The following is a 72,089-nucleotide window of genomic DNA, read 5'->3' as shown; positions in this document are numbered from 1 at the left end:
CTGAATAGTACCTTGTTCCACAAGTAGTTCTGTAGGTTCAAAGCATCATTCATTGGTGGGAAGGTACCATTTAACATGACTAAAATCCTTGGAATCTAGTCCTTAAATCAAATTTGCTAGTTGAACTTTATGTGTGTGTTTGTGTGCACGTCTGTTTTTTAGCTTTTTTTCTTTTTTTATGAGGGACTATAGTTTGCCCTTTTAGACTTCACTGAAACCTTTCATTTCCAGAGCTACTGTTAGGTCACAAAGCTTCATAATGTTCTTTGTTGTTGTTTGTTTCATGCACTGAATTAGAAATTAATTCTCTCTCAGCTTCCCTTGCATGTGCTTCTAAAATTATATTCTCCATTTAATGTATTCCATGGTATGTGTGTCTCATCAAATGTGACAGATTGGGGTGATTCTGTCAATAATTCATATTTGATATCAAATAGAACAAAGTTAAGAGGGAATTGCAAGGTAATATAATCCCTGTCCCTTTTAAACAGATGAAGCTGGACTAGAATTTATGTCTTCGACCAGGACACTTACATTCAGAAGCCAAACCTACCAGCACCAGGAATGATAGCTGCTTGTCTGGAAGTAATATGGGAAGCCAGGATAGAGGACAGCAATTGACATCTTCAAAAGAAGTCCTATGGGCCTCGCTTTTCAGAGGTGAGGAAGCAACCACATCTCATCAAATTCCACTGGAGTCTCAGGTGCTCAATACCTTTGAATTTCAAGTAGGGCATGCAAACTGGGATGCTGCAAGCTGACAGCAGTTGAGGCTGATCCACTTGAAGGCGCTGCTAAAGCAGTTGCTGAGAAGCTAAAGGCTGAAGAGGAAAACCCTGAAATCAGTTTTGTGCATGCCAAAGACCCTTCAAGCATCTCTGGCTTCTTTGATAGAGTCTGAGATGATTTGATTAGTACAGAGAAATAGCAGTGAAGGAGGTTTGTTTTTTTTTTCTTTGAAGCAGCTCTAAATGGTTGGAAGATGTGAGGACAAGGGTCTGTTTCTGCTCTGTCTGGGAGAGGAGGTCTCCCTGCTCTATGCCAAGAGTTTGGTCCATGATGCCTGATGGAAAGAAGGGACTCCTACTGGGCTGTGCAGGCTTTCAGTGAAGGAGCTGTTCTTCAGAAAGGAGATAGCTGAAATTTCACACGGGTATTATGTGTGCATTTTGACCTCCACTGCTTCACCAAGCATCTTTTCTCCTTCTACAACTGGTCTTTTTTCCATGGGCATCTGCTAGAGTTCTTCTCTTATTGTTTTGGGCCATAAGACTGAGATATGGGAAGGAGCCCTTGAATGTTTCTGAAAATCAGAAATGTTATGTAACCCCCTGGAGACCGGAAAAAATATAATTTTGCTGCAGTTGAAGCAGTAACAAAAGTCCCTTTGAAATCCCATGTGGCCAGTGTGTGCCCATGAGGAACTGTCTGATACTGCAAGTTTCTCCCTAATCTCCCATGGGATCCTTCTGCTGTGTCTGCTGTGTCTGCAGTGTTCTGCATCTCGTGATTCCCACCTTTTGTAGTTGGATAACTCTTAAAATGTTCTGCAACTTCCTGTGGAATTGTCTTTTGGGGAAGTTAGGCTATCACAAAAAGCCACTTGAGGTTTTCAAAACTGTAATGTTCTGGGCTTATGGACTTTTCCCAGCTCCCTCTTTTCCTCAGACAGGCTTAGAACAGTTGTCCCTCCTCTCCAACCCAGGCACCCTCCCCTGGCCCAGAACTGCTTTGCTGAGGCCTCTCAGGGGCTGATTTATGTGCTGACAAAAGCAACCACGTGTAAGGAAGCAGTCTGTCTCCCAAGCATTTCTGTGGGCTGAAGACTCCTGCTGCACAGATGCTGCTCAAGAAGACGTTGTGTAATTCAACTGCAGAAGTCTCAGCAGGCTGGGAAAGCAGAAATCTATCTGGGACAATTGAGTGTGGTGCTGTGTAGAAGCTCTAAGCTTTCATGCCTTTGAGTCTTGTTGATAAGATGGAACAGTACAGGGAAAATAGGGTTAAGAATAGGGTGGCTGCCTCCTACTTCAATTAGGATAGGTCTGACCCAAAATGAAGCACTCATCACCTGTTACAGATAAATTTAACCTGCTGTTCATGCAATATTCTGCCTGCTAAATGTGAAGCAGAGGTGATGAAGCCACATGCTGCAGAGAGGCTGGTGTTGATTGAAGGTTTTTCTCCTTAAGGGTGCAGAATGTTCAAAGGGAAGATGCTAACAAGGAGTGGTGGTAAACAATGCTCGGGGTGTCCAAGAATGTCAGGCTCTTTTTCTTATAGGGAAAAATCAGAAACACACCCACCAACCCCCTAAAATGTAGTCTCAAAGATCCCAGTCTATTTTATAAAACACCCACTGGACTCGAAATTGCAACTCAGTGCTCAGTCTGTGTCAACCTCATGGTAGATTTACTTAACAACTCTCAGTTAATTGGGCCTGATTCTTCTTTCTTCTTCAGCTTTAGGTCAGCAGTTACTTGTACAAACTTTATAGGGTTATCCTTATAAAAAGGTATATTTATTCTTGTTTCAATGAGGGCAAACTGTGTATCTGCAGTAAAGCAAGCACTGGGTTTTTGGTTCTTGTTTTGAAGTTGAGTCTGATGGAAGCAACTACTTGCTCTTATTCACAACAGTTTCACTTAGGACAAAAATTTAGAATGAAATTGTGGGGAGATGAGGATTGTGCTTTGACTGTAGTGAGGAAAACAAATACTTCATTCTGAGTGACCTGGAATGGGGAGAAAAAAAAATAAAGGAAAACTCTGGGTAAGGATTCTAATGCCTGAAACCAGGCGTTTACAGACTTTTATGAAAGCATTTTCTTTGTGTTTCAGCATAGAAGAATAATGATTTGAAACACAGGAAGTTGCCATGGAACAGAATCATCACCCACTGATGAGCATTATTGTCTCATAATGTGTCAGCCTACAAAGAGTCACAGCAAATGGTCAAGATACTCTCTGTGGTGACGGGCCAAGACCATGGCACTGTCTTATGACTTACTCAAAAGGTGCAATAATAAACATCTCTTCTGCCTGTCATTTTCTATTTCACTGTGTTTACCCCAAAAAGAGGATAACTTTTCAGAAAAGAGTGAAAAGTTACAAACAAGAACAAAAAATATTTTCCCAGGGTAGAATATTCTATTATATAACATGCCAGAAGGATTACTGTGCGCTGGAAGGGAAAAACACACTTGAAGAGCAAGATGAAAACAAAACTCTAAAGAAGTGAGTTTTGAATGTGTCCTTAATGCAAACTGAGAAAACTGAAGCTAGAGAATGTAGATGATACACCAGTCATGGCACTCTGCTTGCAGTTTTAAATGTCATGTGCTGTAGGCAATTTTTTTCTTCCCCAGCCCACGTGAGAAACTCAATTCCTCTCCTCTCCCTGACCATCAGCCTGCAGCCCATGGTCAAAACACATGTTCTGCTTTCCATTCTCACAGTTTTACTTCTTCTGTGGTTCCAGACCAACTAAACAGACTCTTTTTCTTTGCAATCTGGAAATCCAAAAATCTCAGCCTAATCTTTCTGCTTCTGATGCCTTCCAAGTTTTGATGAGGTTGTTTTATCTCTCACTGTTATTAAAGAGCAGGTCAATGCTGCTCCACTTATTCTGCAGATTTTTACCACACTATGCATGTCAGGAATATTCTTTTTATCTTCTCTTTTGAATCCCCTGTTAATCATATCATGATGCACCTTTTTCAAATCTGTAGTTTTATTGAATGGTGTTTTTAATCTTTGCAGAACTCCTAACTAGTCACGTCCATGAAGAAATGAAAAAGACCTTGGTATTCACATCACCTGATGTGGTTGGTTTTTTGGGCTCTGCAAAGATTAAAAACGCAGTAAGACTTGAGAGTATCCTAGAGGGAATATAGAGGTTGCTATTAATATGTTCTTCTTTTGAACAGAACTGATCTGAGGGTTCGGAAATAGAGCAAAAGTGACTGTTTAAAGGAATAGACAAGGTTGAGATTTTAGATGTGTATATTATGGTGAGAAGAAACTGGGAGAATTAAGAGGGCCAATGCTGAAACTCTTTGTGGGTTCATCCTCATTGCCATACCCTCTGATGGGCCACTCCCTGTGGTAGGATTGCTGTAGAATGATTGGGGTGGTGTCAGTGGTGGGATGACTCCTCACGTGGCCATGGAGAGTGCTCTGTAGGAGCCAGGCAGATCACTGAGGAGGTTTTACAGGCTTGTTCATGGCCAGGACAGTTCTTTGTGTCCCCTTTCTGGAGTGGCAGCTCCACACTGGTGTTGCCAGTGCTGATGCTGGCTGCTGGTGGGGAGGGAGTGCAGCCCTCTCTCTTTGACAGAGCCACTTGTCCACAGCCCGTGACATCCAGACCAGTAACAACCTTCTTTTTTTCTCATACCTCCTTTGCCTGATCCTTATGGTGTCTCCCAGAAAATATGGCCAAAAGTCCGTGTGTGCGCAACCCAGTCCTTCTGCAGGAGATGTCAGAGGTTCCACAGAAAAATGGGAAAAGGGGGAGGAGGGACAGGGAAGATACCAGGCAGGAATGGACATGGTGGCAAGCACAGAGGAAAGGAGGAAGGGAGAGGGACAGGAAGGGAATAAGCTCTTTAAAGAAAGAAAGGGCAGGATGGAAGCACAGCAAGGACAAAGAGCATTCCTGTCGGGAATCCTGGGGTTTCTCTTCAGGTCTGGGCACAGATTTGTCATGCAGCCTTTGGAAAATCATGTCACGTTCCTGCCTGCAATGTGTCCTCAGGAGCCTGGAATGTGAGCTTAGCTGCTTATTATTGGACTCCTTATTTACAAAGCTAGGAGGGCCTGTTTTGATCTTTTATTACAACTCCTTTTGCAGTGTATGTGGTTGAACTTACTAAAATTAATTCCTACTTAACCTGCTGCCTATCTTCTAAGGAAAAAAATCCAGAATTTATGGGGAAAATTCAGTGCAAATCTTCAAATCCCAGTTTGGTGTGTTTACCTAGCAGTTAATTGTCTTGCTTTTTTCTTTTTTTCCTGCTCTAAATTGTTTTGCCTTCAACTTAAGCAGATATTAAACCTCAACGTCTCTTTGTCTCCAGACCAAAACCTCCCTCGATTACCAAATTTCATCCGGCATATTTGGTTGTAATCTCTAATTAATTCATCCTCTCTTCACGTGTCTCTCCACAGAGAAAGACTTGATTTATTTAAGCCACCAGGCGCGTTTCTCGGCGCTTTAATTTGTCCTCTCAGCTCTTCTCTGGTTCCCCTCCCTCTCTCCACCAGCTCCCTGGATGTCGGGGCGCTGGAGGAGGAGCCGCTTCCAGCGCACCTCACAAAGAGCACAAAACCCTGCTGTGGACAGGAAATCCTTTGTGACCGGCTCCCGTCCTCCTCCTTCGCCAGGCAGCAGGAATTCTCTCCTTCCCGGCCTCTGGAGAGTGTGCCCGCATCTCCCCGTCGCCCCGGGCAGCTCGGGGAGGCTGAGAGCATCCTCGGGATGCTACTTTGTCCCAGATGGCTTCAGGAAGCGCTTCGCCGTCCTGAGGATGGAAGCTGGCTCTTCACAGCAGCGCTGGCTGCCTTTGTTTGCTCCTGTGTGTTTAAACATTACTCTGCAGCTGTTTCCCACACACTTTTTTTTTTTTTTTTTTTTTTTTTTTTTAATCTGTCATTTCCCTACATCTGCTGATGCTGGGGGGAAAAAAAAAATATGCAGAGATTTGTTAGATTCCCTCTGTTTTGTTTTGAGTTTGTCTCTTTTATTTTTTTTTTCCCCTTAAATATGTTCCTGAAGTCTGAAATGAGACACACATACACACACACACATATAAAAATAAAGGATTAGTAGATATTAAATAGCCCAAATTACAAGAAGTCTGGAACGAAACCCTGGAATCAGAACAATACCAGACTCCATGGGAGCTGAGGCTGGACCTGAGTCCAAATCCACATGCTGTGGCTTGCTCTCAATTACATGATGGTCCGAGCCAGAAGTCTCATTCAGGGCAGAATGGAGCACAAGCTGAATTGGGATCTGGGTCTGAATTTTGCAGTGCAGACCCACTGGCAACTGGCAGTGACAAAATGCGCTTGTAAAGGAACAAACGATGTGGGTGAAACATATTGCCAATGAAAAACCAATACAAAGCTGCAGGAGGAAAACACAATTCCAGCCTAATTGTCAGGGCTGATCTGGAGTTGTTGACTGGCAGGAGTGATTTTTCTCATGTGCCTCAGATATTTCAAACACCCCAGACTCTCCTCCTGCAATTTTTACATTTCTGCAATTGTGCCGATTTCAGTGACTATTTCCAATTTGCACAATTTTAAGTGGTGGAAGGATAGGCCTTCTGACATTATCAGTGTCTGATCCATATCTAACAAAACAAATTTAGTAAAAAAAAAAAAAAATGATTTACAGACAGAAATACACATAAAAATACACCTCACAGTCCAAGTAAACATGAAAAGGCTGCCACGTCTGCCTGTATAAATCTCAATATTTTTAACATTTAATTAATAAAGAGAAGCATTACCACTCCATATAAGGAAAGGAGGCAAGGTTTAGATTATTTAATAGTTTTCAGAAAAACCAGTGATATAGAAGTGTCTATTCCAAAACAAAAATATTAACATCTGTGATCAATTTAGGAGAAATGTAATTGATTTTTAGATTAATTGACATTCCAGATCAGAACAATAAGCTTTTTTTTTTTTTTTACCTCTTCCATGTAGAAAATTTTGGTTCTATTAACTTTTTTTTTTTAAAGAAAAAACCCAAAACAATTAAAAACAATGTCCATTATTCAATTAATGGGCAAATATCATCATTTGTAAAAAAGTAGGCATTAGAAATAAACAAAAAATATTAGTAGCAAATAACAGTTTTTGCTGCTTTTCTATTCACAACTGACTTGTGAGCTGATCAATGTTTCTGAGAACATATTTCATCCTCAAGTTTGCCAGTAAGCCTGGTAAGAGAAAATTTCTAAGACCTTTCTCTCTGTGTATTTGCTGTAAGTCTTTACAAGCTTGGTCTGTTCAGAAGATTCAGGGTTTTTTGGGTTTTTTTTATTACACAATTTGAATCTGGATCCTTCCTGCCATAAGAAACATAAGTTGTGTCTTAAAGTTCATTCAGTCAGTCACTTCAGCGATGGAATGCAATTTCCAAAGCCTCTGTGCTGTGAATTTATGACAATTTTGCCAGTTAAACCCCTTTGTATGTGCCTTTTCACAGCATTTCATAACACACTTGCAATGGCAGATGCTCTGATTTAATTATTAGCTCATACTCTAGATAGTTCTATTTTCTTACTTGATAATTTTTAAGACTGATTGTCTGAGGAATCTCGGCATTTTTCATAAGTTAATTCCTTGTAATATCAAGTATTTTTCTAGCAATTTGCTTTTGAAGGTGTTTAGACACTTGCCTATACTTCTGATGGATTTCCAGATTTCTCATCCATATGCTAAGGTAGAAATAACATCTGAAGTAAAAAAAAAAAAAAAAAAAAAAAAAAAAAAAAGAGTTATCTAAACCTGAAATTGTAGGCTATTCATGATCACATTTCGAATAAGAAACAAGCTGCAGCTTTCCTCATGCTAATTCATTATATTACTTTCCTTTTGGACATCCTTGCTAGCCTCCTCATTGCTGTTGAACACAGGAAACAAATTAATTGCCCTTTCAAACACAGACACATCTGGGAGTGTCCAAGGTTCCAATTAGATAAGTAGTTTTTCCTTTCTGATTATTTAACCCATAAGTTTTTGTGATCTGTTGTTTTCAGGTTCACCAAGTTATCATTTTGGACAGCTTCTTTGCTAACTCAGTGTCATGAAGTTGAACAGTCATGCTGATATTTCATCCCTTTATGCTTTTTTTTTTTTTTATCCTGGTGAAACCACTTGAATTTAATATTTCAGTCTGCAATCAGAAAGATGACAACCAATGACTGACTAATAAGACAAGTTTACTGCCTACTTCAAACACCCACAAAATTCAGAAAAAACAGGGTGTGTTAATTTTTTCCACGAGACAGCTTTTGTGTTAAGAGAAAACTCGCCTGCATTCAGGTGTTTGTATGGATTGCAAGAGCACAGTTAACACTGATTAAATGATATAAAGGACTCAGTCATGGAAAGGTGTTGCTATTTGTTTTTTGTCCATCCCATTGAGGAGTGCATGAGCCTGGAGCAGCAAACAGAATTTCTCTATGCCTCTGGTGTGCAAGGTGTTGGAAACTCTGGCTTTGCACAGGAGCTGGGCCCTGTAGGGCACCTGACACCTCCTTCTCTTCAGTCCACGTATTCTTTGTGCATCCTCTGCTGTTCATTAGACAATACTGCAAACAAAACACCCAATCAAATAAAAGTTTTTTAAAAGCACAAAATAATTACAGAAACAGGGGAGTATTTGCCAGTGGAGCAGCTGGAGTATTTGACCAGCCAAATGTGTCTGTTGGTGTCAAGGCTGCAGGAGAATTTCTGTTGAAGAGTGGACTCTCAGACTATTGCAGCTGCACCTGTGATGTAAAGCAAGGTGGGTGTTCTGATAATTAGCTGGGCATTCCAGTTTGGTAAGAATGGGCAGATTCATTGCAGGGTAATTTAGCAGAGTCATGCTGGAGTCAATGGAGATGCAGCAAATTACAGCAGTCAGAGGTCTGAAGTTATAGCCCTTGCTAAGGGACAGTTTTCCTATAATCACACAGAGTCAATGTGACCAAAATTTCAGCTTTTGGTACAATTTGAATAGTAAGTTGTAATGCTGCTTTTCAGCATTACTTACACCTGAAGACTTTGTTCAGATGTGGTGCCCTTCAATGAATTACAGCTGTGTTGAGCTATCTAAAATCTTCATGTGCCTAAGGAAACCATCTTTCTGCATTGTAACGCCAGAATTGTTTTCCAGGCAGAAAGTGATTTTTCACACAAGCATAATGTTTTTATTCCTTGTTTAAATAACAAAGCAAATAATCGTATCTTCTTATAATGAGAGCATATTAGCTCACTTAATTCTAGATATCTAAATCTGAGCTAATCATCTGGGTTGCTTTTTATAGGCAATAGGAAGGAATAAATCTTTCTAGGGCACAAGCCAGTGACCTAGTTGAGATGTCTATCTGAGGATGAGATGTTCTGTGGGTTAAAATGCCTGTTAAGGGAGGCCACATTATTGCCTCTGTAGAGATGTCTTTATTTTTCCAACATCAAGACAATTTTCCTTCTCAGAATCTCTGAGCAGGCTCACACTCACCTCCTCTTTCTCAGCCCTTCTGATTGTACAGATCTACAGCTGCCACAGCTTGATGCAGTTGTGATTCTGTAGCAGACACATAAATCCACAGTGGTGTGATCAGCACAGGCACAGAGCCACTTCGTGAGCCTGGACTCAGCTTTGGGCGCTGCTGACACAGCCATTCCTTTCCTTTCCATTGTCTTTGGCACTGGCTGTCCACTCGCAGCTTCTGACCCAGCAGGTTAGGTTTGCACCTCAAAATACCTCTGTGTGACTGCCCTTGAGTGAGACTGGAATGTCTCAAGTGTGAGATGAAATTTTATTTTTTTTATTTTTTTAGTCCAAAGTCTGAATTTTGTCTCTGTGGTGGCGAAGGCTGATAACAGCAGCCGCTAAGTTTCTGTTGTTACACTTCAGGGACATCCAGATGGCACGTTAACTTCTGCAGCTTCTGAAGGATCTGGGAGAAAGCTTCTGTGTTTGTCCAAATTAAAAAAAAAAATAAAAAATATATATATATATGTAATACTTCTGAAAGTTTTAAAGTCCTTTGCTCTCCTGACATGCTGCAGAAGCATGGCACTTGAAAAAAACCCACAGACTTGTGTATGCAACAAGCCCAAGGGAGAATGCTGTGCCATATTATTAAAGTTAGTCAATCTTATGAGTTTGATTCAAGTGTTCTGTGTTTCTTTGCTGAAACCTGCTGGGCTGATTAGTATCCTTTATGTCAAGCACAGAATGCAGGAGATTATTTTAAACATTCTATACCTCCATCAAGGTCTCTGGTGATCTTAAAGGTGAGTAGCTCACATAGGATGAGCAAAGAACACTGTAATACATTTTAGTTTTTCTATATCTCATTTGTTGCATTTTTTGAGGAAACAGGAATGTGTTTTCTTCCTGTAGCTGTGCAATATTTTTGTCATTTATCAGACTCTGTTACCTGGGCCTCTGCCCTGGACACTAAAGCTTGTGTCTTCTTCATTTACCACTTGAGTACCTTTAACATTAAGGAACTTGATACTTCATTTTTGTGAAATTCTGCATCTTCATTTGACTCTCAAGATCACCAGATTTTGCAGGGCCTGCAAATGCTTTGTAAACCACTTTTATACTGTGGACCAAGCCAGTTCCACCAGCAGAGCAGACAAGTTGCCTGGAAATTATTTCAGCCAGAAATACATGAATGATATTTCTGTAGCTGTAGTTTCCTTTCTTCTTTTTCATGTTGACACTCAGAAAATAAGAGCTCAGTGTCCAGTTCTCTGGTCTGATTCACAAATAATGTATTTCTAGGTTGCTTCCCACCTCCTTTGAATCAAACTTCCTTGCCAACCCCTTCTTTTCCTTAGCTGATGTCTGAAAACATTTTCAAAGTTGCTGTTTGTAATACATCAGGTTATGAAATGTCTGTGCAGGAAGATCACTCTTCTCACCCTGAGGTCATCTTTCCTGCAATCATCTTGTGCTGGTTCCAGTGCTTTGTTTTCCACAGGTCGTCAGTAACGTTTGTCAGACTGTTTGGTGGGTCTGACTGACAGAGATCTGCCTTTTCAGTAAGCACTGGATTTTTCTAGCTCTCAGTCTTTCTGAGCAAGACTTCAGCATCTTTGTATAGCTTGAAACTATAGAGAATGCTGATGTGCCAATACCTGAACTGGAATTATCCAGCTGTTTTCATATCTTGTGGGAAACTCTGGAGCTCATCAGTGTAACAGCAGTGGCAGCCCAAGGTCTGAGGTTAAATGTCTCTTACTGTCCTGCGAGTGCCTTTACTTGCTGATCTACCAGAGTTTACCCAAAGATTTGAAAACTGAGAACATTTTCTTTCTGGGGTCAGTGTTGGCATTATATTCTAAAAATTTCTCCAGCATCCTGTAAATAAGGACAGAAACAGCAAATATGCTAACAGAACTCTTAAGTGTCTTTTGATTTTCATTTCAGTGACCATGGTGAAAAAATGATCTGTCTACTAAGGTTATAAGATGTAAAACATCTTCTTTGGGAATGCACAAAAAAAAAAATTAAGATAAATAAAAATTATCTAGTTCAAACTTTTTGCTTCAGCTCAATCCTTAGTAATTTTCTTCCTATAGCTACAGATCTGGTTCAGAGAAAGATATGAGGTCAGTGTGGGGCACTCAGTGGTGAAACTGCTACGTTTTGATTACAACAGGTGCAGGTGTGAGTCTGTTATTTGACTGGCAAATAACCTGAATTGTTATTTGACTGCAGAAGCTGTTGTGCCTCGTTGCCTGTAGAACAGCCCAGGGCTGCCTCTGCATTTTTGGCTGTCCTCAGGGGCACTGGTTCTACCTTCTGTCAAGCTCCTCTCTCAGCTGCACCACGAGTCACAATTTGCATCCACACGACAGAACATAAGGATGACAGAACACACCAAAGGCAAGCACAATTCCTTATCCCAGTTCTTGACAGCTACCAGATTCCTGAGGAAAGAGGCAGGACAAGGTTTTGTACAGGTACTTTACTCCATGTGTTCATCCGGCTTCTAACAAATCCTGAACTTCCTAAATTTATCTGTTTAAGGGTGTTAAGGGCAGGTAGGTTTGGACTTAATACAGCACTATAGACACTGCCAAAAAAAAATCCCAGGCAAAATGCCTCCTTATTTCAGACAGAATTCATGGCTCTTGGGCTATCTTTCTGAAAGTTTTCCTCCTGTGCAGGGATATCATACCAGAAGCTTTCTTCAGACATAAAATTTATATTATGAGTCAGGTATGTGTTTGATATCTAAAGCACAGTTTGCAACTAATTTATGGCAAGTTTGTGGTGGAAACAAACAAAAAGCTGCAGCCATAGACACCCCTCAGTTTGGAAATATCAAAGCAAATGTTTTAGTTGTTAGCTTCACCAACTTGGTGTTTGTTAGGTTGTAACAACCTGGTTTCCTCCAAGCTTCTGCAAAGGTTATTCTGCTTTTTTATCACAGAACTGGACTGGTGTAACTAGATTTAACTTTGTGTGACTGGATCTCTTCGTGGAAGATTAGATGGCAAGTCCTACTGGCTCATTATAAACCGGATTTGATACAATCGTCAGTGTGAAGGTGTCTCTTGGTTGGCTGTAGTGGAGATGACCACAGTGCTGTTCCCTCTAAAAAGAGGTATGGCAAGCCTAAGAAAACCCAATTATTTTTAATTGTATTACATTTCTAGAAAGTAACTCAGCTGATCCAACTCATGTATCTTTTGCATTGCTCTCTCCCTACTCATGTTTTTGAAACATTCACTCCTGTTTTTAATGAACCTGCAGAAGGTTATTGATTAAAGTGTAAAAACATCTAAAGAGCCCAATGTCCTCAGCTCAATAAAATATAAACATTTGTTGAGTCTAATTTCAAAATGCAGCTCTTTGTCTTGTTTGGTTCTGAATTTTCAGGGTTTTTTTTTTTTCCTCCTAAATTTGTCACTGACTGAACACATAGCTACCCCAAGTTTTTGATTTTGTTCAGTTTGCTTCAGTGTGGAAGCTGAGATTTTCAGAAACCACCAAATTCTTTTTCCCTGTCAGGTCTGTTTAAAGCACCTCAGATTTGGTACCAAATTCCCTGAAGTGCTGATGCTCAAACCTGAATCTAATCTCTTCCCTGCCAATTCATGGCTCCTGCCTTTGCCTCTTTCCTTGACAAACCTTGGCATGTCTTCTGAAGAAATTGTCCATGGAAGCAAGTGAGAAGCCCAGCCCCTCTTTTCCATGCCTAGTGGTGGTGTAAAATACTTATTGTAGTCACTGAGAGGGGTCCTCACTCCTTGTAGGTGCTCACCTAAACCCCTGGGGTTCCTTTTTGTCTCTGTTTACAAGGGATACCTTTTATAAACATGATTCTTCTGGGTTGGGTGTAGAGACACCCACCAAATTCACATGAACTGTGGCTCTGAACTGCTCTCAGAGCAGCCACGGATCAGGACAAAAATTAAACCATGGACCAAAAGCTGTCTGTTCTCTCTTCATCTCTCATCTACTGCTCTGAGCCTGTGTGGTAACCTGCAGTCACTTTCAACTCCACCTGCAGATGTCTTCTCACCTCATGAAACAAAGAAAAGAAAGAAGCTACAGCTTTGACATTTTCCTTTTCTGTTTTTTTTTTTTTTTTCCAGATAAAATACAGTTTACATATTTTATGAGATTAATGTCCCTTGTTTCTGATTACAAGAATCTGATCAGCATATTAATAAGTTAAAAATAAAAAACCCTCAAACTATGCAACAGCTGCTATTTTGCTGCTGAATATATTCAGGGTATGTAATTTTTTATGTGATATTTATTGTAATAGAGAGAGGAATTTGTCTGAGAGTGTGTCTATGCATGTGTATGTGACTTTGAAGCTAGCATTAATAAACCAGTTCTGTTTCTTCTACATTACACATGAGGGCAGGCAACAGAGAATGTCCAAAGCATCCTAAAAAAAGGTACAAAAGGCCCAGAGTTTCAAATGTTGGCTGTAGGTTGCAGTTCTCCTTTGAACTGCTTCTTAGAGATCTTGATCCTGGAGTGGAGGAAAGGTGTAGAAAATACTGTACTTCCTTTTGAAGCCAACAGGACTCCGAAGCACTCAGCATCTCCCAAGCTCGTTGTACAGCAGCAGATTCACCTTTAGAAGGAAAGCTGTGCTGCAAGCACAATGAAGTGGTCAGTCCACACACATGCACTTCAGCAGCAGCACTGTCAAGCTGAATGGAGGGTGGGTGGTGCCTCCTTCATTCTCTTTTTCGCCCCTGAAAAGAGTCAAGGAGAGTGAGCGAGCTGGAGAGTGGAAGACATGTGAATTGAATTCCTACATAGTCAAAACAGAAGTCTATTTCATCATGATTGAAAGTTAATTCACTGTGTTGCTGTAGAAACCCTGGCAAATGCATTAACCTGAATGCCCAACCATTGCATTCTTATAACAGCTTTTTTTAACACTTGTTTACTTAAGAACATGTTTCCGTTGTGTTACCATGTATTTTTTGTACTTCTGCACAAAGAAAGGTATTATTTCTTCCCAGGTAAGTTGTGCAAATAGCTCAACTTACTGCTGCCTGCAACTCCTTTACCTCCTAAGTGGCATACTCCCTGGATGTGCCTGCTGACTGGGCTGTGTGATATAATTACCCATTCCTGCACAACCAGGGCAGGCACTCTTTTCCCCAGCATTCAGAGCAACCCGGTCAGGGATCTGAAAGAATCCTCCTTGCTGGGGTTTCCACCTTCCTTTGGGAAGGACAGTAAATTGTGGAGACTGGGGAGAAGCCAGCAAGTTCTGCTGTTTTGTTTTGGCAGGATACTCATACCTCCACTTGTCTTTCTCCTCTCACCATCCATCCCCACCCGGAGTGTTGATGCTGGTTTGGTGCCCAGAATACATGATCCCTCCACAGGCTGTTAAGAGACAATCTGGAACAAGACTTTATGTCAGCTGTTGCTTAAAGGAATGAAAAACAAGAGTTGGATCTCGAATCCTGTGTTGTTCCTCACACAAACGGATTGTGACCTGGGTATGCTTAGCGGGGTGTAAATTAGAGCAGGGTTAATCGCTGATGATAAACAAAACTAAGTATAGTCTTGGGAGCCCGAACCCTCCTTTCACTCTTCAAATTGTTCACAGCCCTTGCAGGCGTTTGCCCATTGTTTTGTGGTGCCTGGTGGGTTGAATTTGTGTCGCTGGCATCCAACTCATCCAACTCCTGAATTCCTGTGAGGGCCCAGTGTGGGGGAACAGCCCCAGGCAGCACAGAGGTCTCACCCTCTGCTGGCACCACTCAAAATCCCGGCACCTTCCTCCTTCCCGGTGAAATTGCCCTGGACAGAGGAGGCATGATCAAATCGTTTAACCTGAGGTTCTCTGGATGGCAGCAGGTGATGGAATTAGGAGGTAGACAGACAAGGCTGGGGAATTACTGGACCATTTTTAACTCTTTCTGGTGTCTGCCCGAAGAATTGTCACGGAAATTAGAGCTTTAGAATGCGGGCTATACTTGAGTTCCTTAATATATTTTTTTTCCCTATCATTGCATGTGTGTCATGGAACAATGAGTAGAGTCTGTGGCCCCAAATGTGAAGAACATGCCATTTTTCTATCTGATTTATTTAATTACTTTTGTGTCAGGCCTCTGGTGAGGGGCTTTACAGGATCCAAGCTCCAAACAGTGCAGTCATGATCCTCTGTCAGTCATGCTTCAACTCCACTGTCAGAGGTCTTATGTAGGGCTGAGGACCCTAATCCCAATGATCATTTCTTAATTGTTGTGCTTTGCCCATATGCTTGACAATTGTATTTACCAGTCCTCTGTTAGTTTGCTGCTTTCTGTCACCTTTCACCTTAGATGTGGTGAAAAACAAGCCAGTAATTTTGATAACCTGAGCTCTAATTGTAAAGCATGTGATTGGATTTCTGTAATAACCTCGATGTCAGGGCTGCTGGAAAAGTGCCAGAAGGTCTGTTCCTCTGCTGGGTCAGTCAAGAATCCTTGTGTTGTTTTGTTGGTTTTTTTTTTCCCTAGATTTTCTGGTCATCAGTTCAATACATAAGGGGGAAAGGCAGCATTAGGAGAAGGAAGATTTGTCTGAAAGACACAAATTTCCACCTGAGTCTTGGGATTGTGTCCAGTGATTTGAACAGCAGCAGGTTATATATCACAACCTTTATACCTCAGTTGGCCAAAGCCCATGTTGATCTGTAATGCAGAAAAACAATGTCAGGAATTTTCTTAATAAGCTGAAGAGGAGGGAAACTCTTCTCCTTTATAGAAAAAAAAAAAAAAAAGAATTTAATTCTATGACAAAATAAATCTCAGAGGCAGGTCAGCTTTTTCTGCTGCTGTAACCAAACTTTTCCTGTTTTTGAGCTGTAGTGGATGAATGAAAGCTGAAGTTCATGTATCATGGATGTTGAAACCAACGAGTTGGGAGTGACTGGAGAAAAAAAATTGGAAGTGGCAGAAAAATAAATAGTTTTATAATGTATTATGCTCCTGTCTTCCACAGAAAAGTTTGAATAGATACATGATATTGTATAATCAAGAAATAATGCTGTCCTCTGCAGTCCTGATGGTACATTGCTAAATATGTAACACAGACAGAGAGGAAATACTGTTCGGTTTCACAATGTTATCTCTGCTGATCATCTGCTCCCTGGAGACCTGAACAAAGGGCCATGGAAGTTACTGGGGATTTCTTCTTTCAGATAATTTTAGTCCATATCTGCAGCTTCTCTACTTTTGCGTCCCTCTCATGTCTCCAGGAATCTGAGATGGGCACTGGGAAGAACTTCTACTTATGCTTTGCTTTTTTTGGAATCTGTGGAGTATCCTCAGAAATGAGACACTGTGCACTGGATCCAGCTGTATTTTCCTTACTGTTGGCTTGGACAGAGTCCCCAGTTTCCACACAAACATACACAAATATGCACTTGGATGTATCTGTCAATAGAACTGCTCTGCTGGCTGGAGCAGCCAGCAACAGGTTCCTGCAGTGTTTTCACAACACTCCTCTCCCTTATCTGCCAAAGTCCTGCCCAGGAACACACCCGATGCTTCATGGGGGGAACTCACTCTTCACCAGTGTAGACATCCTCTTTTGAAAACAGAAGCTCATTTGCCAAGTTCCACATTATTTTTTTTATTTTATTTTTTTAATGTGGAGGGAGATTTTTATGACCAGTTTAAGAACAAGAGCAATGGCTTCAGTTCATAGTTTATATATGTTATAAAGACCAAACTGAGACACCACACAGTGGGAAGACAATTGCCTGGGAAAAATACATAGATGTGCCCTGCAGCTGATGAACAACAGAGTCCCTTTATGGCAAGGCAAACATGTGCACTCTTTTTGATCATGACTGAAGTCATTGTCACTTGTATTTAATTAACAAAATGGAAAGACTCTCAAAGAAAAGATATGGAAGAAAGAGCAGCCTTACCACTTAGGTGTAGGACTGAGAAACACTGGTGTGTACTTCAGACTCTGGAAATGGTGATTAATTTCTTTGTGCCTCAGTTGCCTGACTGTAAAATGAGAATATGTGTTTCTTCTATTTATTTGAGAACATCTAAGGAAGGAACTAATATGATTTCTAACCCCTGGGTGTGTTCAGTTCCTGGCACCACAGGGATCTGGCCTCAGCTGGGGCACTCAGGTGTCCTTAATACAGATGCTAATACCACATTAGCATGTATATACGAAATAAATTAATCTTTAAAGAAAAAGAAAATATTTCCCCACATATACTAGATCTCAAATGCATTGTATTTTGTATTCCAGTTAGTACATTATGCCATTTTTCATTTCTATTCTCCTCAAGTTTCATGGAAAAAATACTCTTAACACAAAATCCTTGTAAAAAAGGGGTATTTGTGTTAAATACTTACATACCATGGTGAATTAGGCTTTTATCATGCAGAATGTCCCCACACAGGTTTCTGAATGTGCCAGACTGATGGGAGTCAAGAGTGGTCCAAGATCATCCTGAGTTTATGGAAATGGCAGAATTTCTCATCAGAGTTATTTTTGGCAACAGATGTCCCATTCATGGGACCACATTTGCTGTTCCCAGCTGAAGGCAGCTCTGGTACAGTGGTGGGCAGAGTTCTTCCTCGTGGTTTCTAGATGGCTTCAAATTCCAGCTGAAACCTGCACAGACAGTGGCACTTTCTGCCTCAAAACTAAAAACAGCAGCTGTGTGAATTTCAAGCTCCCAGGCAAAACAAGTGCGAGTAGACTACAAACGACTACTTTTGCTTTTGATGATTTCTCAAGCCTGGGGTTCCTGCCTCTCCAAGTCCTGTTGACCAATGTCCCTACGCCACCAGAGTGGCAGAGTTCCCCCCCATTCTTCTTGTTTTCTCTTTAATTGTCCTTTTCATTTTGCCTCTTCGCTGTAGAGGACAAGCCATGAGATATTGAATGACCAAGGCCACACATACCTGGGAACTTGCAGGCAGATTAACCATGTCCTTGAAAAAAATTCCTGAACTTTAGTTCAAGGTTTTCCTTTCTGGTCTAGTCTGTTCTCCCTCACACAATCACGTTTGACTGTAGAGGAGGAGTCATATGATTCAGTTATTTGTTATCCTGCAGGGTTACTCAATCATCAGTCTCTAATGAATAAAGAGAAAAAAAACCCAAAATTTGTGCCCCTGCAGCCCCTGGAGGAGCCTGTGCTGGAGCAGGGGGATGCCTGAGAGAGGCTGTGACCCTGAGGAGAAAAGAGCCCACACTGGAGCAGGCTGTGCCTGAAGGACTGACAGCAGCAAATTCAATTAATATCTCTAATTCAGCCTCTTTTCCCCAGGACAGTATTTGGTGAGTGATCTCTCCCAGCCTTTTTCTCAATTCATGAACTCTTCATTATTTTTTCTCCCCCCTGCCCAGCCACAGAGGGGTGAGAGTGTGGCTACCAAAAACTGGCCATACACACCTGTAGTGAACCCAATTCTCAGGCCTGTTGTGGCACCTTCAAGTAATACTTGTGGTCCCAAAGGGCTGGAGGCAGCACAACTTCTACTCACCAGTGAAGTCAGTGAAACTTCCTCCAAGCCTGATCTGGCAGTTCCTGGAGTGCCTTTCCTCCCACCAAGCAGATTAGGATCATGTGGAAGGTTTTATGGTTAATGGCACTTAACAATGAGTTCAGGAAAGGCAATTGTTGACCAAACTGTGGTCAGGGAACCCCATGAAAAATTCAGTGAGCTTGCTAGTGGTGAGAAGTGGTGGGGGATGTTTGTCTTCTGCCTTATCTTGTCTCAAACAGCCCCACAACATCTGGTGGAACTATTGATTCAGACATGACCCTGCCCCAAAGGTGTGCCCAAACAGGTGATATCAGGCAAGATAAGGCTGGTGTGTGCCTCCTCTGCAGAGTTCTAATAATTTCTGAATGACCTTTTTTGCTCAGGACTATATTAATTTAAGGGTTTAAAATCCCTTTATAACAACAACAAAAAAATGTTGCAAATTGTTGCAAAATCCCTATCTAAAAACAAAACAAAACAAACCCTAAAAACATCTACAGATTTGGAGAAGGACACAAAAGGGTAGAAGAGAGAGTCAGATTTTGGGCCTCTTATCAGTTGCCAGAAATGTCTAAGTGCACGTGCACGGCAAAGGAACATCACTTCCACAATATCTGAAACCTGCAGAAATGCTGAGCCCGGGTGTGGTGGCAAGTCCCTCTCTCTCATTGCCTACTCTATTTACTGCTTGCATCTCTCTTTGAGAGTGTTGAATCATGATAATCAGCACTTTTGTTTGCATTGTAAATAAAATAAAAACAACTCAATAATGGAAAACCTTGAGCTAAGGGTGTTGTTTTTGGGACTCTGCTCATTTTCCACCAAATGCACAAGTTGTGCGTTAGAAACTATTCCCTCTGGCAACCCATAAAACAGAAACTTCTCCATTCTTTCCACCCCAGGAAACATTCTGTCAGCAATTCACTTGCAGTGTTCATCTATGAATATGGAGATGGGGCTTTTTTGTTTCTCATTCCTAATATATTAACACAAGGTGCTCTGGGTACCTACAGTATACTACAAACTGCTTGAATAATTACAGATTTAACAGCAGTAAACCCAGTCAGGAAAACACAGAAGGCTGGGATGGAATTTTCAAACCACAACAGGGCCCATGTCATTATGAATTTACTCTTCTTCTGTTCACCCCTGTCAGAAAATCCATTAGTTTTAATGCTGTGGCCTTGTGTATTTCAGTATTCCTGCATCTTCATCAAGCAGGTGCTGCTCCAGGCTCCAGTGAGGATGCAGAGAGGTCCAGGAGGAGTTGTGTTGCTGGAAATGCATGAGGACATATCAGCCAGGAGTGGAAACAACTTCTGCACATGCAACAACTGCAGCACCCTAAATTTTGCTGCTGAAGGGTGTGAGTACTGCAAGGATTCATGGCACAGTTGCACCTGTCAGTTAAGACAGATAAAATTCATGTTTCATTGCAGCTTCCACATGGGAACAGTGTGAGCACCACTGGTGTTTCACCTGGTGTTGATTTCTTAAGTTGCAGTGATTCGACTGTGACTTTTTCATCAATACCTAAGTGTAAAGCAGGAGAGGATGAGTCATGAGACAGCAGAATTCAAGGCATCAGTGAACCCTTACAGGAGACCTGGCAGAACATGTGCATCTTTGGACAAGGGTTTGTGTTCTCGAGGGTGAGTTTCAAGAAGACATTTGAGAAGGAACGATGTACTGGCCCTGTGGAATTCCACAATATTGCTGGCAGAAGGCTTCAACTTTGGAAATTTGATTTAAAAAATCAAATTTGGGTTTCAAAAATCACACAGTCAGGTTAAAAATTAACTTGCTTTTGTAAGTAAACTTAATTAAGGTTTGGTTTTTTTTTTAATAATGGAAGCAATTAAGTAAGTTTTTTAAATAATGGAAGAACATTCCTTTCATTTGGTTTCTTATTTCTCAAGTCTGTCAGAGAGCATTCTGGTTTTGTTTATTTATTTATTTGTCATGACCAAACTCTAGAAAGGCTTTTTTAATTCAAAATGAAAACTGTTTCATTCCTTCTCAGGCTAGGGCTTCAAGAAAGCATCAAGTGTAATGAGATTCATGATAAAAAAGATAGCTTTGGCAAAACTTTTAAACCAGGGGTGGGTTTTTATGTTTCTTATTTGTTTGTTTGTTTGTTTGCGGCTTTTTTGTTTGGGTTTTTGTGGGGTTTTTTTTTGTTTTGTTTGGGGTTTTTTATGGAATTGTGATTTTTTTCTTAGTGTTTTTTGTTTGGTTGGTTGGTTCGTTGGTTTGTTTGTGTTTTGGTTTGTTTGGTTTTGGTTTTTTTTTTCATTTGATTTAATTTGGTTTGTCTTTTTGTGTTGAGCCCAACCATTTTGCTTTATCTCCAGGTCTTATTGACTTCCATGGAAATTATATTAGATAACTATTTGGTACCTGGGCTGCTTCTCTTCTGTTGGAAGGATGTCTTACTTTCAGTGGCCTTCAACTGGAGCATCTGGTTATTGCAACACACGCATGGCTGCTCTCACATTTTCTCCTCTTGCCCATCGTGACCCACCCAGGAAGAAAAGCCCAAATCTGCTTTGGAAGTGTAGGGTGCCACTGATGCAGAGATTTAATCACAGATTGAGGACTCTGTTTTGTGTGCTGGGGAGTTCTGAAATCCTGCATCCTGGTGAGAAAGTGAGCTTCAGCTCCTGGAGCTGTTATAGGTGACACCAAAACTCCCAGAAACAGAAGAGGAGGGGGAGAAACCGATGAGCTGAAGTGATTAGGAACAAACATGTAATCCCAGGAAAAGAGTGCTTTATCCACCTGCATTCTTAACCATTATCCATCACTGCTGGTTATTGCTCAGTACCTACAACTATAAATAGTCTTTATTTGACCTCTTTCTGCATCTGTTGGGTTCAGAATATGTAGATACCCCTCTGATTGCTTCCACACGCTTCCAGTGTGACAAAGCACATGCTTGCACCAGACACCATGACAGCAGCAGTCAGTCACTTGTGGAGAGAGCCTCTTTAACTCCAGCCAGCTAAAACACTGCCTCCTCCACCAGTTCTGCATGGGCAGGGGCCACAGGGTGTGCAGGTCTGCTCAGGTGGGTGGAAACAAGACCCTGGAGAAGCTGTGGGAGTGGACATGAAAGTGTTGGGATGGTTTTGCCTTTCCCCCGCTGCAGGCTCGCTCTTTAGGGTCAGCACTGGCTCCCTGCCACTGAACCTTGTGTCTTGCAGCTGCATCCACTCCTGCTGCTCCACACCACGCAGAGGAACCACAGGAGAGCTGGAGTTTAGGGTTCCCAAGCATTTTCCATCCTGAATTCAGTCCTGTAGGACCAGTGCCACTCCAGCGAACTCATTTGTGCCCGTATGATAGTCATCAATACATCAGTTCATCACATTTGTCACAGGATAAAATGGCAAAGGATCTCACTTGTGATTAATTGATGCGGATTCCTGCATGTGCTCCTGTGCATTTCCCTCCACCTTCCTTTTCTTGGTAAGAAATTGTGTTTTAATGGTCTCACTTGGAAAGGCTCCCAACGTTGAAAAGCAACCAACACAAAGTTATTTATCTAGGATAAAATGGAGTGAATGTACACTGTGTCGCTCTAACACCATGGTCAGTTTTTGCCTACACTGTTTTTGCCTCTTAATTTTTAAGCAAATGAGATGGAGAGCCAACTAGAATATGGTTGTAGACATTGTCAAAATCCAAGCAAGTGTTTGCATATTTCCTGATTAAATTTTCTAGCTCTTCTGCATTTTTACTTCCCAGATGACTCTACTGTCTATCATGGTGCAGATTTTGTCTGCAGCTTGTGTGAATAACTGCTCTAATAATACCTTGTGCAAGCATTTGCCATGACAAAAGTACCCTAAAGTTATTTTTAAACTTCACCATATGAAAAGACATCTAACTGCTAGCACTTGTGCTGCTGCAGCTCGCTGGTACAAAAATATGTGCACAGTTAATTGCTGGTATTAAATTGCACCTTGCAATTTAGCTGGGGCTGCACTTAATACGTTCTTTGAAATGGATATGCATGTGTGTGCACACCATGTGTTTGTCTTGAGCATGAATGAATGGCCAGGACCACTCCAGTGGTGTGTGTTAAGCAGCAAAACAAAAAGCCCAGAAAGATGTAGGTTTGGCCAGAGCCCATGACTCAGAGTAACCCTGGGTTGCAGAACAATTGGGCAAACCTCAGTGAGGTGTGTTAGAGATGCTGAGCCTGGGTGGAAGCTGGAGTTGGGCCACAGCAGGAGTCTAATGGGTGTGGGATCAGGGACAGACGAGGTCCTTGCCTGTCCTCTTTGCTGTGAGGGCTTCAGAGTGGTTTAAATGTAAATTTGAATGTTGTTTTCATTCTGCAAGCTGTAATAGAAAACCAAAGAATCCAGGAGCTAATATGATTGCTCAACTACCTTAGCAACCACATAAATTTTATTTAAGCACCCTCCTGCTTCCTCTACCATAGCCTGGTTCAGGTTTTTTGGGGGGAAGTATTTGCTTCAAGAGTTCCTTAAACTGTAAGGAGATAGTTCTGCATTCCTGTTCAGTCTGGGGCCTCTTGGCTGAGCCTGTAGATGGTGTGATATGGTGGCTCACATGACACTGATATATATCCAATATGAGTGGAGGGGGGACCACACTATCCACTTGCATGGGCCACAAAGCAGCCTGTAATTTCATGTGGTTGTTGCCATTCCTTATTGACATGTCTGCTTTGCCAGGTCCTGCATGAACTTCATGATCCTAACAAAAGTCCTTATTCACCTTCATCCTCACAGAGTAATCAATCTTTTTAATAGAGCATTCTTAGTGTTTACTTGTTTTACTGGTATTTTTTATTTACTTGGTAATTATTTTTTATACTAATGACATTTCTGGGTTTTTTGGGTCACCTCAGCTTCTTCTTACCCTACATAAACAAAGCTTGCCTGCAATGTGTTTTGCCAGGGCCTTCCTACCATTGTACCTCAAGATATTCCCCTTGAAGCTGGCTCCCCGAGCAGCAAAGACTGATTTCTCCTCTGAGCAGCCATACTCTCCACAGAATTATCCTTTCCAGTTATGTTTTGAAAGTCATCAGACATGCTGTTATAAATGATCACTGAAGATTACTGGAGAAGCTACAAAATAATAGTGAGCCATGTAGCATCTGTAATTTCCACTGCTGGTTTGCAATCATTACTCAAAATTAATCCTGTCTCAGTTGTAGGGCTAAACTATTTTTTTTTTCTCCCCTTCCCCTTCACTGCTGTATAAGACAGTTGAAATAGATACTGTCTCATGAATTTTTATGCAAAAAGCTGAGCTGCAATCCTCTGTACCAACAGCTAGCATTCTTTGTGAAGATCAAGAGTAGCTTAGAAAATGCTGGAGTGAAGTCGGTATTTCCAGTTACTGTGAGGCTCTGTTACAGTTCAAGTGGCTCTGAGATGTATATCTCTGATGCTTGCTCTTCTTAATTTGCCCAGTATAAATCCAATACCTCTTGAACAGCATATTTATCACTGTTCCTGTTTGCCAGTAGAGGTTTTAGTGTTTTATGAGCATGGTCACCTCCACAGCCCTTGTTTTCCTGTGAGTCACTGGTGTCATAAACGCCCTCAGTGCAAAAGGACAGACATGAATCAATTTTAATGGAAAATGAGCTGTGATACCTGTGTTTTTCTGTATCTTCTGTGCAAGGAATTGTCTCCACAACAAAGCCTGAGGCCTTGCTCTGGTAACATGCACAGGCAGGTGTATAACTTCAGGCACAGGAGCAAGCCCAGTGGCTACTGAGCTGTGCAAGGTTAAATGCTTCATTCGAGGGCATGATAAGCCTTCCATCTGACTTGGAGATAGCCCAGTGTTTCTGGCACAACTTCTCATGTGTGGGGTTCTTTTCCCCACCTCGTGATCTGGGGTTGCTACAGAGTTTTTGAGAGGAAAACCCAATCACACCTGGCTGTCAATAGAGGGACGGTGGGAAAAACTCCAAAGTCTGTTCCTATACTGCCACATTGAAAACTCAGGTGCTGCCAGTCAACGGCAAAACCAGGGAAGAATGCCAGTGCTAGGAGGTTGTTTTTTGATTTTATATTTCACCCAAAGAAAGGCTTTCTTTACACTTCCTTTGCCTTTAATGGAAATTTCTATGGTGTCTGGTCTCTTTCAAGACTTTTTGCATTCCATGTAAGATTTAAGGCCCATTGGGAAGAGAACGAGATTGAAGCAAACTCTGCTCGTGGCATGGAGTTATCTGAAGCCCATGTTGTGCTAATAAATTCCTTAAATGTTAGAGGAGGTCATCACTACCTGAACTGGCAACCTTACCTTCTGAAGTGGAAGAGAAGCTCCACTTTCTTTTGAAACAGATAGAGCAGCCAGTGTTGAAGTCCAAAGGGTGTGAAGGATTTTAGTCCTGACTTTGGTGAAGAGGGAAAATTAAAAAGAATAGGGATGGGGGTTGGAGTGGCAGCAATCCCTGCAGTTTATCAGATACTGCATGTACAAAACCATTTTGTTCTGATACTCTTCCCTCCACAGCAAGGTTTACATTTTCACCTGTTATTTATTTGTTGGTGAGAGGGCCTCATAGTGTTTAGCAGAGGGAACTCAGAACTGCTGAGCTGCATCTCCCTTCTTTCAAGAGCTAAATGCTCTTCCTTCAGTCTGCTATGTGTTCTTAGGGCTGGGCTTATTTTCATATACATGACAGATACTTTGGAGTGTTTTTGAAGCCCTCCAGCTCTTTGACTCCTGTGAATTAGATGCTCTAATACACTTAAAAGTATGTCTGGGTGTTAATTTTTTACTCTTGGACTTCTACATTCTTTTCAGAGCTCTGATTTCTATTGTTGGTTACTTCATTTCCTCATTTAGCCCAGAGCTTTGATATAAGAACCTGTTTCACAAGGATTCAGAAAGTGGTGTAGTTAAAATAAATAAATAAATAAATAAATAAATAAATATTCTAAAAATTATCGTATTTTAAAAGGATTGTATTTAAAATTAAAAGTATTGTTTAAAAGTATTTATTAAAAATATTTATTGTTTAAAAGTATTTATATTTAAAAAGCATTATATTTAAAATCTAAAAAAAATTTGTGTGTTTTTATTCATGTTTGGTTTTAGTCACTATTAACACTTTCACGTGGATCAGATTTAATGGTACCTCTTTCACAACTTAGCTCCAGCAGCATCAGAAGACTCTGCTCCTATCAGCCCCCCCTTCTCAATAGTTTCTGCCAATGTGTAGATTTTGTCAAGCTAAAAACTTGCAACATTTCCTACAAAAATTAAAACAAGAATTTCTGTCTGCTTCTGACAAATCACACATGATACCAAAGAAAATGATTTGTACCATCTCTTCTCAAAAATAATTTTCTTTTATTCTTTTTTTCTTTTTTTTTTATGTTCCATGAGAACTTTTTGTGTGAATTCTGAACCACTGAGTCTTTAAATGGTTTTGCAATGAGATGCCTCTTTTATATGAATTTGAGAACATCACTTCAATGACAATCACGTCAATTCAGATCAATAATTCCTGAACCAATTGAGTTTTTTAATACAACTTACTGAAGAAGAAGAAAGTACTATGGATTTGATTGCTTCCTCCAGCTTTTGAAATGTAAAGAACAAACACGGTATTTGAATAAATTTATTTATTTCTCTCTCTCTCCAGGTTAGGCTTGTGCAGTGTGTATTTAGTCATTCTGGCTGATTCATAGCCAGCGGTTTGCATCTCGAGGAGCAAGCACAGGGTGTTCCTTGCGAGATACAATGATCAGTTCTGCAAACACTGCTAAAATGATATCTCTCTGTATTATGGCAGCTCCTGCCAAGCACCTCTGTAAGTTAGGGGTTGTATCAGCATTTCCATTATAAATATAACATTTACATTACTACCACCTCCCTTGATTTATCTCATGCTCCTGTGCTATAACACAGAATCACATTTGCTTTGTTCACTGCAGCTGTACAGGTCTGTAGATGGGGCTGGGGGCTCGGGGGATTTTTCTTCAAGTGCTCCCAAATCTCTCTCCCACACTATAAAGCGTAACGTTGCCTTTTCAGCAAATATTGGTGCTTTTTATTCTTTGCTTCAAGACATTATTCTGTTTATATGCTGTGTACCTGGGCTAAGGTGCATTTACAATTTACTGGTGCACATACTGCAGGTGCTTTAAATCCTTCTGTTTATTATCTACATGGTCACCAGGAAGGAACAGACGTCTTTCTGCACCAAACACCTCATTCTGAATTCTCCATGCCCCTGGTTTTGCCATGGAGTCAGGACTCAGGTCTCAAAACACACGGTGTGGAATAGTGACAGAAAACGGAAGAGTGTCCAGGAATGCAACTTTATTAAATCCATGCATAACAAACACCTGCTGTATTCATGGTCCATTTATATATATCATTACAGATGGTTAATAAATCATTAATACATGATGTTACAGACCCAAATAACAAGCTCTTATAAATGGTATCATTATTCTATCAGCAAGTGGTGTTGGAAATTGCATTTAGAAGCACACATTTGGGCCCACTAGCTTTCTGTGACAACTGACTTTCCAGTTCTTTCCGATTTAAAGCCATTAAAATGTCTTATTGATCACTGCTAAGCTATTTAGAAATGGGTATTCTAATATTTGATGCACCTCTTTATGGGATTAGCTGAAGTTTTTCTCTGGTCTATTTTTTTTCCTTTTGCTCCATGTTATTTTGTACCTTCAGCATTTCTTCTGGAGAACAACATCTGTGAATTACTCATCTGCAAGTGGTGAAAATGTTATTGTTTATTTTTTATTCTTTTTTTTGTTTGTATGTTTGTTTTGTTGGTTTTTTTTGGGGGGGGGTACAAATACTTTGGGAAAAAGCTCTCTACTTTGGACCATAATTTTTTTTAAAGCATTTTTTTGGAAAACCTGGGCTTGATGTCATCCTCTCAGGCACTGTGCAGGGAGGGAAGGGGCAGAGTGGGCAAGTGGAATCAGCCAGGCTGCCCAACCCTCCTTCCCTCACTGCAGAACAGGGCATGGAAATAACCCCAGTTTGCTGGAATGTGGGTTTCACCTGCCCCCTGGATTAAAAGAATAATTCTGCAGACTTCAAGCTATGAATACAGTACCTTATAAATAATTACTTAACCTAAGAGAAAGAAGAAATGCAGGGAAAAAAAAAAAAAACAACAACCCTGAAGTCTATTACTACAAAAATTACCCAGGAAGGTCCCTACATTTTTTCACCTGCTAACGCACCAGCAACTCTCTTCCCACCTCACAAATTATATTTACAGTTTCCTTGTGGTTTTTGCCCTGAAGTCAATTTTCACTCCAGCAACTTTTCTTCTGTACTGTGCCTTGGCTCCTTAGGTCATTAACCTCAAGCAAGGAACTTTGTCAAATACTTTGAAAAACGAAGTCCACTCTATTTCCCTTGTCTGTCCTGGTGGCAATACACCACTTTCAAAGAATTCCAGCAATTTTCTGAGGCGTGACCTGCCTCTCCTGAAACATGCTGGTATCTTTGCAATCTTTCAGCAAGCTGTGCTGTACCAAATGTTCCTCCATTTGATCTTCTTAAATATTTACTCAACTGTTTCCAGTGACTCTCATTCAGTTAACTGGTCTCCAGTAACTTGACAAACTCAGCCAGCTTGATTGATTGCTTTCTTGTTTTCCATAAAAATCTCAAAGTAAACAGTAAAATATATATTATTCTCACAGTTTACAGTGTCTCTTGATGTAAAAAAAATTGCTAATAATTCCATGGCTTTGGGAAAATATGTTTGGTTGTGTGGTAGACACAGTTTGGTCTCTTAAAGTACTATCTGAGAGCTAACTTGTGAAATAGCCACTGCCCATGTTTACTGTTATATGCAATGAAAATACCATTTTACTCACAACTGCAGTAGAACTCATGTTACCTGTGGAAATGTGGTGTTCATTATGAAATGATAACATAATTGCTTTCTCAGCAGTAAAATGCTTCAAGGAATGGAAGCTCAGGAGGAAGTGGAATGGCTTCTGTCAAATTTAAAATAGTAAGAGTGTCTATAATGTTAATCCACTGGATTAACTGCTGATCTGAATGGAAATGGTGGGCAGAGAATAGTTTTGACCTTTCTTTCAGGTGACCAAATCATCAAATAAATTTGTGTCCGTGCTGCAATGCCCAGGAATTATCCTCCAAAATGAACAAACAAGGTTTTTGAATATATTTCTGGGGCAGATCCTCAGCTGTTTTCTCGAGATATCAATCACATCGTTGCCTCCAGTGCAGACCTCCCTCCCTCTCTCCTGCAGGGCCTGGCCCTTGCCTCACCAGCACAGAAGATCATTTCAAGTTGCAAGTGAAGGAAATTTTTAGACAGCTCTCTTCCTCCCCATGTTCCCTTCCCTTCAAAGCTCACAGGCAGTGAAGGCTCTCCTTTTACTTGGGCACAGGGAAATTTGAGTGTTTAGATCAGAAAATCCAAGCTTGCTCTCTGCTGTCACTGAGGAGCTTTGAATGGCTGCATTGTGAAGCGCTAACCATAATGTCCTAGCTGGTCATTGATCTTTTCAGACACATTCCTCTAACTGGGGCATCCTTGTGGCATGATGAACAGAATAATAATTTAAGAAGAAAGCATAGTAAATCATCCAAAGGCAGCTCCTCTGGTCTCCAAGATGGTTAGAGCAGGGCAGAAGTTTTCTGAGAGGAGTTAGGTGAGGGAGTCATGCAGCAGCAAAACCGTGTGGAGGAGAGGAAACCCAAGAACGTGAAAATTCCTGCATGGAAAGGGGACAGCACATGTTTGGCATTTCTATTGGTGTTTTCTTGGACAGAGACTGGTGAGGAAGTGAATTTTTTCCTGGTGCTCAGCTTTTCAGCCTTTTCTTTCCCCATTCTCCTCCCTGCTCCCCCTCCCCTCATGCCATAGCCCTCACTGGCTTCCAAACTGAGCAGCATTTTTCTTCCAAAGATAAAAAAGATTGAGGCCCTTCTCCTTTGCATCCACCCCAGGGGCAAATCTTCCCTTCCTACTGTGCTGCAGTAATTTCACACCTCAAAGCATTATTCTTGCTGTTTGGTGATAACTAAATATGTTTCTGTGAAGCTTACTTTAATTTACTCCTGAATAAGTACCAGTCATTCTTGTTTGTTTTACTACACTGCTTGTCCAAGAGTCACCCCAATAAAACAGATGGCCCAATGGAGTGTGTATAGATTAAGCAGAATGTAAAATTATGTTGATCAAAATGGTTTTTTACTGAATTTTTTTTTTTTTTGGTCAGAGATGAGCATTTCAATCAGGCTAATTTTCTTCTCTAAAATATCAACACTCCTGTATTTAATTTTTCAAAAGCTGAGAAAGTGTTTTGGTTTTTTTTCCTTCAGACACTGGAAAGTTAAAGTTTTCATGGATTTTTGAAAGAAAAAATTGAAAGGGAAATGTTGATATGAATGGAAAGAAATTTACTTTTTGAAATACTTCTAGAGAGCCAAACTTCTCTTAATTAGCTTTTAAAGTGCTGCAGCTATAAAGAGAATTTGAGATCTCTCATTTTGCAAACAGTATAGAAATCCTTCTTACAGAAACTTGTTTTGCTTAGATTGCCTGTTTTCATATTGATTTCTTTATTTTTTGAAGAACCTAACACTGTCAATTCACTTCAGATAATATGTATATGGATACAGTAGTATTGCTGATCAGTTTTCTGATGCAAGGCTTTGCTAATGACTATGGAAGAAATCTCTGCAAGGCAAACACAGCTCCTGGGAGCCTGGGGAAAGGGGAGAAATTGAAGTAAATATTGTTGTGTGGACATTGTAAGTGCACACTCTAGATCTGCACTGGAGGTTATTGCTATTTTATCTGTGGTCGGAATGCTTTTTTGGTCCCATTCTTGTATTTCTGTTACAGATGCTCCATCCATTTACATACCTGAAATGCACTCAACATATACCTTTAACAGCCCACCCTGCATTTTAATAACCAAAATCTTCTTGTGGAGTGGCCATCAGCCTTCCAGTCAAACATTTCAAGTGGTGGAGGATCTGAGACTGCTCACTGTTACTGGAAAATGTTGGCTTCATTCACTGGATGCTAAACTTGACACGAATCTGTCCCTTCTTTTCGGCAAAGATGTGGCACACATTTGGTTTCAGCTGTGTGCTGAAAATCCCCAAGCCTCTTCTTGCTGATGCTGCTCTCTCCACCCATGCCAACTAACAAGGATCCTCTGCACTTGTGTCTTTAAACATTCTGTGTGGGGTTTTTTTTTTGCCCTCCACTGATTAGAACTTCCCCATATTCTTCCTCTGCTGGGTTATGATTACGACTCCTGTAAAGTCACAGCTGTGCTTGGTGGTTTTGCAGCAAGAGCAAAGGCAGGATTCAGAGGTGATATTGCTGCTCTGTATTTCACTCTGTCAAAAGTTATGGATGCATATCAACACTGGAATGGCACAGTAGGAGAACTGCTTGCACATGAAATGCATTGCTATTTATTGTCTCCTTTCCCATTTCTATCTCCTGCATACCATTCTTAGGAAGCTCCTCTTCATAATTCCTTCAAGATTTAATTTTGTTTGAGGCAAACAGATATTAAGATTCTTTCCACTCCTGTAGGTTCTTTTTTTGTTCATGATCCATGAAACTTGCATTTGCTCTTCTCTAATAATTCAGCAATTCTTTTGTTCATCCCAATACTTTTTATTAGTGTCTGATGCTTCCCGGTATCTCTCACTACATAAATTGTCATTTTCACCTCCTGACATTGGGAAAACTTTACTGGCACAGGAAGAAATAGTTAGGTGAGAATGCAAAGTAAGAGGAAGGTTTCAGTTTTCCAGCCCTCTCCTTGCCCAGTGTGTGCAGACCTGATGCACTTTGTTCTCAGTGTGTTAGGGTGTCCATTATCAACAATGGAAGCTTGTTAACACAGTAGCACGGAGACTGTCCATTATTCCTCCTGCTCTTTTATAAAGAGGCCATTAAAATAGAGCCAAGCTCCTTTCCCTACAGTTTGAATTTTGAACAAATTTAATTTCTATTTGTTAGGGAAACTTGTGCTGCTAGGGAAAAAAAAAAAAAAAAAAAAAGAGCCAGATTGACAGTTCTGGAATATAAAGTCCTTTATTCATCCACGGCGCAGGTAGAGGAAGTGGCTGCTTCACTTGTCTTGCCAATTTTTGCTCATTTCTGATCTAGAGATATCACCTCAAGCTTGGAGTTCACTCTCCACATCTTTCTAATCATTGGGCTCTCTGCTGAGGTAGGTGCCAATTAGCACAGGTTATTTCAGTGATGTGGACAGCTGACCATTACAAGAGGACGGAAACCACGAATTTCACTTTGTGCAACAACAGTTCATCATCATGGCTATGCTGGACAAATTCGTGCTGCTGTCCTGAAAGAGTTTGTCTGGGCTTGAGTCACATTGCCAAGACATTCCAGGCATCTCAGCCCCACCAGCTGTGCTGGTTTTCACAGGGGAAAGGTCTGTGTGTAGTGTGCTGACAGTGAACCAGCTAGCCCAGCCCTCAGTTTTGCTTCTGTCCCCTTTCTGTCTGCGGGTCTAAGTCACCCTAGTCAAGCCAGACAGTGAAATATCACTGTCTGACTAGAGTCCTCTACATAGAAAGATGACCAAAAATACCCAGGAATGGCAAAAATAAATTGAAAACCTCATTTCAAGTCCATGAGAGAGCTTTCTGTAAAAGATCATCCTGGTGCTTCATGCTGGGGGATGGTGATGGTGGGGTTTTTTTGCCATCAGGATGAGAATTACTGACTGCAAAACCAGGTGCTGTTAGTCCCCAGAAACCCAATGGAAAGGGAAGAATACCAGGGTCTTGAGCAGGAATGAATGAACTTGAGGTGATCCCCTGGCTTGGATATATTCACTGTTTTTAAGTCTGGGCTGAAGTTAATGCATAGAGAAGAATCTTGTGTGATTACAGATGTGCCCTGCTTTGCTTGTTTGCACAGCAAGAGGCCAAGCAGTCCAAGAAGGCTTTAAAATGTGCTTCTAAGAAAGTGAAGAAGGGGGTGGAGGACGCTGGCACTCTTGGGCAGCGTTACTGACATGCACACAGAGCTGCTCAGTCAAAGGAATTTGCAACCAAAGGCTCCTCATTGAGCCTGGTGGGCAGTGGAAGCCCCACCTTGTTTGAAAACTTGAAAACATCCCAGGCTATAAATCTCATTCATTTGCATTTCTTTTCAGAGGATGAGGTGGAGCATGGAGGATAGCAGTATTGATGAGGATTAAACTAGCAAATGGGATGAGCTTGTGGAATACCTAGTGCTAAGCCAAAGTGCTCTGCTTCTGATACATGTACCAAGTGAGACGAGGAGGCTGCATGTGGCATGGTTCAGTTCATACTGGATTGTTCAATTGTTTTCATAAAGATGGAGAGAAATCGAATCAGCATCCAGAATATTAAGTATTTTCCGTTTTTAAAAAATGAAATTTACATAGGTTGAGGTAATATTTTACAAGGTTCTATTTTTTAAAAATTATTTTTAGTTGTGGAGGCGTTGTATTTTTGTTTTTGTCGGTGGTTTTTGTTGTATTTTTTGTTAAAGTTAATAAACCCTGCCTCCTGAATTTGGAAATTTCCCAAACTCTTATCTGTTTTTATCAGCCATGTCCATGACATGACAATGGTGATGTAAAGTGGACTCATGGAACTGGGTGGGACCCACCATGTGGAGCATGGTGTGTCAACCTGACAAGTGTAAGAGGCATTGTTTTCTATAAGCTGATTTATTTACTTTTTTTTTCTTTCTTTAAACTGTTTTTCAAAAACAACACCAAAAATACCAGACCAACCATAAAGGAGAGAATTAAAAAGGAGGTCATTGCCTGAATGAAAACAAGCAGGAAAATGTCCTTGAGAACAAGGTGCATTGTTCTCCCGCCTTGAGAAGGTAAGAGATACTTGGTCTGAAGCACTGTGGGGAGAAAGAGGTGTGGAGGAGCACACATCTTGGTAGCTCCATCCTCTTCCTCCCCCAGCGTTCCCCCAAAACCAAACAAAGTTGCCTCCCACTCTGGCATAAGAATGATGCATGTGGGGACAGAACATAAATCAGTGAGGTCTGCCTGAGTTAGGGGAGAGATTCCCAACCAACATATAATCCAGGCTTTGAATGAACCCTCAGAATACAGCTGCAGCCACCATGGAAATCTGGTAGGTCTCCAAGACATAGAGATATAGATGCAAATATACAGATATATGGATATACACAGAGAGAGAGGGAGGGAGGGAGGGAGAGAGAGGTGCTGCATAGCAAGACCCTGACAGTCATCTTTATGCCTTTTGCAAGGTATCAGGAAGATTCTCAGAATATTAAAAACAAGTCATGTAGAGATCTCCCTGCCTTCCGTTCTCCACTCAAAATTGATGTTCAACCTTTCCAATGTCAGCTTTAAGGTACTAGATTTTGTGTTAGCAGATTTCATCCAAAGCAAGGAGTTTTGAAACCACATGTTCATGAACTGAAATCCTCTTTTCTACTTGCGCTCTGGTTGGTTTTTTTCCCTGCTAAAATATCTTGCAGTATAAAGACTTTTCTTTTTGGCAGCCACTAAAATCACTTTGTTATGAAGCATCCAGATTTTATCAGACAATTAGCAAGCCAGCTCAGTGTTTGTGTGTGTGCATGTGCGCGTCTGTTTGCATGTGTCCGTGTGGTAATTGATATTCATGATGTATGGCTGGCTGGCTGGAATATCTCACTACCCACACAAAATGATTGCTGGTGAGAAGGCCTTTTCCAGCTCAGCATTAGCATGCCTCATCTGAAATTTGCTTTGCTGACAGGCTTTTTGCTCCTGAGTGTGTGCTCCTGATGCAAAATGCATCATTGTGCCTAATTTCAAGCATAACAGTTCTGTAATAATCTCCTGAGGAGATATTAAGTTATATCTATTTGTGCTGTCTTGGGTGATCATGCAAGTTGCTAGGATGACAGCAGCAACAGGACCTGGATACAGAACAAACAAAGGAAGGGCCTGCCAAAGCCACAGACGTGTGCTCCAGTTGTGGTGGTAATATATGAGGTATGTAAGATGTCTTTTTAGGAATGCTGGGTTCCTGGCCTCTGCAGGTTAAATATTCCCCTCTGCCTCACATCAGCTGAATTGATGGTTTTGCCACCCAGCAGCCCCAGGAAGATAATAACTGTCAGTCACCAGCAATCTGCACTGCATTTACAGTAACAAATAGGACGCCAGTTTGGGGAGAAGATGATATTTGTACAAATATGTGGTAAGTGACCACATATTGCTGCAGCAGTTGTAGCCCCTTTATACATATATGTATGTCCTGACACATGGGACAAGTGAGTGTTAAACACACACCATTCAGAGCTGGGTCTGAGCTTTAACAAAAGCATTGCAGCAAAGTAATTTCTATACCTGCATTGATGAAGAATGCGTCATGGATGCGGAATCCCTGCAAAGAAATCCATTATGAGATTTCTTTTTTGCTGGTTCAGCCCTATTAATCTGTTCAGCATGAGCTCAAGTATTTTAATAACAGGCATGGAATATTATGCCTGCTCTGAAATGGCTTGTTTTTAAGCACATCTTGGGCTGTGTTTGTGTTAACCTAGTTGGGGGAAAAAAAAACCAGGTTTTAAGCTTATCCTCCTTTTCTTTCCCTAATCACAGCTACAGGGCAAAACATACCAAGGCTCTAATAGGAGAAGTAGCATTATCATATGCTAATTTACAGTACTGTTAAGAATACCACAAAGAACAAGCCTTTGACTATATGTACATGTTGAAATTCATACTTGTGAATAGACCTGTGGCATGGCTGGTTGGCCTTTTGGGGACAGAATTTGTGTTCCTGAGTAAACTGCATTTCAGGAGTTGGGGCTGATATAAGAGTTCTTACTTGGAAACAGATCTTTTTTTTTTTTTTTTTTTTTCCTGGTTTTAAGTGTATTTATTTCATGCTGAATACTACTGCAGGAAAAGGTTCTCAGTCTGCAGCCAAGGACTATCTGCTCTCTGTGATCAAGAGCAACCTCTCCATCTCTAACAGGAATTGACACTGACAGGTACCAAAAGAGTATCTGTCTGTTCCTCTTCCTCTGGAAACTGCAGGCTGCACTAAAGAAGTCCAAGGGTGGGAGAAACTGCAAATGGGGAAGAGAAAGGACATCTGAGAGTCTTCACTAAATAATCAGAAGACTGATTTCAGACAAAGACAGGAGTTATATAATGCATTCCTCCTCTGTGAGTAATCATATGCAAAGATTGACATGTTTGTGAGTGTTCCTAAAACTGATCCTGGGCTTACTGTGGCCATTCCTGCATGAAAAAAACATCAGTCAGAGGGAAAGAGGAAAAAAAAAAGAGAGAGAGAGAGGGGAAAAAAAGGAAAGAAGTGTGATTGTACTCCTAGGACAACATCCTGAATTTTTCCCTGGTGGACCCTTGCCATTACCATGGCAAAATGCCTGGAAACTGCCGTTCTTTTCCACAAAAAAATGTTTTGAAGGAAGAACAAAAGAAGTTTGAACTTTTGGCAGATCACTGAAGATCACTGTGTTCAGATCCTCAGCTGGTGTAAATCAAGATAACTGCAGAATTGCTACAGTAGTTAAAAACTGACTGACTTTCCCATCCATCATGGCTTGCTGCTACGGGGGAATATCTCTTTACAGCTTAGATAGAGGAAGGAATTGCTTTTACAGCATGGTGCATGTTTTCCTGTTAAGAAAACATTTCTTACCCTCAATTGCTTCAGCTCCCTTGTATGTGTAAGGTGGTGGTGCCTTGTGTCATGGAGGCATTTGTTGTGCATGACACCTTGCTTTATTTCTTTGGTTTGCTACTTGAATGACATGTTAATCTGCTGTGAAGGTGCATAATAGGATCAATGGGAATCAGGGTGTATGTTTTAAATTAAAAAGAGGTCCTTTCTTTGTCTAATTCATGTTTCTGTATTATATCACAGCATGTGTGGCCAAAGAGTATTCCCACTAGGCCAGGATAACCTGACACCCGTCGATAATTAAATAATAATCTGTAAAATTGAAAGGCTTTATGTTTCAGAGGGAAAGGGTGTTTTTGTAGCTAATGGTGGTCAACAGGTAAGCACCCTGAGACCCCCATACATACAAATACCTCATGATCATTCAGATACAAGGGCTTGCAAATCCATTTTAACAGCTCCAGAAGGATGAGGCCTATAAACCCTCCTTTGCTTATGAACCACGGTGTCTGACTAGTGATCTCACAGCAGTGAGTTGGCTTTTTGGGGTTTTTTGGCTCTTCTACATAAAGAGAAACATCTTGTGGAAATTAAACTCATCTGAGCTATGTCAGGAATTGAGTGTGCCCACAAGTCTTAGATAAGCCTAGAAAATTCCATTATCTGTTCATGCCACTGATTATTTGTCGTCCCAGTCTGGATTTGTGATGTTGTTGAGGTCACCCAAGCAGGAGAGGCAGGTATGTACCTCCACGTGTCTGTGTGGTGGGTGGTGAGCGGCTGAATCAGCAGCTCCACGTTCAAGCGATCAGGAAGAAGACACAGGAGTGGAGAGGCAGCCTCAGAGGCACACCCCACATTCCTTACATCCCAAATTCACTCAGCTCTGCCCACCCTTTGCAGTGCATGGGCCCAAGGCTTTCCACAGCATAGAATACTGCAGCAAAATTTATCTTTAAAGGCATTCTGGAAGACAGACTTTCATTTCTGTTGAGGAACATTACTCCTGATCTGCATCCCAAGTGCTCTACCCTGTTTATACATGTATTCACTTTTTTGTCTTCTGTTGGTAAAGGGTATTATTTCAGGATCACCTAGCAGCTGATTTGATTAGCTGTGTTATCTTCCAGAAAACTCTAATGCAGCTTTGTCCCCAGATCAAGGGAATGTGTGGTTACCAGAGTAAAAATCATAGGTAGCAAATAAAATACCATTAAGACTGGAAGAATTGGACTCAGGAATAGCAGCCCTCTGAACTTCCACTTTTCCCCAGGAGTGTCCCAGATGGCACTATGCTGATTAAAGGAGATAAGGTGGTTCCCTCAGTTAATCCAGGAATGAGATCTTCTCCCTGAGGAAGCCACAGCTCTGCCCATGCAGTGGTGTAGGACTGGTCCAGTGCTCACCCAAAGGTCACCTCTGTCACGTTCCTCACATCATTGTGAGGAGCACTGTGTGGGCTGCTCTAAATCCCTTGTGCTGGCAGAAAGCACCAAGGTTGAGAGATATCTCCCTTGCCTTGTGGTTTTTATACATTTGGAATTTTTTTTAAAAAATTTACTTTGTCACTTACTCTTGCTTAAATGTAGGTTTCAAAATTGCTCCTGCGCTCTTTCTTTTATTCCCGTGTTTAGTCTCAGGAACACTGCAAAAATAAGTAGAACATGGGACTATTTATGGGGCAATTTGAATTTTCTTTTTGAATCTACCTATTTGCTGCTGTGTTACCTGAGGAACATCACACCATTTCTTTCTGCCTTATTTACTTTTGCAAAACAATAGTTATCTCTTTCAGTAAAATGTTACAGCCTTTTTTGGTGGCTGCTCCATTAATGCTCCCAGTTGCTTTTGGACCTTCGAAGAAAGTGGAGAAAATACTCAACGAATGCGAGATTTCTGATCACAGTAGCAGGAAACTGAATTTGCTGAGCAAAACATGGCTCTGGTAAGCAGTACAATACTAACAGGGTTGAAATCCTTCTGAGTGTGTGGCTGGGAGAAACCTTGCACAACGTGCACCTGGCTGAACTCCTTTAAGATTGGAATCATTGAGAGATGAATAGTAATGGATTTGCACAATGTTATGGATTGCTACACCTCAGCTGGGGCACCAAGCCTGATATTGTTATTTCCCACCATTCTCCTTTTGGCTCTGAGCCTGTCCTTTAAATACCCAGAACCTCCCTGTGGGTGAGGCCTCCTTCCTTACTCAATCCACCCATGACCTTCTCATGAGGTCGTTCCTTCTAAGATTCTGCCCACCTGCATTTTGTACTCATTTTTCTTCCATGCTTTCCACAACTTTCTCTCCTTGTTGTTTTCAGTCAGGCCCAAGGAGAAAGAAGCTTCAATACATTTTGCATCTGTTGTACTTGAAAACTTCCTTTCTTTGCCTGGTGCTTAATCACAGAATGGGTGGGGTTGGAAGGGACCTCTGGAGATCACCCAATCCAACCCCCTGACAAAGCAGGATTGCCTGGAGCAGGTGACATGGGCTCACATCCAGGTGAGTTTGGGGTGCTTCCAGAGGGGAAGACTCCATACTCTCTCTGGGCAGCTGCTCGTGTGCTTCACCACCCTCAATGAAGAAGTTCTTCCTTGTGTTGAGGTGGAACTGCTTGTGTTTTAGTTTATGGCCATGGGTCCTTGTCTCTGGGCACCACTGAAAAAATTCTGGAACCATTCTCTTGGCACCTGCAAGATTTTTGTATGCATTAATGAGATCTCCTCCCAGTCCTCTCCAGGCCAACCAAGCCCAGCTCTTGTAGAAACTTCTCACAAGAGAAATGCTCCAGACCCCTCCTCATCTTTGCAGCCCTTAATGACATCACTAAGCCTTTCCAGCAGACCAACCTGCATAGTTTGGTCTGCATATTGACAGCTGGTGTGTGCCACACACCCTCCTCTCCCCATGGACTGAATTCTCCTGCAGGTGCATGCCAGTTTTGATCTGCCTGCTGCATCCTATGTGTGGCAACCTTGGAGCACCACACTCTTGTGAAGGCTGCTTTTGATCACCCTGCCTCTGAGCTGTGTCTTTGGTCCTTCACTGAGGCTTCCTGTAGTCTGATCCTGTCCAGATCTTGCTTGCTCTCAGAACAGAGAGTCTTTGGGGATGGATGTCACTGATACCAGAGTGGGCCTGGTGTATGTTCACTTCTGAGGACCCCAGAGAAGAAAATTAACTCAGGAACGTGCTGCAGTCAGGCTGAGTTATCTTTTCAAGGCATCTGCACCATGACAAATGGACTCCTCTGCTGTCTCCAGAACGCTGGGGATTTCTGAGGGCCAGGCTATTCTGTGAGAGCCCCCATTAATAATAAATGCCTGTCACCTCCAGCGTGGACTAACCGCACTTCTGCCTCTGCTGGTACCTTCCAGCATCATCCAGCTCCTGTTGAAGCCAGGAACAACACCTTCCTCAGGCCAGGATCACAGGCTGCAGACTCCTTCTGGGATTTTCCCATGGCTTGAATGCTGCACTCATTTTAAGCGGACTCTTGATCTTCCAGGGAGAGAGCTGCAATGAGCTGTGAGAGCTGAGGAGATGAGTGGTGGAGCAGAACAAGTGTGCTAGAGGGGGTTTTGGTGTTTCTTTTAGGTTAATGCAATCACTAAAGATAAAACCTCTCCAGCAGAAAGATAATACAGCTTCCCTTTCTTTACCTCCACATTAAGAGTGCTTCTTACACACACATAATAGATACTAGAAAAATATGGGAGATGAGACTGCACAAGCTTTCAATAATGGCTGCAGAAAACAGTAAGTTATCATCTCAATCAAGAGGTCTTGAAAATGTAATAAGGCAGATAGCATTTCAAGAGGACAGTTATGTTTGTCTCTGTCCTTACCAATAATTTCCTTCTTCCTTTCCATACACAGGGCCCCCACAAAGCTTCTGAACGTGGTTTATTGTTTTCTGTCTGCTTAAATAATTTGAGAAGAGGGATTACATTGCGGTGAAAGAGTTGCGCTCAGGTTTGAGGGATCTGGCATAATTTTCAGATCCATGATATTCCTCATTCCCAAGCTGTGCCTTCCTGTCAAAGACAGCGGTGGGTGGCAGAAGGTACACTACTTTTCCTTTCAGAAGACTGTAAACATTCCAAGATGGATACCACCTGGCTGCTTTTCTGGATGTGAGGAACTAATAGCATGTTTGCTGTGAGTGAGCACACATTTACACTTCCCTGCATTTCTGAGGCATTGTTCAAAGCTATCTGTGTGCGTGATGTACTGCCATGAGCTTACACCCTTCCTGTCTGAAAGCATCTCCTCCCCACCCAGATACAATAGCAGTGGCATGACTGTTTTCCCAACCTCTGTCTCTTTTACTTATTTTCATTAGAAATCTTTTTTTGGCAGAGTCTGTCTCATCTGCCGTGGTTTTTTTTCAGTCCATCTCTCAGAAATGTCTTGCATGAGGAGTAGAGGATGAATAAGATGGTTGTGACTTAAAAAAGAAAAAAAAAAAAAAAAAGGCAGCATATCTGTATTTTTCTGCCAGCTGATGCAGCTATTACTTTGAAAGCTGATTGTGAGGAGAAAAAAGGTGATACAAAGTCAACAAGCAATGGACACTGAAGAGGTGATATTCTCTTTTGGAGTGAATTACTTTGTGTGGTGCACACCGGAAGGGGTAAACAACCAACAATTAGACCACGATAGTGTACTTCTAGAAAGGGACTTGGGCTTTTTAACCCCTACTAGCTCAAAGGAGGCCTGTGATCATGTGTAACCATGGCAGATGAGCCATTTCAGCCCCCCACAAATGGGTTGAGGGAGCTCCTTGAATGCTCCTTTTCCCTGCCACATCTGTAAGAGGGTAGAATCTTTTCCCTCTGACACTGAATCAACTCATCTTTGCTGTGACTGAATTTGGGAGAATATGAGTAATTCTTCTCTCACAATATCTTTTCTGTGACTCTTAGATAGTGGGAAACACTGCCATCATTTACCTATGCATCCCCTCTCTATCTTATTGCTGCCCCATAAAACAAACCCTCAGAAAGGATGAACAGTTGTCAGTTCATTGCCTGCACTGTCACTTTGCAAACTCTAAATAATAGTGAGATTATGGCACACAATAAAAGTACCTTGAGATAAACCTGTCTGAGTGCAGGGCTGATATTTGCTTTTGGATTAGATTTCAGTATGATCTCTTCTTACGGTTTTTTTTTTGTTTTGTTTTGTTTTTTTTTAGATAGCTCTCTTAGAAACTCAAAGAATGGCCTTGAGAGTGAACCTGCAGAACACATTGTTAAGCCAGAAAGGAAGACTGAATTAAGTTTATTTTCAGCTGATTTGTTTGTGCTCTTAGCTGAGTTACTCAGCCTTTCATGTAGTTCTCCCATGCAAGTATTAATCTGGCTCACTGGCTTTTGAGATCTTAAAGGATCCTAGCTCAAGCCCAAGCAAAGTATATGTGGAGTCTAGACAGAGAGTTTAATTCACACTCAGACTGCCAAAAAAGTCTAATATTGTTTGCCTTCACATTCAAAAGGCTGAGCTTGCTTAAAACTTGAGGTCAAGAGCTTGAACTCCAGCTTTCCAGAATAAGAAATTGTTCTTATTAAAACAGAAGGAAAAGGTATGACTTGAGCAAGAAATACCTTGGTCATCATTAGCTGATGGACAGGCAGACCCTGGAAGATAAATATAAATAAACAAAGTATCAAACAAAGCTCTTCTCCTTGTTTTGTCCCTTGTTTAGTTTCACTTTCGGAGCTGTTCCAGAAGGAGCTGGTGGTTCTGGTCATGCCTGGTTTTACAGCTGTTGATGGCTGGCTTAATTTTCATTTAATTTTTTCAAAGTGAAACCTAACAAAAGGGGAAGACCATTCTCCACCACCTTCCTCCAGGATGGACTCAGAGGTTCCTCTGGCCCCAAAGAGGTGCCTGTTGTTTGCCACCCTTGGACCAATGAGTTAATCTATGGAGGATGGCCAGGAGGGGTAAGCTTGGTGAGCCTGTCTCATCAAGAAAAGTAATTTTTTGGAGCATTTTACAGAAGCTTAGCAATCTATCTTTAGGCTGTGATCTCAGACTGCCTCACAAGTTCATTTGGGGAACCCCATGGTCAGTTTGGTGGTAAAATATCTTATTCTCCAAGTCTTATTCTTTGGTGGTGTTGACAAAGCCCTCCACATTCTCTAAGTCCTACAAGCCCCACCAATGAAACTGTGACAGTTTTTTTTTATGAAAAGTAGAAGAAAACATGTTTTTGGCAAGCTCAGGCTGGGAGGTCAGTGTGGAATTAGCATTGAAAATTAGAATGACCTTTCACCTTTCTTGCCCAAAGCTGGCAACTAACTCCAACAAATTCTGGTGAGAGCAAGAGCCCATGGGAGAGCACAGGTGGAGATGCCAGGCTGCCCTGGCGCTGGAGCCAGCAACTGCATCAGCCACCTTGATTTGTTTTGCCAAACCCATCCACAAGTGGCTAACATGTAAAAAAACCCCAAGCCATTTCATGTCATCTGACAGGGAGCCACGTAGCAGTTGTGTCTCTCATGATTTATTAACTTGGAGAGGCTGTGAATTCACCACACAGAGGTACAAGGCTTTGTATCCTGCTGTCAATCCCTTGGGCTGCAGAAAATGCCTAAATGTATTTTAGTGCTCAGAACAAAGCCCTTCACTGATACCCATTGTTAATCCTCTACCACCACCTCCACTACATCATTAGCTGGAAACTCTGTCTCTCATCAAATTGAGAGAAAACCAAATAAAACAAAGGTGAGAGAAGAGAATGTGGGTGAACCTGAAGATTTGTTCAATAATTATTGTCTCATTTGAAGAATAGGTGCAGTACTTTGGAAATGAAACCACATCTCACTTGACTATTTGACTACATTGTCCTAGGGGCCTTGTTGAAGTTCTGACAGCATTGTCAGCACTTTTCTTATTTCAAGCTCACTGAATATCCTTCTGTGGGAAAAAAAAAACCAAACAAAAAAAAAAAAAAAACCTGGCTAAAAAAAGAAAACTGCTAGAGCTTAAAAGCCCTCTGTTAGCAAAAGCCAGCAGTGGAGGCCTTGGTTGATGAGTCACTTCACACAAATAAGTGCCACTAATCAATGAGAAATACTATCAGGGGTACTCATGGGCAGGAAAAAGCAAAATCAAAGATGTGGGAATGCTAAAGGTGGGGAAAATGGGGAGGGTTGTGTGCTGGTGGGTTCCTCTGTATGGGATCAGAGAGCAGGTGGGAGCTGGAGAATGGGGTGTTTCACCAGAGGATGTTGTTCAGAAGATAAGGACAGGTAACAACCCTCTGGCCCAGAGTCTTGTTTGTGATAATACCTTATCCAAGGGTTTCATAGTGAGGAAGGAAACCTGACGTTTTCATCACATATTTATGACCTGCTGTGGAGATTAATGTTTCATATGCATTTGGAAATCCAGTCACTAACACAACTGGCTTTGTTATGCTTAGCATGAATTCTGTCATTATATATCTGTTAAGCATGTATTGGCAATTTATTGACATTGCTATTCAAATTAAATTCTTGAGTAATTAGTCACCAGTGGATTTGCTTTCCCAAGCTGCAGCAATATGTCTCAAAACCTTTTCAAGCTTCTTCCAAGCTTCACTCATTGGCAGTTTTCCAAGATGTTTCCTAAGAACAAGCACTGAAGCTGATATTTAGAACATATGGTGATGATGTGTTTGTATGTTCATTAAATCAAGATACCAATGAAAGAAAAGTGTAAGGCTTTCTATCCTTTTAAATGAAATTGTCAACCTAGATATCTATTGCCTTTGCTGAAATCCAGCCTGAAATGACTTGTAAGCAGTGCTCTGTTATGATGACAAATTAATTCACATCAGACTTTGATCACTGCTTGAAAAGTTTTCAGGCATCAATTTCCAGCAGTTGCATTTAGAAAATGAGAATTCAGTTTGGAGCCTCAGACTCAAAACAACAGAAATAAAAGTGCCTTCATGTAGCTGGTATGCAAACCTCCAGAAAAAAAAAAAAAAAAAAAAGCAGGATATTCAGTAGAAACTTCTTCTGTGTGTGAGATAAAGAATTTCAGCAGCGGTGGCTGATATGTGCAATTAATGTTCTACACATGGCTCGCTTTATGCAAAGCCCCTCATGTTACTGTTGCTCATGTGCACAGATTCATACACTCACACAGAATATACCTGTCTGTCTGTCTGTCTGTCTGTCTCTCTTCTCCCATTGGTCTGTCTCCTTGCCATGTAACATGACAAAAGGGAACGAAAAAGGGAGGTGGGGGGGGGAGCGAATCTGTCTTAAAATAGAACAGAATCATATTAGCCAGCCTAATTGTGAAGGTGCATTTTGGAAATGTGGTTCTGTATATCTAATGTTTACCACTTGACTACTCATGCCTCAGGCTCAAAAATGCATAATAACCCAAATTAAAGCACGGCAAATGGAAGAGCCAGAATCTCAGAGATAACCACACCTGATGCAAAGTATGACAGAACATCTGCTCTTTAATTAATCTTACATAAAGATTGAAGCTGTGCATTAAGATCCAGAGTGTTTATGACAACTGTTTTTATTGTAGTTAACATGCTCCTGGCCTCCCCCATGTAATTGTTTCTGCTTTGTAACACACATAAAGCTCTGATAAACAACAACAGCCACCTAGAAATAAAAACGCTGGGAGAGGGATGGTTCAGAAACACAAAGTCAGAATGTTTCCAGGGAAGCATAGGAGTAGCATTTAAGTAAGTAGAAGTGGATTTTGATGATGACTAGAAGAACCTAACATCTAGTTTTGAGAGTACACTGATGACAGCTGAAATCCTGTGATTAAGATTAAAAATAAAGAAAAGCAAGGAATCCCTTGTGGTCCTCACTTTTTAGGTGGTCAGTTTTGAGTTCTGCTTTAGGAGCGAGATTTTCAGAAAGCATTCTACCCTCTTTTCCAGTGCTTTTCAGACAAGGAGGGTTACTTGTAAGTATTTGGATCAAGCCACCCCAAAACACTAGCGATTTCTGAAACTCTACCATTTCCCCTTCATTATGAATGCATGCAGGTGTTTGCATGGATACAGTTGCTACAAAGAGCAAAAAGTATATCTGGAACCTGCTCATTCATCTTGTTAAAACAGTTCCCCCATTCCATGATTATTTACTTTATTGAAAAAGTAATTTTCCAGTTATGCACATGGACACGGCTGAACTGTGATGGACACATTGGATGAATGTGGGGACATTCCTGGAGACTTGGAGACAACCTGACAAACTAACTTGCTTTAATCAAGAGAGCTCTAAAAACAGTTAAAATCCCTTTATGGCTTCTGTCTGAGATGGGGGTATGGATCTGCTCTTAGCCTTAGTACAAAGGTGAGGGAGTTGTCACAACAAAATATGAGAAGAGATACCAGTAGAGCATCCTTCTGCAGTGCAAAATGCCATTGCCATCAGGGGCTTCATCAAGAACTCATCAGAGCTAACAGGTTGACTGTCAGTGTGGCTTAGACCTCTGGAGAGAAGAAAAACTTCCTTCATCTTTATTCCCTTTCACAGAGTGGTGCAGGCTTAGACACAATTTGACACCCAAGAGGCAGATACTTCCTGTGCATCCATCTGGAGGAAAGATGTTCTCATCTAGGTTTGTGGATCCAAATCTCATCCTATACAAATTCAGTCCAAGCCTGAATGGGAAGCTCAACTTTGTGTTATTAGGAGATGTTTATCTGCAAGACATATAACAGTTGTATCATCTGAGAGGGAAAAGAAAAGGAGGTGAAAGAACTATAAAAATATCTATTTTGGAACTTGGTTGTGTTTTCTTAAAAGAGTGTTTGGGACTCAATGAAACACCTAGGAAACTTTTCACTTGGTACAAATGGCTGAAGTCCTGAATAAAAATTATAGGATGCACTTTAAGCTGAATGAAAATAGGTTACCTGCAGAAAATGCGGAGCTGGCATGTGGGCTACGTCTGTCAAGAATAATTTTTATTTGCCTAAATATGGATAAGGGAGGAAGACAGATATATTGAAAGAAAAATGCCATCACAGTAGCGTTCACTCTGGCAAAAGGTTTGTAAACAACATAAAATAGCTGCCTCCCTGAAATGATAGCTTTCCTCAAAGTATGTCCAATATATATGTGTGTATATATGCACATATATATAATCCAAAGGTAGCCTTTTCACCATGGGAATTGTCTGCAATTATGTTCCACTTCCATGCTGTATCATAATTAGCAATTTCTGTGTCATCATGGGATGATGCAATGTAAATGCAGGCTTTCTGCTCATCCACTTCTTCCCATGTGCAGTTTTATTCCTCCAGCTGAGCTTGTGCAGCAGATGCCAGTGTTCACTGTAATGAGGGACTGGAGAAGGACCTAAGCTTTACCAGCATTTGAATTGCTCTGGACTGCTCATCACCACTCCTTTAATTTATACCCTTTGAGAGATGGCAATAGGGTCTATGTCTCCTATGGAAGTGATTTGAAATCTTGCCAAGAAAGAGCCTCAGTCCCTTCCTCCTTATAGTCCTGGCACGTAAAACCACAGGAGAAAACAAAAAGCATTTGTGAGGAGTCATCCAGGAAGAAAGATTAACAATATAAACCAAAGGAGAAGAGAGAAAAGACCCTTTCCTCATTGAAAGTGGGTCTGTGCTTATTTTAATGGATCTTTTACAGTCCCTGAATGTCCTCTAATCTGAGCGTAATGCTCATTGCTGTTTCTGCTGCTTCTTTGTTCGACATCCTGCCTGTTCTGCTTGTGGTTGGGCGAGGGGAGGGGGAAGTGCAGTCACTGGCCAGCTTTATCTTTGTGTGAGGAACAAATGTTGTTGTCATCCTCAAGGTTATGGAGCATGTCTGCTCTGCAAAACAAAGGAGTAGCCAGGGCCTTGTTTGTCCACCTAGTTCTCAGTGCACCCTGGACCTCTCATGAAAAACCAGGAAGGTTTCTAATTTTTTCTTTTCTTGAAACACGTCAAAGACTGTGAGTAGAGGAGGGAGATGCTTCCCCCGCTTCCTATAAATCCCCCCCTTTCCTCCCTCCCCCAGCCATCTCTTTTGGTTCTGAAAATTGTGTGGCTTTAACCTTGCTTGTCTAATAATGTGTGACCTTGACTAAAGGTGGGTTGGAAGGATTTCAGAGTTGGTTTTATCAGGATTAGCTTTTCATCTGCACAGAAGTATCCAAGAAAGTAAGTCATCTCATCTTCTTTCACCTTAGACTCCGAGCTCTCTCCTTTAGTTCTTGCAACAGTGAGGAGAAAATAGACTGAATTATTGCCATGGGTATGGTGATATCACATTCAGTGCAACACATGAAAGGTGAAGCCACCGCTCGGTGCGGGGCTTGGGCTCCGTGCGGTAGGGAGCACGCAGCTGCCTCGTGCCGGAGTTCAGAGCTCTCCTCTTCCAGCACCATGTACTCCTTTTCATCTGCTCCCTGCACAGGCAGCCTGTGCTCGGGGAAGAGCAGAGAAGGAGGGTTGTGGAAACCAACTACAAAGGATTTATGCCTCTTCATGTCTTCTCTGCCTCTTGGAACACAAACTGACTTTGAAAGATTGGCTCAGAAAATGAATACCCAGGACATTGCTCTCGGTTACTTTGCTGTGAAATTACTTTCCTGAATGAAAATATTTAATTCCTTTGAAAGCAAGTGCATAACATCTCTGGAAGTGAAAATCCTGTGGAAATCACAAAGGAAAGAAGGACAAGGTATATAAAAGCTTTATATCTCTAAATGTTAGTGAGGCTGAGCTTCCTTTACTTTCTTTTTGTGTGTGTTTGTTTGACAACAATCATAAATGTTCTTTCTAATATCGATATGGTCAGCACTAGAATCTTCTCATTGCTTGCATTAGATTTAAGTTTTATTTACAAAAAACAGCCAAAAATGTGATCTTTAATGCATTGGAGAGCTTATGAACACCCTGAACTAACAGATTCCAGTTGTTTAGCAGCCCCAATCTGCTGTCACCATAGCTTGTGGAAATTACTGCCTTCCATGGAGGACTGCCTCATCCAAGATGGCATAATATAAAATTCTCTTACAGTGGGCCAGCTCCTCAAGCCCTTAGTCTTGATGAGTAACACCTGACTCTTCACATGTTCTCCATGCAGCTTCCATCAGAGCAAGGTGCTACTCCATATGGGAGAGTTGGCAGGATGCATAAACCTCAATGAAGACTGATAAAATGCATTGGACAGATTTTTGGATGTAGCTGGCACCTTTCTCCTTGATATGTTCTTACTGCATCCATCCCATACATTAAGGAATGAAGTTGTTCCCCATAAATAAAATTAAATAGGCAGCCCTAGAAGCTATCAGCCAGCCTGAGCATCTAAGAGGACACAGGACTGTGCACCTTGGTGGCTGTGGCCATCAGTTTTCTCTTGTTCAACCCACCAGACTGAAAAAAAAAAAGTCTTTTCTTTGAGGCAGACACACCCTTTTGTTGTTCACTGCAGCTCCCTGCCTAAAGTCTGGTATGTGTGACACACAGAGAGCTCTGTGCTCTAAATCAAAATGTCCAAACAGCTCCTGGTTATTCCTTTACTGGAGTCACAGAGATTTTGTTGTGTGAGAAAAGGAAGTGAAGGGATGCTGGAAGAGGGGTGAGGGGTCATGCAAATTTTGATCTAATTTTCTTTAATAAATCTTGGGCTGCAACAGAACTTTATGAAGGGTGTTTAACTGTGTCTCCAAAATGTCCTCTCCAAAAGTTTTCACAGGAAGGCAAGCAGGTTTCACATTGCAGGGTATGTATTAATTAATTCTGTATTTCATCCTTCTCTTACTCATTCACATAATCTATTTGCCTTGCTCATGATTTACATCAGTGAAACTAAATAGCACAAGCCATTGAAATGTCCTGCTACCATTTTCAATCCTCACAATTCTCTTTCACATTGAGTAAGATTCTTAAAATGTAGAATCTGCTTTAACTCTGCCCTCGCTAAAATCAGAGGAAGATGACTGTGTAGAATTAAATCAACATAAAGTACTTTGGAAATTCACCCTTTTGGACTTGTGATTCAATTTTATTTTTCACTCTAGAATGAGAACACATTTTAGGTCCAATTATATGTGTTTCTGGCCATTGTCAGAAACATGATACTAATGGTCTGGCTCATACAGGTGTATGTAATGTTCTTATATCTGCACATACACAAAGCTAGATATGAAATAAAGAGCTGGTGTTTTCATTTTCCAAATTTCATTACTGTTATATGCTGTTGACAAAGAGATCAACACTGCTACCCAGACCTGTCTTCACTGTGGTCTAGAATCTAAGCCTGTTTCTGAAATCCACCAGGGTGTCTAGTCCTTGGACAAGATATACACATCCAAAACAGAATTCTTAGGTGTGTCATTCGCTGAGCTTCTTCATCAACCTCTTCAGATGATCACAGTGGAAAATCACCCGTCACACTGGCAGTGTCTTCAGCTTTCTTCGCAAACTCAGATCTAGGCTATAACTTAATCTTCACATTGTTTTCACACCACATTTTATGTGACTGTGTCTTCTCTACCTACATCACCTATGACTGGTCAGTGTCCTCAAATCTTGTACTGTAGCTCAAATATTCTGGTCTTTGGCAGAGATTCTGGACATCTTATCTTGCTCTTAAAAATCTCTACAACCGTTCACTTTGACTGAAATTCTCTTTACTTAGTATCTATCCACTTTTTTTCTACCTTTAGCATTTGTGATACAGTCTTCTTGCCTTCATTTGCAAGACCCTTCAGACCTTTCCTATCTTTCACTTCATTCACTGAAAGATGTTTCATTAAAATAACATCTCCCACCTCTGATCTCCACCTTTGGTTTTTAACATCTCCAAAAGGGAACCTTTGTTTTTTCCACTATGCTGCTGTATTAATTTGATGTGAGGTCTCCATTAGCCTCTGCCTCATCTCCTCCACAAATTCTTCATCAAAACCCTCATTTAAGACAGTTTGTGTGGTCCTCACTATGAGGTTGCTTGTTATGACTGGTTGGTATGTGGGGATGTCTTCTCCTCACAGTCCCTGACAGGGTTCTGCTCTTTCTTTCTCCTCCCCCTTCAATCATTTCCACCCTTTCTTTCTCCTTCCCTGCTGTGGCTGTATTATCTGTTGGCTTTCTAAGACTTTCTTTTTTTTTTTTTTTAATGCTGAGTTTGGACAGAAGCTACAACAAATTCTTAGCTGAGACTCAGAACCCCTGTGACATCTTAGAATATTAATCAAGGATATGCATTTAGAGAAAAAAAAAACCTGTGTTACTTTTGGGTCTTGAAATTAGAAAACATAATACTGCCATAAATTCTTGGAGCAGTAACTGAAGGTCTGTACTCAGTTTTAGCTGCCACAGTCCTCTTGTATGACCATTAGAGAGTCATATAATCTCACTGTTTTTCAACACTCCCCTCAAGACTGATAAACATTCATTAATATTTTGCTATGGTTTGAAGTTATAAACTGGTGCACTGACAAGTCATAGCGATATTTAGATAAAAATGCAGGGAAAATTCTTGATCATCTGGATATGCAGTGGAGAAAACATGTTTATTGCAAGTAACAGTATCTACGATAGTTAATATCTGTGCAGAAGGATGATGATGGTAAGAAATATCTTTCCAGTGCCTCGGCAATATTTCCTTAGCAATCAAGAAATTAAAGTTGAGCTACAAACATTTTTCTTGCTTTGTGAATGACTATTTCCTCTAAGGATCTCCTGAAATTTGAGATGTGCAATAGCTCTAACATTTCTTTTCCTATACAGAATTAGTTTCGTAAGCAAGAAATAAAATTAAACCCAGGCACAGCAGTATTTTAAGAGGGAAAGGCAGTAGCCTTGAATTATCCATGTTGATTTGACAAAGTCAGTGATGCTGCAGATATAATACACGGCACTGCTGTCACATCACCAAGTGACATCTTTTTATCCAAAGTGAAAATGAAATGTCAAAATGAAGGAGTTCTGCAAGTCTTCTCGTGCTGTTTGCAAAACATATAAAACTCACTTTTGTGGAGTAAGGTGGGTGTTTACCAGAACTTTGTTTTAAATTAGATGTTGTTAAGACAGCAAGATCCAGCTGAGGTTCCCTAATTTTCTTCTTACCTATGACCCTTTTAACCTTGCCAGACACGAGCTTTTTGGCTTGAAATTATCAGTGCTTCATGTATTTGCATCTTGGGTTTGTTTTGGAGAGGCTTTCACCATTTAAACATTTCTTGAGAATGTTAGCAGAAGGAATGCATCCATAATAAATGTTTTATCATTGCTTTCATGGCAGTCCCGTTCCTCCTGTTTTGAAGATTTTTCTTCTGATTTGCCAGGAATGGTTTCCTGTAGTAGAGTCCTGATAATACCCATATGGAAACTTCTTCCAGAGGCCCTTTTCAGTTTCTTTGTGCACAGCAACTTCCTGAATTATGACCAACCTTCTGGGGAGATTTTGTCTGCACTGAGAGAATGTCTGCCATTGACAACAGCATATGCAAACCATTGTCAAGGAGAGGCTGACCAAGGTACAAATAGCACTGTTGAGCTTTCTTGTCAATCAATATCATAGCCTGCTGAAACTGGAATTAAAAAAAAAAAAAAAAGAAAAAAAAAGGCAAAAAAATCCCAAGCCAAAACCCCAACGACAACCAAACTAAGAGAAAATAAACAAGCAAAACGCCCACAAAAAACAACCAAACAAAAAATTCAAAATGCAAAATAAACCCCCACCAAAAAACCACAAGAACTTAGCCCTTAAGTGGGCAAACTTGAGCTGGTGGCTGCCTTGTCAAGATACACAAAGATGGGACATGTGGAAGTAAATAAGGTTTGATCCTTAAGATAAAGTAGACATTATAATAGGTACTCAGTGGCTTCTGTGCTAGATGTCGTTTTTAAGAGCTAATTTTATATTGTCTTCACCATTATATTTGACCTTGCAATCTTAAACATTTTGCTTAAATGGGCACAGAAATCAGGATATGCAATGTACAGGTAAATTCAGGCCAGTGTTCACCTTGTGGACCTCCTATGAACTTATAATCTAGATGTAGGCAAAAAAGGAAGATTGGAAAATTTCCCCAGTACGTATAACTTCACCACCATGAGAGGAAAGCACACTCATGTACACACAAATGCATATATTAATACAAAAAAATAATGTATTGGAATGAATTTAGTTTGCCCTTTTACTTCTAACAAATTTTTCAACAATTAAATTATAACAAATCACAGTCAGAACACAGTCAGAAGGAAAGACCAGTTATGAGTAGTACTTGGGCTTATGAGATTGACATTGCTTGGTTGACACCACCACATAATTCCCTTTCCTTGCTTGTTCTCTGGTAATTCTGACCCTGTTAATTTATTAATTTGTCACCTGTTGACTCTTACACAAGGAGACCAGAAAATGTAAGAGGTTTTATCTGTCTTTCTTCAGCTTGAATCAGTGAGTTCTTGCAGGTAGGACATGATCATTCTGTCTGTGTGGCTCTTGGGGTTTGTCTGGGGATTGCATTTGTTTTTGTTATAGGTCTGCCTGAGGTCCAAAGGTGTTGCAGGTCATGCATGAAGAGAACAACTTCATATGCAATTTACAGGTAAGGAACTGAGTCACAGGGAGGTAAAAGTGACTTAGCTTAGATAGGAATCCATTGGAAAAGCCATGAGATGAAACAATTCCCAGGCCATTGCCTTTATCATACAACCAGCCTTCTACTTCAGCTGACATTCAGCTGGACTCATTGGAAGGACGACATGAATACATGAAAAGGCATGAATACCAAAAAAAGACTCATATATGGTGTGTGTAAGACAACACAAAAGAATATAAGTGAGCCAGAAGGTTCCTGGAATGTGATGATGACAACTTCTTTCTCCAGCTGACAGAGGAAATGATGAGGAGAGCTTCTGTCATGGACCTTTGCCTCAGCAGCAGGGTGAGGCCAGTGGGGAATGTGAAGCTCAAGGGAAGCATTGGCTGCAGTGCCCATGAAATCCCATGGTTGTGTGAGAGGCTGGACTTCAAATTCCTCGGGGCAGTACAGAAGGTCTGCAGCAAACTCACTGCTCTGGACTTCAGGAGAGCTTTTGGCCTCTTCAGGGATCTGCCTGGGAGAGTCCCTCTACCTAGAGTATCCTCTTGGGATAAAGCCCTGCAGGGAAGATCAGCCCAAGAAAACTGGTTAATATTCAAGGATCTACTCTGAGCTCAGGAGCAATGCAGCCCAAGGAAGAGGAAGGCATGCAGAAATCCCAGGAGAACTGTGTGGATGAACAAGGAGCTCCTGGACAAACTCCAACACAAAAATTAAGTTTGTAGGGTGTGAAAACAAGGACAGGTAGCCTGTGAGGAGGGAAAAAAAAAAAAAAAAAGCCAGAGCAGAGCAGCAGGGATCAGGTTAGGAAAGCCTGGGTATAATTAAACCTGGACAGAGACCCCAAGGGAAAGAAGAAAACATCTACAGGTATGTGAGGGATAAACAGAAGACTGGGGAAAATGTGGGCCCTCTCCAGAAGCAAATGGGAGACCTGGTTACCTGGGACATGGAGAAGGTATTAATGAGGTATTTAATGACTTTTTGGCCTTGGTCCACACCAACAGGTTCTCCAGCCACACTGCCCAAGTCACAGAAGGCAAAGGCAGCAGGGACTGGCAGAATAAAGAACCATATTCTATAGGAGAAGATCAGGTTTGAGAACATTTAAGAAACTTGAAGATGCACAAATCCATGGCATCTGAGGAGATCCTGTTGAGATCCTGAGGGAACTGGCAAATGAAGGATCTACACAATATCCATCATATTTGAAAAGTCGTGGCAGACTAGTGAAGTTCTCGCTGAGTGGAAAAGGAGAAACCCCAGTTTTAGTAAAAAGAAAGATCGAGGGAACTACAGGCCAGTCAGTCTTACCTTGGTGCCTGAAAACACCTTGGAAATTTCCTCTTGGAAAATGTGCTAAGGCACAAGGAATATAAAAACATAAATATAAAAATAACCCAAACACAGGTTGGTGACAGCCAACATGGCTTTGCTAAGGGCAAATCACACCTGACACATCTGCTGGCTTTCTGTGGAGGGGTGACAGTGTTGGTGGGTGAGGGAAGAGCAGCTGACATCCTCCTATGCAGAGCCTTTGACACTGTCCCTCACAATGTCCTTGTCTCTGAACTGGGTTTGATGGATGGAATATTAGGTGGATAAAGAATTGGCTGGACAGTCACACTCAGAGTTACTGCCAGTGTCTCAATGTCTGGGTGCAGAGCAACTGGCCCCTCAAGTGTCTGGGTTGGGGCATCTCTGTTGGGGACATTGGCACCAAAAATTTTGCAGATTTTCTGAGCTACGCGCCATGATGGTCACGATGGAGGGAAAGGATGGGACTAGAGGGGACTTGCTAGGCTTGAGAAGTGGCTCTGTGTGAACCTCAAGAAGTTCAGCAAGGCCAAGTGCCAGGTCCTGCTCATGGGTCAGGACAACCCAAAGCTGCCCAAATACAGTCTGGGCAGAGAACGGATGGAGAGCAGCCCTGAGGAGAAGGACTTGGGAGTGCTGGCTGATGAAAAGCCCGACACAACCCAGCAGTGAGAGCTCACACCACAGAAACCAAAGGTGTCCTGGACTGCATCAGGTCAGGGGAGAGGATTCTGAACCTCTGCTCTGCTCTTGGGAGGCCAGTGCTGCATCCAGCTCTGGCGTCCGCAACATAAGAAGGACATGGAAATGTTGGAACTGGTTGGAACAAGAATTATTATATTATTTCTGCTGGAACAAAAATTATTAGAAGGATGAAACTCCTTTCCTATAAAGACAGAGTGAGAAAGTTGAAATTGATCAGCCTGGAGAAAACTAGGCTGTGGGGAGACCTTACAGCCCCTTCCAGTGTCTAAAGGAGCTAAAAGAAAGCCAGAGAGCCTTTTTACAAGGGCATGTAGGTACAGGGCAGGGGATAATAACTTTAAACTGAAAAAGGACAAGTTTGAATCAAACATTAGGAAGAAATTTTTCACTGTGAGGATGGTGAGAGACTGCACAGATTACCCAGACTTGTGGCTGCCAAGCTGGGTGGAACTCTGGGTGACTTTGTCTGCTGGAAGGTGTCCCTGCCTATGGAACAGGGGTTGGAACAAGATGGTCTCTAAGGCCTCTTCCAACTCATACCTTTCCATGGCTGTCTAGTTCCATTAATCATTTGTTGTGTACGGCTCAGAAGTCAGCATGGCCAGGTCATTCTGCAGCCAAAGGGAGGGTAGGAAGCAACCAGGCATAAGGCAGTTTCTGGGTGAGGCACTTTATTAGGTCACCCCCACCCAACATCTTCACTGTTGGCTGGACAACTGTAAACTGTAGTTTATTACTGAAAACTGCTCCCAAGAGAGATTATCTTCTCTGAGAACAGAATGTGGAATACTCAATCCAAGAGCCCAGATTCATACTTATTATTTACATGTTCTCAGAGTATGGTGGTCCAAGCATACTTTATGCAAAAATAAATCTTCGCTTAACTAAGCTCATTTTCTTCTTCGTGAAGTCCAATTTGCTGTAGCTCTGTTTATGTAAGATACAGATGAATCTTATTAGAAATATTGGATTACAGTAGTCTCAACAGATTAAAACAATTGCAGGAAAATGTGGACTTATTTACACATTGGAATGTACAAGACTATATCATGACCATACCAACATTATTCCAGATCAGTAATGGTCATTTCTGTCAGGCAAAAAAGTCAACATTTAATACATGGTGATACTTGAAACTTTGGGGGTTTTTGGAAGTTTTAGAGAACTGTGGGGTATTAAACTAAAAATTGTATTGACCAACAAGATTTACTGAAATGCAAAGCCTTTTATAGTGCAGTATAATACAGATTTAGAAATTAAGTTCTTTGACTCTTCAGAGGTGGAAGAAAAGGCTGCTTATAACATATACAGAGTACAGCTATATTAAATTATTTTATCATCAGAGAGTTCCATTCTACATTTTACTGAAAGATGCTGAAATCTGTGTCTATCCCACTGGGTAGAAATTCCTATTATGCTAAAGTCTTCATGATGACCAATGGAAGTTAAGACCGATAGTTTGCATTTGGCTTTTTTGTTTTGTTTTTTTTTAATGAAACAGTAATAGATACTAATTAGCTTGACATTTTACCTATCTTCTCATGACTTGTCTTATACAACACAATGTCACACATGCTTTAGTCAATTTTTTACAGATGCCTCAAACAAGGTTTTCCACCCAAACACTTTTTTGAATCTGAGAAATCCCTCCTTCTTCTCCATGAACAAAACAATATACTCCACTCTTACTAATTCAAAGACTCATTAAGCCACTTTACTAATATTTACAAATTACTAATATTTACTTTACTAATATTTATGAATATTTTCAATATTGTTTTTAAAAAGCCTCTTTCTAAGTTACTGTTTTAGACAGGTAGTGTGAAGCAGATTTCAGGTTGTTTTAGGTAATGTTCCAGAATTACTCAAAAGACAGAAACTGATTACTCATGTATTTCCTTTAAACTGTCTTTCTACCTGTATCACCTTATATACACCTGGCTTTGGATGAGGAAAAAAAAAATTAAATTAAGCAGTGGTACACAAAATCTATAAACTCAAAGGAGTTTGAATGGGCATAGGTACAAGAATCTCATATGTCTCAAAGAGGAGAATTGTACATAAGAGTTCTGTTAAAAAAATCAAGTTGTGATCAAGAGATGCTTAATAAGGTCTTATGGGGTTTGTGCACGGTTCCTCACTCTTCTTGACTATCCTTTTCCAAAAATCTGGCATCAAGGATGAATAGTGTACTGATGCAAGGATGCCTGTGTTATGCATATGCAAAGCCTTATTCCACCTTGATGAACTTCAGTGAGTACCCCATTTATGTCTTGTCTGAACCTGTGAAACCACCTGTGAAATGAGTTTCTGGCAGATGTGCACAAGGATACCAGAAACTCAACCAGAAAGGAGGAAACTCAAGGTGAGTCAGGCTGATCCAACCATTGCCTGTAGATGGAGAGCTCTGTAAACACATCTCTAGGAGAAGGCCAGGTGAGATGTCAGAGTGCCTGGTCACTGGAATGTGATTTCACCCACTCCCTTGGTCAGCATCTAAAAGAAGAAGTCATACAGCAACAATGATTAAAAGAGTGTGGGTCTGAGTGTGAACACCTCCATACCTCCATGCCTTGTTGAGGATGGCTTTCCACCCACCAGTGAAATTCCAGTCTGCAACTTTGGCTGCTCTGTGACTGTGGTTTCAGAATTTGACTGTCAGCCTGTCCCTGGAAATTCTGGAGACAGGCATAGGTTGCAAAAAAACCCCAACCCTGCTCAGAGCATTCTTGTTTCCTGCTATGGAGACTGCAGCCTTTGCAGCTCACCCAGATCAGCATCCCCAGAGGAAAGCCTGTGTTCTGTCCCTCATCTCAGTTATCTAACACATATCTGAGTTTAGAGAGAGCTTCCAAATCCTGTCTGGCTTGTAAAGTTGTTTTCTCTTGGTGGAGGTGGATGGGGAACAAAACTCACTAGACTCACTACAGTCAGTGAAAACATCACTGAACATCTGGGACTAAGAAAGTGTTGGCACTAAAAACAGCCACCACTTAAAATGCCAGCACTTACAGAAGTTGATGTGTTATGGCATTAGGCAGCTGCTCCCATAGTCAGAAAGGGAGAAACTTTGGGGTTTCTCATTTAGTCCTGGTGAGTGCTGGGCACCAGGAGGTCTCTCATGTTGGGTGTGCTGTGTACAGGGCTGGGGCTTTCAATGGATTCCCTTCCCAAAGCTCTATTAGGAAGGAGAACTCATCATTGTTCACTGTCTGAGACGAGATAATGGGGGAAGGCAAAACTCCTCCCCTGCTATCTCCCCACAGACTTTGAACAGGTAACTACCTGGAAAAGTCTTTGAATCTCTTAGAGGGAATTCGTGGGTCTCCTTTGTCAAGCTGAAAGAAGTGTGCCTGCTCTTGCCAATGCTGAGCTGTGTGACAGCATGCTACTAAATCTGCTTTTAGCTGCTTCAGAGCTATGTGAAGCAAGGAAGAAAGCAGAGTATCAGTGGGTGAGCTTTTAATGGGGTGGGAGACAGACTGCTGTTCTTTTCTCCATCATTCTGGAGACCATCACGAAAAATGTTGCTATTTCCTTCTCTCTCCTGAGGCTTTGCACTGTTACTGTACCTTCACTCAAAACTGTCGTCCTCCAAGCGTGCCACCCTGACTGATTCCTCAGGTTTGTGTATGTCTTTGCAAGAAGGTGTGATACACAACTTTCATCTCCACCTTGGTGATAAAAGAGCAAATGCAGTTCTCCAGCAGCCTAAAGCAAGTCCTGCTGTGTTTTTCCACCCTTAGTAATATTAGACCAGAGTTAGAAATATGGGGAGACTGTAAGAGTCATTAGGCATAAATTTGTTGGTTGCATCTTGGAATTCCTTCTGCTTAAAATAAAGCCAAAATCCAGCTTCATGTTACCATCCAATGTCCCATCACTCCTCTTATGCAGAGTATCTGAGCACATTTGTCTGGGGCATTTAAAGTGGTCTTGTTTTTCTAGGGAAACTAGTTTAATGTTTAGCTGTGCTCTCTACCCAGGTGAGTATTTAGAAGAAAGGCATTCAAAAATCTTTCTTGCTTCATGTGTCATGTTGATTATACGTGGTTTGATTCTTACTGCTTTGGACAGTAAGATGGAAGTAGTTCTTGCTTCCTGCTGGTCTTTACCTCGTTGCTTTGTACAGACAGTGCTGGGCCAGATTTGCTGTAACTGGGAGAAGGAAACCATTCTCCAACTCTGCCACATTTACCCTCATCTATTTTATTTTCAAGGTCATCTTTTCCTTTCTTTCCATCAGAACTGCTAATGACAGCAAGCCAGTAACATATTAGCTCTGCTTGAGGTGAGATTTTTGGCTTTTTGTACAGCCCCTTGAAGATATGGAGTCTCTTTCGAAATGCTGTTTTTCTCCCCTGTCTCGGTATTTTGCATTCATTGAACACTTAGTGGGCCACGCTTTGTGGAGAGTGGTAGCCATGGAGACTCCTGGTTTTCCAAGTTTTTGTTGGTTGTTGCTACCACCTAAACAACACCTGAGCCTGCTCCCTCAAAAGTAATATGAATAAGTCATATGAATAAATTTGAAGTGTAGCTTACACTGAAGACAATCCATTTGATTTCAGGAAGGATTCTGTCATAGTCAAGGGCTGCTCAGCATGGCTGTCTCTGCTCTTCTGCTTTTTCAGCTTCCATCCACCCTGAGGAGCAGCAATCCCTGACAGTGTGGAGATGAGGTTACAAATGGCTCAACAGAATCACTGCTTTCCTTATGACAGAGGGTAACTAGTAACAGAGCTCTGACCAGACATTTCGACCACAAGACCAAACCCAGAGCCTTTCAGAGTTCCCAAGTAAAATTTTATCAAGCCTTTTGTACAGTTACTATTTTTTTTCCAAAAGATCATATGGAAGTAGAATCACAGTTTGTGTGTGTGAATGCAGAATGTGACCTATGCTTAATAATCTCTTAAAGATTTGTTGTTACAGTCAGGTGGGAGTGGAGCATCACTTCCCCAGCAGCAGATTTTTAAAAAGCACACTCTGATTTTTAGTCTATTTTTCATATTAGAAAAAGTAGGCCTCAAATACCTGTGAAAATATGGATACCAACAAAAAATTTAGGTTCCTTTCTTTCATGAGAGGAAGAGATGCTTAAGTCTAATAATCACAGTTATGGAAATTTATTTTTTTAAAAAGAGAAAAAAGAAAATCAATGAATACAAACATCCATACCCTGTTACTAGTCCTACACTTAATCTGACTAAGCGCTGCTGATTTTGCATGTGAGAGAAGATGTGTCTTTGACAGGGAGTTTGAGAAAGTGACAATTTAACTGGCAATTCCCCTGTTGTTACTGAGATCAAAGGCACACCAAAGCTGCTAACCTGGAATATGAAGTGTGCTAAGAAAGTGTGAAAAGAAGCAACAGATACCTCAGGAAAACAGCTACTTTACAGTATTGCGGCAATAACTAAATTTGTTCACTTGTTTTTGGCATTGCTCCCTGTATCTGACTCAGTGATATTTTACTAGCTGCCCTTATGGTATTTTTTTTTTTTGCTCCTAAGAACCAGTTTGGATAATAATGGGCCTGTAAAGTGTGCCTTGCATGCCTGGTATTTGTCATACAATCATAGTTCTCCCATACAGGATGGCTCAGTCATTCTGCTTTCACAGTGTAGATGGGCCTTAAAAGACAGTGCAGGTGCAAAATCCTTCCTCCCTCCACTTGCTAATGAAAAGCTGGACCAGATCCCTGGAAATGTACCCCCAGTGGGCCACATGTCCCACTGCTGTGAATGGTACAGTGTTATGGACTTGCATGGAACTGATGGTCTCGCCTTTAACTGAGCACTCTGAATGTGTCTCTCTGTTGCAGAAGAAATATTTGCTCTCGGCTGGCAAGGCAGGGCTGTAGAAAGAGGAAGCGAGTCTCTTCTCCTTATTTAAATGTTTCTCCTTTCTCGAAGCTGCTAGCTGGTTAGATTTTTCACTTCATTGCTGGTCAAGCCTTGGTGAGCTGCCTACAGGACCAGTCAGGGGTTTCCAGAAGTGTGGCTTTACCTTGGTGATCCAGGATGCACAGAAACATTTTCACCAACCTCTGACTAAGGGCAGGCTTGAACATTTTTTTAGTGCTTTGAAGTGTGTTTTGTTGCAGCCATCAAAAGCAGGATAGCCTTTTCTGCAGAGGAACTGAGCTCCATCATCACTCTTTGCCTGGGACTTCCCCTCCAGCACTGAGTTTGGAGTTGCCCGTGGAGAGATTTCAGGCCTTCCCTGACAAATAAATGGTGCAGGAGAAAACAAACGTGATGGGAAGAATGTTCTCTCTTGTGCGGACAACTTAAAATTTTTATTGTGTTTTTTTCCAAAGGAAAACCAGCCCTACTCTGCAATGACTCGATGAAGATTTAGTAATACGAAGAAATGAACTCTGAATTGTGCAATTGAGGCTTTCAAACTGCACTATCAGGAACTATATTATCTGCATCTCTTTAAAAGTCCAATTTGTTCCTAAGCCACGAATAGTTTAAATCGTCGACGATTTTGTGAAAATCAATGAGAATCATGCAGACAGAACTCAGAGTATCATTTTAACCATAAATTATGCACCTGATGAATCCTATCCCATGGTCACAATAGTCAACAGAGGACCACAGAAGTACAGTATCCTTGCTGCTTTTATTTCCTTTCCGTGTGCTGCTTCCAGTGTTGGTGATCAGGAGGGAAACATCAGTTACAAACCTCTTGGATCTGGAAAATAGGCAACACTCTTAGTGATGCATTTGAAAAAGTGCTTTTAGATAAATTGTATACAGCATATAATTCAGCATATAATTTATCTTTTAAATGTTCTGTCAATTTTTCCATTGAGAAAACTCCTCAGGTTTTTCCAAAGCTGATGTTCTCTCTGGTGAGCTCTGTTCTTTTCCCAACAGTGGCTCATAATGCTTCTTGCAGCTAGAAGAAGGTGATTAATCAGTTTAGCCTGACAGATCTTAAGTCTTCAAACTGCTAACCTCACAAAAATTCCAGCAGACTCCCAACAATATATTGATATAATCTTAGTAATATGGAGACCAACCCTCCAATTCTTGCAGGTTTCTGGCAGTTCTGTCTGAGCTGGTGGTATTCATGATATGTGCGTGTCCCCATGCAAGGTTTTCAATACCAAAACTGAGTCCCAAACTTGTGCATAAATTTATTTTCAGATGAAGAAGGTGTGGGGAGAAAAATCCTTATTGCTTTAGTACTGAAGAGGATCAGAGAATTAAATCCCATGATTTTTTTCCTTGATGAAGTCCTTCATAAAAATTCTTCTATCAGCGTTTCCTTTCTCGTTGCTCTGGTTTTTGGTGGAAAGGTGGTAATTCGCTGCTGAATTTACATGAAGGATGTCCTCTTGGATCAATTGGGAAGAGTTTTACCTGAAGCACAGCCTGTGTCTGCGGTGGCAGTAGCTTGGAACAGAAAATTCTTGATGGATTTCTCCCAGAGCAGGAGACATGGGCAGAGATGGAGAGACAGTGATGGGCTGGTGTTGAACACGCTGTGCTCATCCTCAGCCAGCAAGAAAATCAGCAAGAGGCTCAGGGAAAAAAAAAACAAAAACACACAGAAATGTAAACAAAAGTATATAAAATTAAATCAATTTTTAAAAAAAAATGTTAAACAAGACCTTACAGCAGAAATTTCCTCCAAAATCTGTCTCTGCTTTTCATGCTGGAACAAAAAAAAAATAGAGTGGAGCCTTTCAAGCATCTTCTTGGCAAGTCCTCTTGAGAGCATTCACAGCTTTTGTCTCCAAGGAGGTCAAGAAAATGTAGAGGGAGACATGTCCATAATGAAGTTTCACAGTAGGCCATTGATACAGCACTGGCAAAAGTATATCTTGCACATGTCTACATGAGGTAGAAACCAAGGCCAGTTTCTTCCTTAAAGCTCTTTGGATCCTACCCACATATTTTTCATTTTAGCATAAAACCTGCTGAACTGTTGCTGTGACCAGTTGCTTCTTCATTTGAGTCATCCCCTTTCAATGTACAAACCATATGGTGGCTGCTCTTCATGAAAAGAGCTATTGCTGCATCCTTTTATTTTTTGTTACCAAATGTGATTTAAATTACTTGGAAAAAATATTGACAATTTTTTATTGAAAAGTTTGCATCTCTCAATTTTCTGCTTTCATCAAAATTACTTGCAATTTCAATTTGCCAAAACCTTGGGAATTTCCTGCATAATATAATTATCTTGCAAGTTTTGAAAACCTATTTTGAAGTTTTCTAGTGTTTTTTGGTTTTTTCAATGACAAAATGCAGAGAGAAATAAAATAATTTCTTTGCTTGTTTGCTTTAAAGTCATCATTTTAGAGATGTTTGAAGCAAAAGCAGCTTTAACACTTTTGTAGAAAACCCCCTTCATTTTCAATCAGTTCCCATGTACTTTAATGCACACAAGACACAGAAACCCAAGTTATGAAGAATTAAACTCACAAGGTGTGGCTGCAACTCTGACACAGTAGTTTTAATTTTTTTAGTGTTTTATTTGGATGCCTGGAGAGTCTTACAAAACATCCCCTTAGTGTTGCTGAAGACAGCTAGGAATGCATTATAACTGTTGGAGGGTCTCCATCGCTGCAAGGTCTTATAAAAAGGATTTAATGAACTTTTGACAGGAATAGTTTTGCTTTTTCTGACCCATTTTTAAAGCAGTGGAACAGGATAGATTGTGGCTTTGCGTCCTTGCCTCCAAAAAGGATGATCCTACTGAACATTTGTAAAAGTCAGTGGGCTCCAATAATTCAGGAGTTGTAGAACTCCTAAAGCTCAGTGGAGGCTGCAAAGAAAATATTAATAATGGGCACATTATCTTATCAGGAAAAGGGCATTGATATGTTGATTTCTGTGGGCATGAGCATTGATGGACAATGCTGACCAAGAGAAAGTTTTGTCCTTGTGGTGGGGCAGCGGCATCTTGTCCTGTCTCCTATTTTCTTCACACCTCTGTGCATATCCAATGAAGATTTGGTTTCTATTTCAATTGTACAACAATTTACCAAACAGTAATTTTGAAGTTTTTGGAAATTACTGAAAAGTGACTTAGAAAAAACTTCTCTTTGGAAAGTATCCAATGCTTTGACGTAGTTTTGAAATAATCCCTGAAGTTCATTATAATAAAACTTTAGTCAAAGACAGACTATATTGCATTCTTCAACTAACAAGCTGCTTTTTCTGAATTTAAATATCAGAATGAAAAAAATAGGTAAGATTTCCCATTACACAATGAAACCAGATGTTTGTCAAAACCTATCATACTGAGTCCTTTTAGTTCTTCAAACAAAAACTGTGGAGGTTTTTTTCTTTACATGTTTTTGATATGCTGACCTGTTTTGGTTTTAGGGTGGTTTTTTGGTGGTTTTTTTAGGTTTGATTACTAAAACTTTACAGTAAAACATCACTGTTCTGGACAGAATAAGGATAAAAGCAGAAATCTCCCCATTTCTAGATTTCTACCCATGCTCCAACTTTGTGTGGAAACACATTTACAGAACCAAGGAAACTAAGTCGACAAGTAAACACAAACTTCTTCCTTGGCTACTGGGAGAGGGAAAAATTTTTCTGAAATCTGTTTACCCAGAGGAAGGCTTCAGAAGTTTGTGTGTGCATGTGTATGGCAGAGCAATGCTGCTTCAGAACTTACCTTGAACAGCCATGTCCCCTGAAGACTGAAATATTTTGGTACAGCTGACAGAATTAAGCATTACAAGGGGGGGTTCTTGGAAAAGTGTAATCACCATTTTCATGCAGAGGAGCAGCATGAATGACATTGACATCAAAAACTTTCTGGAACTGTTTTTTCAACTAGTGCAGAAAACGACTAGTTAGACTGGAAAAAAATTAAATTGTGTTTTGGTTTGAAAATAATGGGGTCTAATGTTTTTAAAATGTACTTAAGTCAAATTCTAAGGTAGGCAGCTTGTTCCTATATGTGCATGCAGGGTATTTCTCAGCAGAGCTTTTTGAAAGGTATAAACACTTTAATAGGTGCAATTCAACATTTCTGTAATTACAATAATTTTTGGTTTTTCCTGTCCTGATCTATAATTTGGAGGGATTCAAAGACCAGCCATGTTTAGTAGTCACCATGTCTAATGTGTTCAGCTCTGCAGTTCTGAGCCAAGAATGAGTGGTATGTGCATACCAGAGAAAATGGAAAAAAAGGTCTGTGAGTATTCATTGAAATTCAGAAGTCAGTTTTAATTCAGTGATGTTCATGGAATGTTTCCATTCACTTCCTACAATCAGATTTTGAGCATTTGTGCAAGAAATCAACCAGGCCACAATTTTGCCCTGGGTTTTCACTCCAAGTAAATTTTAAATTGAATATTTAAAGCATGGATTTATGGGAAAAAAATGAAAGCATGAAAAGTTAATAATATTTTCAAGCTGGGTTTAGTTAGTTAGATGATGTCATTATGCTCTGCCAGTTCCCTCTTGGATGCTTTTCATGCGTGACCAAGTGTCTGCAGATCAAACCTTATAGACAAATCCAGCTACTACATTTTCTTACTGATTTCATGCAAAAACCCAGTTTGGAGTAATAGAGTCTTGGGCCCTGTTCACCATAGATATGATAAAGAAAATAGATAGCTTTAAAGTTAAAGAAATCAGAAATCAGGAGAGTCTATTTCATCCTATTGGATCCTAATTTTTTTCCCCTCTCTTGTTTGATTCAGGAACAATGAATGCCATCAGCGGAGTTTCACTGGACTGGATGTTTTTTTAAAGTTTCCCCAGCAGAGACAGGATTTTAAATGCATTTACCATTAATTAACAAGTAAATCAGGAGACACTGAACCTCAGCTGCGCTTTCTAGAATCCTTAAATCATAGTATTTCCTGAGTTACAAATACCTATATAGACACTCTGTCATAGAATCATTGGCTGATTTAAGTTGGAAGGGACCTTAAAGCCCATCCAGTCCCATCCCTTGCCATGGGGACAACTTCTGCTGCCCCAGGTCGCTCCAAGCCCCATCCAGCCTGGCCTTGGACACCTCCAGAAAAAGGGGCATCCACAGCTGCTCTGTGAAAGGAGCTTGGTGGGTGTGATATATGTGACAAATGTTCTCTTTGGGAGAGAAAAAAAAAAACCCACTCCGTTAAAGAAAAAAATATTTCATAAGGAACTGAAAAGAAATTAATTTTTCAAGGTGTTCGTTTAAAGTTTGAAAGTTTTTGACAAGTAAAGGGCTTAGCAGCTCCATGAAATAGTGTAATCTTTTGGTTATGCTGTTACTGTCCATGTAAGTCTATTTATATATATGCCCAGGGTTAAGATCAAGGGCATTTTTCAAAAACTTTCTTTAATTCCTGGATTGCAATTCAAGTAAAAATCAAAGATACCTAAGAACATCTTGTGACTTGTAAAATTTTCTCTTCTTGATCTTAAAAATGCTGTTGAAGATCTCTCTTCCTTTATCTTATGATCAGTGCTACCCAGTGTGATCTGGATTACTCAATTCTCAATAAAAATTCTTTGGTAATGACTGTTTTTGGGGTTTTAAAAATTTTTTTTACAATTATATATGAAATTTCAGATGCTTTGTTTAATGCATTTCTCCTAAGACCTGGAAATGAAATGTAGTGTTCAGAGAAATGCAAATATTTGCTTTTTAAAAAATAGAAATTAGATTTAATTAATGAGACTGCAATCACTGCAAAGAAGAAAATCACTATAAGAGGTTTTCTAAGGGAGTCATGAACCAGAACATGAGAATTTTTATCTACTACAGTTTCCATTTGTGTTCCTCAAGTAATGATAGCCCTAATAATTTTTACTCGTGGTAGTCCTAATAATATGCTGGGAGTGAGGTGTGAGATTTCTGCAACTCTGTGGCTGTGGGGTCAGGATCTCTCACCCATTTGTAGGAAAAGTGACTGTGTGTGCACGTTCCTGTTGTGCTCCCTGAATAATGGTCACACTCTGCCTACTGGAATGGCACCAGCTGGCTGCTCTGATTTTTTTTATTTTTTTAAATACTTTTTACAAGTGAATTAAAGCAAATTGTACAGTGCCCTTCTCTGTTAGAGGAGTTATTTCCACATCTTCACGTTGGATGTGAAATGAAACCTCATTTGGAGTCGGCACACACCAAAAAATTCCTTCCACTGGAAAAACCTGGGGCAGATCCCTAATGATGACTGCAAAAAGGTTTCACTGAAAACACTGGACACTTCTTCTCAGCTGTCATCTCAGTTTCTGAGTGAGAACAGTAACTTCATTATGGCTTTCGTATGGCACACACATGGAGGACACTCCAGACCCTACAGAGGCTTTGTTGTAATATGGAGAAACAGTGGCAAATATACAACAGCAGCTTGAGTGGGGGATCCAAACCATAGTTTTATATTAGTCCATGACAATTGACTAATGAAGTCATCCAGACTGGGCAGGGTTACAGGAGACAGGGCTGGAAAGCCAAGAGCTGTGCTTTTAGGATGTGCAGATGTGTTCAAGGCAACAGGCCTGCAACACCCAGGAGCATGTGCAAGCCAAATTGTGCCTCCAAAATTCCCCAGCCGGAGCCCCAGTGCATATGCCTGCCTGTTCAAGGATAATTTGTTACTTGTACAGCATGCAACAATCCACCAGTTTATTTGGACAGCCTTTTGGCCAAATTCTGGGCTCGATTCAGTCCCTGCAACCTGTGACCTTAGTGCTGCTGAATGGGTGTATGGGAGCAGAGGATTTATTTTTGTGCTGCTTTTTAAACAATGAATGTGTTGAAATCCTAGGGAAAGCTGGAGCTATTTTGTTTCACAAAACACATCCCAATCAAGTTATGATGGTATTAACTACCCTATTAGGTTTCCTGATGGAATGGTAAGAGCTGAAGGTGGAGGAAGAGTTCTAAAAAGCAGCATGCCTCTTCTGCTGTCTGGTTAGTTTGGGGATTTTGTTCTGAATTAATGAGTGATTCAAAAATTAAGCAGCTCTGCTGTATTTTATGGAAATGAAGAATCTCTACCATGTAAATGATACTTTAGGAGAACTGGGCTGCAAGCTGCTTCCCAACTTCTCCACAGTCTTGTGTGCTATTCCAAGATATATATATTGCTATAGACCACTGAATATGGTAACTCACAATGTGACACTAAGAGTAAGTACAGCCTTCTCATGCTCATGCTCCAGTACTTTTTAGTGGCCTTTCTAGCAAGGGAATCTTCTACATCTAGAAAATATGGTTCAAGATTTTTGGTTCTGCCAGGCAGAGATGCACCTGCAGATCTCCTGCAGGGTTTATTCTGTACTTCACAGGTCCTTTGCCCTGTGCTGAAGGCCAACACAGCTCTTTTATGCTTACCTAGTCATGAAATTTTTCTCTACAGATCTTTATTTTTTTCCTAATTTTCAACAGTTTAAGCGCAGTTATGTGTATATTTGTCAAGGAGAATATGTTTTCAAAAATAATACAGTCTTGGAATCTTTTAGTGTTGACACAGACCTTTCTGACACATTTTTTCTCTGCTTCTGCTGCTTCTGATTTCCAACAATGCCTGAGGAAAAAAAAAATCCCTGAGCCAGGAGAGTGGGAGCAGCTCCCCACTTCTCCCCACATCTCTACTATTTAACCTACAGTATTTTGGGGTAGGAAGTTGGAGTGGGCAGAGCAACACACAGACACACAAAATCCCTCCAAAATGGAAACTGAAATATCTGAGAGCTTGGATTTTGCTGGCTGGGAGAAGGCATTTCAAAACAAACCATGATACACAGCTGATTTATGGATGGAGAAGCTGCAGAGTGAAGAGGGACACAGGGACAGAGAGGAGGCATGGAAAACTGAGATTCCTTCAAGAAGGTTTGTTTAGAGGTTAAAAGGACCATTTCTGGACTATCCCATGCTGATGTCAGTGCAATCTCTGGGCAGCCTCTGTGCCAACGATTTGGAACTTCCTGGGGAAAAATTGTGTCAGAAAAAAAAAAAAAAAAAAAAAAAAAAGTCTGAGCAGCTCTAGAGCTTAGTCAGTATAACATCACCACACATGGGACCACTCACAGCACACCACAGAGCCACACACCTCACTGTGCCATTTCACTGCCTGGAATTTAAGATCTCTTAGCAACCAAAGGAAGATGGTTGGTGTGTTTGCCCATATTTTTTCAAGTCATAAAGCTGACAGGAAAAGAATTCCTCTTTTGCAATTAGTTGTTCCCTTGGGAGGGACCATCTGCAATGTTCCCATGAACCATTCTGAATCCTGCACAAAGAAATGGGTTAGAAAGCCGATAAGCAGAACATTTAAGTGGAGGGACCTTGTACACAGGGTTTTTGCAAGGCTTCATGGACTTACCAGTGGTTCTCTTTCACACAGGTGCTATCTACCAAGCCTGTTCTAAGGCCTGAACTAGGGCTGAGAATAAAAATCTGATAAAAGAACAATGGCTCTTTTAATGTGGTAAGGATGTTTGTAACTGTGCATAATTAGGTGAGAATCAGGTGACAGCTAATTTCTACCCACAAAACACCTCCCATGGTATTTTACTGGTATGACCATTCCATATCAGGATGTTCTTGCAAACAGAAAAAAAAAAAAAAAAACCCATCCAAAAATTTCTGCTTCCATATCTCTAGTTTTAATATATGTTGTGTTGTTTTACTAATTTATATTTGTGCATGGAATTATCTTTCATCCTTAAAGAAGACCTTGACAGAAAAAGATTTTCTTCCTTCCACAGTTTAGAGTTTGGGCTCTTCCTGCGTCCAGACAGAGGCTCATGCTTGATAAGTTCCCTGCTTGTATTTGTACCTAAAACAGTGACAATTTATTTTTTTTGCCCTTGCCTCTCCCTGTGCCAGCAGGTAAGTTCTTGTGTTTTAGGTTTTCTGACTGTCATGTATTGTTGTGATTCACAGAGCAGCCTGGAGCAGCTGTTCTTGTGAAATCCTCTGGTTTAGCAGTAAGCCCTGGGCTGGACTTTATGAGCTCCATGGTGCCTTTCCAACTTCATCCTGGGCTGGTTCAGAAGAAAACTTACGGGTTTGTCCTTGGGTTGTGTGCCAGCTGTGGGTGAGGAGACAGAAATCCACGACTCGAGTCGACTGTTCATCAGACAAAACAGCCTGGCTTTTTGTTCAGAGCTCACTTACACACTCCATTCAAAACTCCTGGGTCTAGAGAACTCTTTGGTTGAGGTTTCAGCACCACCCAGCTCTCTGGCCAGTGATATGTCTGCGTTCTGGACAGAACATGAGGTCCCTGCTTGGGTCTGAATCCAGCCCATCCCTGCCCCATCCAGGGACTTGTACTTCTAGGCTGGTTGAGTTCAGGGATCTCATATGGCCAAGTTTATCTGGCAGCTACAGGCTAGCTGTGACACTTGGGTACACACAGAGGTTTCTGCCTGTGTTCAGAGGTCTCTTGGTGTCACTTGCTGCTGCTCTGGAGCTGTCACAGAATCACAGAATCACAGAACAGCTTGGCTTGCAAGGGACTTTAAAGCCCATCTCGTTCCACCCCAGCCATGGCAGGGACACCTTCCACTATCCCAGGAGCTCCCAGCCCCAATGTCCAGCCTGGCCTTGGGCACTGCCAGGGATCCAGGGGCAGCCCCAGCTGCTCTGGGCACCCTGTGCCAGGGCCTGCCCACCCTGCCAGGGAAAAATTCCTGCCCAAGATCCCATCCAGCCCTGCCCTCTGCCACTGGCAGCCATTCCCTGGCTCCTGGCAATTCCTGCAGCCCTTGGCAATTGTCTCTCTCCACCTTTCCTGCAGCTCCTTCGGGCCCTGCGAGGCCACAGGGAGCTGAGGCCAAAGCTTCTCCTGTCCGGGCTGAGCAATGGCAGCTGTGGCAGCCTTTCCTGGCAGCAGAGCTGCTCCGTCCCTCTGCTCATCCTGGAGCCTCCTCTGGGCTGGCTGCAGCAGCTCCAGGTGCTCCCTGTGCCGGGCCCAGGCTGGGGCAGCTCTGCAGGTGGGGTCTCAGCTGAGTGGGGCAGAATCCCCTCCTCCACTGCTGGTCACCCTGCTTTAGATGCAGCCCAGGACAGGGTTGGGTTTCTGGGCTTCCAGCACACACCAAAAATGACCTGTGTGCATCATCCTTCAGCAGAAATGTGCCACATGGTTGAGCCACATTTTTTTCTGGTGTTATTTGGGATTTACAGGAATTGCTGAGAACAGGGAGAAAGTTGTGGCAAAAACCTAGATAAAAGTGTCACGTTTTCCTTGTCATCATCATTGCTTCCTAACTGGTGTGGAAAGAAAGTCTTTACAGGAAAACTTTTCCCAGCTTGGCTTTTTTATTGCAAATAAGTCTTTCCACAGCAGCCATTGTTGGCAAGCCCCATCCAGGCACAGTCTCCTTCTTCTTTTGATTTTCTTTATGATCCAACACTAGTCAACATCTGCAAGGCTCAAATGTCTACAGATGTCCCAAATTCACTTAAATTGTTCTGTTGATTGGGTTCTGATGGATGTTGTCATTTTAAGTTTATGAACCACTCATAAGGAAATGCATACTCTGTTTTAAATGATGAAACATACTTTTTTTTTTTTTTTTTGGGTCATAAGCCCACACTTTCTACTTCTTTGGTGATTATCAACACTCTCAATCAAACAGTGGTTACACTGTTAAAAGATTAACAATCTTACTTTTGGAAGTGACTGAGCTATTTCACATTCAATAAAGAATAAAAATCAAATAAATCAAATTCAGGCAGACAATCACCAAAGAAAATTATGGAATAACTGGGATGGGTTTGGCAAAGTTATAAGCAACAAGATTTAATGACAAAAGTTTAATGGCCTTGGGTTCCACTAATTGGGTCTATTGCTTGTCCACACACATGCTGTTGAATGGATACATTGGAATGGTATAGAACTACACTATATAAAAATGCACTACTTGCACACATGTTAAAAGACATAATAATTCAAAGTATTTGCTTTATCAGCACTTTCTAGTTGTGAAGTGCCATTTGCAGCAGTTTGGTCTTCTCAGGGACCATCTTTCAGGAAATATTCTGGTAATCTGGTACAAATAACATTATGTTCTTGTGCCAAAACATCCCTTGTGCACAAGGATATTTGCATTTTGCAAAGAAATAACAGG

The sequence above is a fragment of the Poecile atricapillus genome, chromosome Z (genome assembly GCF_030490865.1).
Source record: "Poecile atricapillus isolate bPoeAtr1 chromosome Z, bPoeAtr1.hap1, whole genome shotgun sequence".
Classification (NCBI taxonomy): domain Eukaryota; kingdom Metazoa; phylum Chordata; class Aves; order Passeriformes; family Paridae; genus Poecile; species Poecile atricapillus.
Note: the sequence above shows the minus strand (reverse complement) of the source record.